We start from the raw sequence: 68,775 nt of genomic DNA, 5'->3' as shown, positions 1-68,775 counted from the left end.
CTAGCGTGTGTGTGGTGTCTAGCGTGTGTGTGTGTGGTGTCTAGCGTGTGTGTGTGTGGTGTCTAGCGTGTGTGTGTGGTGTCTAGCGTGTGTGTGTGGTGTCTAGCGTGTGTGTGTGTGGTGTCTAGCGTGTGTGTGTGTGGTGTCTAGCGTGTGTGTGTGGTGTCTAGCGTGTGTGTGTGGTGTCTAGCGTGCGTGTGTGGTGTCTAGCGTGCGTGTGGTCTAGCGTGTGTGTGTTTGGGGTCTAGCGTGTGTGTGTGGTCTAGCGTGTGTGTGTGTGTGGTCGTGTGTGTGTGGTCAGGTGTGTGTGGTCTAGCGTGTGTGTGTGGTCTAGCGTGTGTGTGTGGTCTAGTGTGTGTGTGTGGTCTAGGGTGTGTGAGTGGTCAGGTGTGTGTGTGTGGTGTCTAGCGTATGTGTGTGGTGTCTAGCGTGTGTGTGTGGTGTCTAGCGTGTGTGTGTGGTGTCTAGCGTGTGTGTGTGGTGTCTAGCGTGTGTGTGTGGTGTCTAGCGTGTGTGTGTGGTGTCTAGCGTGTGTGTGTGTGTGTGGTGTCTAGCGTGTGTGTGGTGTCTAGCGTGTGTGTGTGGTGTCTAGCGTGTGTGTGTCGTGTCTAGCATGTGTGTGGTGTCTAGCGTGTGTGTGTGGTGTCTAGCGTGTGTGTGTGGTGTCTAGCGTGTGTGGTGTCTAGCGTGCGTGTGGTCTAGCGTGTGCGTGTGGTGTCTAGCGTGTGTGTGGTGTCTAGTGTGTGTGTGTGTGTGTGTGGTCTAGCGTGTGTGTGTGTGGGGTCTAGCGTGTGTGTGTGGGGTCTAGCGTGTGTGTGTGGTCTAGCGTGTGTGTGTGTGTGTGTGTGGACTAGTGTGTGTGTGGACTAGTGTGTGTGGTCTAGCGTATGTGTGTGGTCTAGCGTGTGCGTGTGTGGTGTCTAGCGTGTGTGTGTGTGGTGTCTAGCGTGTGTGTGGTGTCTAGCGTGTGTGTGGTGTCTAGCGTGTGTGTGTGTGGTGTCTAGCGTGTGTGTGTGTGTGGTGTCTAGCGTGTGTGTGTGGTGTCTAGCGTGTGTGTGTGGTGTCTAGCGCGTGTGTGTGGTGTCTAGCGTGCGTGTGTGGTGTCTAGCGTGCGTGTGGTCTAGCGTGTGTGTGTTCGTGTGGTCTAGCGTGTGTGTGTGTGTGGGGTCTAGCGTGTGTGTTTGGGGTCTAGTGTGTGTGTGTGGTCTAGCGTGTGTGTGTGTGTGGTCGTGTGTGTGTGGTCAGGTGTGTGTGGTCTAGCGTGTGTGTGTGGTCTAGCGTGTGTGAGTGGTCAGGTGTGTGTGTGTGGTGTCTAGCGTGTGTGTGTGGTGTCTAGCGTGTGTGTGTGGTGTCTAGCGTGTGTGTGTGGTGTCTAGCGTGTGTGTGTGGTGTCTAGCGTGTGTGTGTGGTGTCTAGCGTGTGTGTGTGGTGTCTAGCGTGTGTGTGTGGTGTCTAGCGTGTGTGTGTGGTGTCTAGCGTGTGTGTGTGGTGTCTAGCGTGTGTGTGTGGTGTCTAGCGTGTGTGTGTGGTGTCTAGCGTGCGTGTGTGGTGTCTAGCGTGCGTGTGGTCTAGCGTGTGTGTGTGGGGTCTAGCGTGTGTGTTTGGGGTCTAGCGTGTGTGTGTGGTCTAGCGTGTGTGTGTGTGTGGTCGTGTGTGTGTGGTCAGGTGTGTGTGGTCTAGCGTGTGTGTGTGGTCTAGCGTGTGTGTGTGGTCTAGCGTGTGTGAGTGGTCAGGTGTGTCTGTGTGGTGTCTAGCGTGTGTGTGTGGTGTCTAGCGTGTGTGTGTGGTGTCTAGCGTGTGTGTGGTGTCTAGCGTGTGTGTGTGTGGTGTCTAGCGTGTGTGTGTGTGGTGTCTAGCGTGTGTGTGTGGTGTCTAGCGTGTGTGTGTGGTGTCTAGCGTGTGCGTGTGGTGTCTAGCGTGTGCGTGTGGTGTCTAGCGTGTGCGTGTGGTGTCTAGCGTGCGTGTGCGTGTGGTGTCTAGCGTGCGTGTGGTGTCTAGCGTGCGTGTGGTGTCTAGCGTGCGTGTGGTGTCTAGCGTGCGTGTGGTGTCTAGCGTGCGTGTGGTGTCTAGCGTGCGTGTGGTGTCTAGCGTGCGTGTGGTGTCTAGCGTGCGTGTGGTGTCTAGCGTGCGTGTGGTTTCTAGCGTGCGTGTGGTGTCTAGCGTGCGTGTGGTGTCTAGCGTGCGTGTGGTGTCTAGCGTGCGTGTGGTGTCTAGCGTGCGTGTGGTGTCTAGCGTGTGTGTGTGGTGTCTAGCGTGTGTGTGTGGTGTCTAGCGTGTGTGTGTGGTGTCTAGCGTGTGTGTGTGGTGTCTAGCGTGTGTGTGTGTGTGGTGTCTAGCGTGTGTGTGTGTGGTGTCTAGCGTGTGTGTGTGTGGTGTCTAGCGTGTGTGTGTGGTGTCTAGCGTGTGTGGTGTCTAGCGTGTGTGTGTGGTGTCTAGCGTGTGTGTGTGGTGTCTAGCGTGTGTGTGTGTGGTGTCTAGCGTGTGTGTGTGGTATCTAGCGTGTGTGTGTGGTGTCTAGCGTGTGTGTGTGTGTGTGTGTGTGGTGTCTAGCGTGTGTGTGGTGTCTAGCGTGTGTGTGTGTGGTGTCTAGCGTGTGTGTGTGTGTGGTGTCTAGCGTGTGTGTGTGGTGTCTAGCGTGTGTGTGTGGTGTCTAGCGTGCGTGTGGTCTAGCGTGCTTGTGTGTGGGGTCTAGCGTGTGTGTGTGGGGTCTAGCGTGTGTGTGTAGTCTAGCGTGTGTATGTGTGGTCTAGCGTGTGTGTGTGTGGTCTAGCGTGTGTGTGTGTGTGTGGTCTAGCGTGTGTGTGTGTGTGTGGTCTAGTGTGTGTGTGGTCTAGCGTGTGTGTGTGTGGTCAGGTGTGTGTGGTCTAGCGTGTGTGTGTGGTCTAGCGTGTGTGTGTGGTGTCTAGCGTGTGTGTGTGTGGTGTCTAGCGTGTGTGTGTGTGGTGTCTAGCGTGTGTGTGTGTGTGGTGTCTAGCGTGTGTGTGTGTGTGGTGTCTAGCGTGTGTGTGTGTGTGGTGTCTAGCGTGTGTGTGTGTGTGGTGTCTAGCGTGTGTGTGTGTGTGGTGTCTAGCGTGTGTGGTGTCTAGCGTGTGTGTGTGTGGTGTCTAGCGTGTGTGTGTGTGGTGTCTAGCGTGTGTGTGTGTGGTGTCTAGCGTGTGTGTGTGTGGTGTCTAGCGTGTGTGTGTGGTGTCTAGCGTGTGTGTGTGTGTGGTGTCTAGGGTGTGTGTGTGTGGTGTCTAGCGTGTGTGTGTGTGGTGTCTAGCGTGTGTGTGTGTTGTCTAGCGTGTGTGTGTGGTGTCTAGCGTGTGTGTGGTGTGTAGCGCGTGTGTGTGGTGTGTAGCGCGTGTGTGGTGTCTAGCGCGTGTGTGTGTGTGGTCTAGTGTGTGTGTGGTCTAGCGTGTGTGTGTGTGGTCTAGCGTGTGTGTGGTCTAGCGTGTGTGTGTGGGTGGTCTAGCGTGCGTGTGGTCTAGCGTGCGTGTGTGGGTGGTCTAGCGTGCGTGTGGTCTAGCGTGCGTATGGTCTAGCGTGTGTGTGGTCTAGCGTGCGTGTGCGCGTGTGTGGTCTAGCATGTGTGGTCTAGCATGCGTGCGGTCTAGTGTGTGTGTGTGTAGTCTAGCGTGCGTGTGCGCGATCTAGCATGTGTGGTCTAGCGTGTGTGTGTGTGTGTGTGTGTGTGTGTGTGTGGGTGGGTGGTCTAGCGTGCGTGTGATCTAGCGTGCGTGTGGTCTAGCGTGCGTGTGGTCTAGCGTGTGCGTGTGTGTGTGTGTGTGTGGTCTAGCGTGCGTGTGTGTGGTCTAGCGTGCGTGTGTGTGGTCTAGCGTGTGTGTGGTCTAGCGTGCGTGCGGTCTAGCGTGCGTGTGTGTGGTCTAGCGTGCGTGCGGTCTAGCGTGCGTGCGGTCTAGCGTGCGTGCGTGTGGTCTAGCGTGCGTACGGTCTAGCGTGCGTGTGTGTGGTCTAGCGTGCGTGTGGTCTAGCGTGCATGCGTGCGTGTGGTCTAGCGTGCGTGCGGTCTAGCGTGCGTGCGGTCTAGCGTGCGGTCTAGCGTGCGTGCGTGTGGTCTAGCGTGCATGTGGTCTAGCGTGCGTGTGGTCTAGCGTGCGTGTGCGCGGTCTAGCATGTGTGGTCTAGCGTGTGTGTGTGTGGTCTAGCGTGCGTGTGGTCTAGCGTGTGGTGTCTAGCGTGGTGTCTAGCGTGTGTGTGTGGTGTCTAGTGTGTGTGTGTGTGGTCTAGCGTGTGTGTGTGTGGGGTCTAGCGTGTGTGTGTGGGGTCTAGCATGTGTGTGGTCTAGCGTGTGTGTGTGGACTAGTGTGTGTGGTCTAGCGTATGTGTGTGGTCTAGCGTGTGCGTGTGTGGTGTCTAGCGTGTGTGTGTGTGGTGTCTAGCGTGTGTGTGGTGTCTAGCGTGTGTGTGGTGTCTAGCGTGTGTGTGTGTGGTGTCTAGCGTGTGTGTGTGTGGTGTCTAGCGTGTGTGTGTGTGGTGTCTAGCGTGTGTGTGTGTGGTGTCTAGCGTGTGTGTGTGGTGTCTAGCGTGTGTGTGTGGTCTAGCGTGTGTGTGTGGTGTCTAGCGTGCGTGTGTGGTGTCTAGCGTGCGTGTGGTCTAGCGTGTGTGTGTGTGTGTGGGGTCTAGCGTGTGTGTTTGGGGTCTAGCGTGTGTGTGTGGTCTAGCGTGTGTGTGTGTGGTCAGGTGTGTGTGGTCTAGCGTGTGTGTGTGGTCTAGCGTGTGTGAGTGGTCAGGTGTGTGTGTGGTGTCTAGCGTGTGTGTGTGGTGTCTAGCGTGTGTGTGGTGTCTAGCGTGTGTGTGGTGTCTAGCGTGTGTGTGTGGTGTCTAGCGTGTGTGTGTGGTGTCTAGCGTGTGTGTGTGGTGTCTAGCGTGTGTGTGTGGTGTCTAGCGTGTGTGTGTGGTGTCTAGCGTGCGTGTGTGGTGTCTAGCGTGCGTGTGTGGTGTCTAGCGTGCGTGTGGTCTAGCGTGTGTGTGTGTGTGGGGTCTAGCGTGTGTGTTTGGGGTCTAGCATGTGTGTGGTCTAGCGTGTGTGTGTGTGTGGTCGTGTGTGTGGGGTCAGGTGTGTGTGGTCTAGCGTGTGTGTGTGGTCTAGCGTGTGTGTGTGGTCTAGCGTGTGTGAGTGGTCAGGTGTGTCTGTGTGGTGTCTAGCGTGTGTGTGTGGTGTCTAGCGTGTGTGTGGTGTCTAGCGTGTGTGTGTGGTGTCTAGCGTGTGTGTGGTGTCTAGCGTGTGTGTGTGTGTGGTGTCTAGCGTGTGTGTGTGGTGTCTAGCGTGTGTGTGGTGTCTAGCGTGTGTGTGTGGTGTCTAGCGTGTGTGTGTGGTGTCTAGTGTGTGTGTGTGGTGTCTAGCGTGTGTGTGTGGTGTCTAGCGTGTGTGTGTGTGGTGTCTAGCGTGTGTGTGTGTGGTGTCTAGCGTGTGTGTGTGGTTTCTAGCGTGTGTGTGTGGTGTCTAGCGTGCGTGTGGTCTAGCGTGTGTGTGGGGTCTAGCGTGTGTGTGTGGTCTAGCGTGTGTATGTGTGGTCTAGCGTGTGTGTGTGTGGTCTAGTGTGTGTGTGTGTGTGGTCTAGCGTGTGTGTGTGTGGTCTAGTGTGTGTGTGGTCTAGCGTGTGTGTGTGTGGTCAGGTGTGTGTGGTCTAGCATGTGTGTGGTCTAGCGTGTGTGTGTGGTGTCTAGCGTGTGTGTGTGTGTGGTGTCTAGCGTGTGTGTGTGTGTGTGGTGTCTAGCGTGTGTGGTGTCTAGCGTGTGTGTGTGGTATCTAGCGTGTGTGTGTGTGGTGTCTAGCGTGTGTGTGTGTGTGTGGTGTCTAGCGTGTGTGTGTGGTGTCTAGCGTGTGTGTGTGTGTGGTGTCTAGCGTGTGTGTGTGTGTGGTGTCTAGCGTGTGTGTGTGTGTGGTGTCTAGCGTGTGTGTGTGTGGTGTCTAGCGTGTGTGTGTGTGGTGTCTAGCGTGTGTGTGTGTGGTGTCTAGCGTGTGTGTGTGTGGTGTCTAGCGTGTGTGTGTGTGGTGTCTAGCGTGTGTGTGTGTGGTGTCTAGCGTGTGTGTGTGGTGTCTAGCGTGTGTGTGGTCTAGCGTGCATGTGCGCGTGTGTGGTCTAGCATGTGTGGTCTAGCGTGCGTGCGGTCTAGTGTGTGTGTGTGTGGTCTAGCGTGCGTGTGCGCGATCTAGCATGTGTGGTCTAGCGTGTGTGTGTGTGTGTGTGTGTGGGTGGTCTAGCGTGCGTGTGGTCTAGCGTGCGTGTGGTCTAGCGTGCGTGTGGTCTAGCGTGTGTGTGGTCTAGCGTGTGTGTGGTCTAGCGTGCGTGTGTGTGGTCTAGCGTGCGTGTGGTCTAGCGTGCGTGCGGTCTAGCATGCGTGCGGTCTAGCGTGCGTGTGTGCGTGTGGTCTAGCGTGCGTGCGTGTGGTCTAGCGTGCGTGCGGTCTAGCGTGCGTGCGGTCTAGCGTGCGTGCGGTCTAGCGTGCGTGCGGTCTAGCGTGCGTGCGTGTGGTCTAGCGTGCGTGCGTGTGGTCTAGCGTGCGTGCGTGTGGTCTAGCGTGCGTGCGTGTGGTCTAGCGTGCGTGTGGTCTAGCGTGCGTGTGCGCGGTCTAGCATGTGTGGTCTAGCGTGCGTGTGGTCTAGCGTGTGGTGTCTAGCGCGCAGCGTGGTGTCTAGCATGTGTGGTCTAGCGTGCGTGTGTGGTGTCTAGCGTGCGTGTGGTCTAGCGTGCGTATGGTCTAGCGTGTGTGTGGTCTAGCGTGCGTGTGCGCGTGCGCGTGTGTGGTCTAGCATGTGTGGTCTAGCATGCGTGCGGTCTAGTGTGTGTGTGTGTGGTCTAGCGTGCGTGTGCGCGATCTAGCATGTGTGGTCTAGCGTGTGTGTGTGTGTGTGTGTGTGTGTGTGTGTGTGTGTGTGTGTGTGTGTGTGTGGGTGGTCTAGCGTGCGTGTGGTCTAGCGTGCGTGTGGTCTAGCGTGCGTGTGGTCTAGCGTGCGTGTGGTCTAGCGTGCGTGTGGTCTAGCGTGTGCGTGTGTGTGGTCTAGCGTGCGTGTGTGTGGTCTAGCGTGCGTGTGTGTGGTCTAGCGTGTGTGTGGTCTAGCGTGCGGTCTAGCGTGCGTGTGTGTGGTCTAGCGTGCGTGCGGTCTAGCGTGCGTGCGTGTGGTCTAGCGTGCGTGCGTGTGGTCTAGCGTGCGTGCGTGTGGTCTAGCGTGCGTACGGTCTAGCGTGCGTGTGTGTGGTCTAGCGTGCGTGTGGTCTAGCGTGCGTGCGTGCGTGTGGTCTAGAGTGCGTGCGGTCTAGCGTGCGTGCGTGCGGTCTAGCGTGCGTGCATGTGGTCTAGCGTGCGTGTGGTCTAGCGTGCGTGTGGTCTAGCGTGCGTGTGCGCGGTCTAGCATGTGTGGTCTAGCGTGTGTGTGTGTGTGTGTGGTCTAGCGTGCGTGTGGTCTAGCGTGTGGTGTCTAGCGCGCAGCGTGGTGTCTAGCGTGGTGTCTAGCGTGTGTGTGTGGTGTCTAGTGTGTGTATGTGTGGTCTAGCGTGTGTGTGTGTGGGGTCTAGCGTGTGTGTGTGGGGTCTAGCGTGTGTGTGGTCTAGCGTGTGTGTGTGGACTAGTGTGTGTGGTCTAGCGTATGTGTGTGGTCTAGCGTGTGCGTGTGTGGTGTCTAGCGTGTGTGTGTGTGTGGTGTCTAGCGTGTGTGGTGTCTAGCGTGTGTGTGTGTGGTGTCTAGCGTGTGTGTGTGTTGTGTCTAGCGTGTGTGTGTGTGGTGTCTAGCGTGTGTGTGTGGTCTAGCGTGTGTGTGTGGTGTCTAGCGTGCGTGTGTGGTGTCTAGCGTGCGTGTGGTCTAGCGTGTGTGTGTGTGTGTGGGGTCTAGCGTGTGTGTTTGGGGTCTAGCGTGTGTGTTTGGGGTCTAGCGTGTGTGTGTGTGGTCGTGTGTGTGTGGTCGTGTGTGTGTGGTCAGGTGTGTGTGGTCAGGTGTGTGTGGTCTAGTGTGTGTGTGGTCTAGCGTGTGTGAGTGGTCAGGTGTGTGTGTGTGGTGTCTAGCGTGTGTGTGTGGTGTCTAGCGTGTGTGTGGTGTCTAGCGTGTGTGTGGTATCTAGCGTGTGTGTGTGGTGTCTAGCGTGTGTGTGTGGTGTCTAGCGTGTGTGTGTGGTGTCTAGCGTGTGTGTGTGGTGTCTAGCGTGTGTGTGTGGGTGGTCTAGCGTGCGTGTGGTCTAGCGTGCGTGTGTGGGTGGTCTAGCGTGCGTGTGGTCTAGCGTGCGTATGGTCTAGCGTGTGTGTGGTCTAGCGTGCGTGTGCGCGTGTGTGGTCTAGCATGTGTGGTCTAGCATGCGTGCGGTCTAGTGTGTGTGTGTGTAGTCTAGCGTGCGTGTGCGCGATCTAGCATGTGTGGTCTAGCGTGTGTGTGTGTGTGTGTGTGTGTGTGTGTGTGGGTGGGTGGTCTAGCGTGCGTGTGATCTAGCGTGCGTGTGGTCTAGCGTGCGTGTGGTCTAGCGTGTGCGTGTGTGTGTGTGTGTGTGGTCTAGCGTGCGTGTGTGTGGTCTAGCGTGCGTGTGTGTGGTCTAGCGTGTGTGTGGTCTAGCGTGCGTGCGGTCTAGCGTGCGTGTGTGTGGTCTAGCGTGCGTGCGGTCTAGCGTGCGTGCGGTCTAGCGTGCGTGCGTGTGGTCTAGCGTGCGTACGGTCTAGCGTGCGTGTGTGTGGTCTAGCGTGCGTGTGGTCTAGCGTGCATGCGTGCGTGTGGTCTAGCGTGCGTGCGGTCTAGCGTGCGTGCGGTCTAGCGTGCGGTCTAGCGTGCGTGCGTGTGGTCTAGCGTGCATGTGGTCTAGCGTGCGTGTGGTCTAGCGTGCGTGTGCGCGGTCTAGCATGTGTGGTCTAGCGTGTGTGTGTGTGGTCTAGCGTGCGTGTGGTCTAGCGTGTGGTGTCTAGCGTGGTGTCTAGCGTGTGTGTGTGGTGTCTAGTGTGTGTGTGTGTGGTCTAGCGTGTGTGTGTGTGGGGTCTAGCGTGTGTGTGTGGGGTCTAGCATGTGTGTGGTCTAGCGTGTGTGTGTGGACTAGTGTGTGTGGTCTAGCGTATGTGTGTGGTCTAGCGTGTGCGTGTGTGGTGTCTAGCGTGTGTGTGTGTGGTGTCTAGCGTGTGTGTGGTGTCTAGCGTGTGTGTGTGTGGTGTCTAGCGTGTGTGTGTGTGGTGTCTAGCGTGTGTGTGTGTGGTGTCTAGCGTGTGTGTGTGTGGTGTCTAGCGTGTGTGTGTGTGGTGTCTAGCGTGTGTGTGTGGTGTCTAGCGTGTGTGTGTGGTCTAGCGTGTGTGTGTGGTGTCTAGCGTGCGTGTGTGGTGTCTAGCGTGCGTGTGGTCTAGCGTGTGTGTGTGTGTGTGGGGTCTAGCGTGTGTGTTTGGGGTCTAGCGTGTGTGTGTGGTCTAGCGTGTGTGTGTGTGGTCAGGTGTGTGTGGTCTAGCGTGTGTGTGTGGTCTAGCGTGTGTGAGTGGTCAGGTGTGTGTGTGGTGTCTAGCGTGTGTGTGTGGTGTCTAGCGTGTGTGTGGTGTCTAGCGTGTGTGTGGTGTCTAGCGTGTGTGTGTGGTGTCTAGCGTGTGTGTGTGGTGTCTAGCGTGTGTGTGTGGTGTCTAGCGTGTGTGTGTGGTGTCTAGCGTGTGTGTGTGGTGTCTAGCGTGCGTGTGTGGTGTCTAGCGTGCGTGTGTGGTGTCTAGCGTGCGTGTGGTCTAGCGTGTGTGTGTGTGTGGGGTCTAGCGTGTGTGTTTGGGGTCTAGCATGTGTGTGGTCTAGCGTGTGTGTGTGTGTGGTCGTGTGTGTGGGGTCAGGTGTGTGTGGTCTAGCGTGTGTGTGTGGTCTAGCGTGTGTGTGTGGTCTAGCGTGTGTGAGTGGTCAGGTGTGTCTGTGTGGTGTCTAGCGTGTGTGTGTGGTGTCTAGCGTGTGTGTGGTGTCTAGCGTGTGTGTGTGGTGTCTAGCGTGTGTGTGTGGTGTCTAGCGTGTGTGTGGTGTCTAGCGTGTGTGTGTGTGTGGTGTCTAGCGTGTGTGTGTGGTGTCTAGCGTGTGTGTGGTGTCTAGCGTGTGTGTGTGGTGTCTAGCGTGTGTGTGTGGTGTCTAGCGTGTGTGTGTGGTGTCTAGCGTGTGTGTGTGGTGTCTAGCGTGTGTGTGTGTGGTGTCTAGCGTGTGTGTGTGTGGTGTCTAGCGTGTGTGTGTGTGGTGTCTAGCGTGTGTGTGTGGTTTCTAGCGTGTGTGTGTGGTGTCTAGCGTGCGTGTGGTCTAGCGTGTGTGTGGGGTCTAGCGTGTGTGTGTGGTCTAGCGTGTGTATGTGTGGTCTAGCGTGTGTGTGTGTGGTCTAGTGTGTGTGTGTGTGTGGTCTAGCGTGTGTGTGTGTGGTCTAGTGTGTGTGTGGTCTAGCGTGTGTGTGTGTGGTCAGGTGTGTGTGGTCTAGCATGTGTGTGGTCTAGCGTGTGTGTGTGGTGTCTAGCGTGTGTGTGTGTGTGGTGTCTAGCGTGTGTGTGTGTGTGTGGTGTCTAGCGTGTGTGGTGTCTAGCGTGTGTGTGTGGTATCTAGCGTGTGTGTGTGTGGTGTCTAGCGTGTGTGTGTGTGTGTGGTGTCTAGCGTGTGTGTGTGGTGTCTAGCGTGTGTGTGTGTGTGGTGTCTAGCGTGTGTGTGTGTGTGGTGTCTAGCGTGTGTGTGTGTGTGGTGTCTAGCGTGTGTGTGTGTGGTGTCTAGCGTGTGTGTGTGTGGTGTCTAGCGTGTGTGTGTGTGGTGTCTAGCGTGTGTGTGTGTGGTGTCTAGCGTGTGTGTGTGTGGTGTCTAGCGTGTGTGTGTGTGGTGTCTAGCGTGTGTGTGTGGTGTCTAGCGTGTGTGTGGTCTAGCGTGCATGTGCGCGTGTGTGGTCTAGCATGTGTGGTCTAGCGTGCGTGCGGTCTAGTGTGTGTGTGTGTGGTCTAGCGTGCGTGTGCGCGATCTAGCATGTGTGGTCTAGCGTGTGTGTGTGTGTGTGTGTGTGGGTGGTCTAGCGTGCGTGTGGTCTAGCGTGCGTGTGGTCTAGCGTGCGTGTGGTCTAGCGTGTGTGTGGTCTAGCGTGTGTGTGGTCTAGCGTGCGTGTGTGTGGTCTAGCGTGCGTGTGGTCTAGCGTGCGTGCGGTCTAGCATGCGTGCGGTCTAGCGTGCGTGTGTGCGTGTGGTCTAGCGTGCGTGCGTGTGGTCTAGCGTGCGTGCGGTCTAGCGTGCGTGCGGTCTAGCGTGCGTGCGGTCTAGCGTGCGTGCGGTCTAGCGTGCGTGCGTGTGGTCTAGCGTGCGTGCGTGTGGTCTAGCGTGCGTGCGTGTGGTCTAGCGTGCGTGCGTGTGGTCTAGCGTGCGTGTGGTCTAGCGTGCGTGTGCGCGGTCTAGCATGTGTGGTCTAGCGTGCGTGTGGTCTAGCGTGTGGTGTCTAGCGCGCAGCGTGGTGTCTAGCATGTGTGGTCTAGCGTGCGTGTGTGGTGTCTAGCGTGCGTGTGGTCTAGCGTGCGTATGGTCTAGCGTGTGTGTGGTCTAGCGTGCGTGTGCGCGTGCGCGTGTGTGGTCTAGCATGTGTGGTCTAGCATGCGTGCGGTCTAGTGTGTGTGTGTGTGGTCTAGCGTGCGTGTGCGCGATCTAGCATGTGTGGTCTAGCGTGTGTGTGTGTGTGTGTGTGTGTGTGTGTGTGTGTGTGTGTGTGTGTGTGTGGGTGGTCTAGCGTGCGTGTGGTCTAGCGTGCGTGTGGTCTAGCGTGCGTGTGGTCTAGCGTGCGTGTGGTCTAGCGTGCGTGTGGTCTAGCGTGTGCGTGTGTGTGGTCTAGCGTGCGTGTGTGTGGTCTAGCGTGCGTGTGTGTGGTCTAGCGTGTGTGTGGTCTAGCGTGCGGTCTAGCGTGCGTGTGTGTGGTCTAGCGTGCGTGCGGTCTAGCGTGCGTGCGTGTGGTCTAGCGTGCGTGCGTGTGGTCTAGCGTGCGTGCGTGTGGTCTAGCGTGCGTACGGTCTAGCGTGCGTGTGTGTGGTCTAGCGTGCGTGTGGTCTAGCGTGCGTGCGTGCGTGTGGTCTAGAGTGCGTGCGGTCTAGCGTGCGTGCGTGCGGTCTAGCGTGCGTGCGTGTGGTCTAGCGTGCGTGTGGTCTAGCGTGCGTGTGGTCTAGCGTGCGTGTGCGCGGTCTAGCATGTGTGGTCTAGCGTGTGTGTGTGTGTGTGTGGTCTAGCGTGCGTGTGGTCTAGCGTGTGGTGTCTAGCGCGCAGCGTGGTGTCTAGCGTGGTGTCTAGCGTGTGTGTGTGGTGTCTAGTGTGTGTATGTGTGGTCTAGCGTGTGTGTGTGTGGGGTCTAGCGTGTGTGTGTGGGGTCTAGCGTGTGTGTGGTCTAGCGTGTGTGTGTGGACTAGTGTGTGTGGTCTAGCGTATGTGTGTGGTCTAGCGTGTGCGTGTGTGGTGTCTAGCGTGTGTGTGTGTGTGGTGTCTAGCGTGTGTGGTGTCTAGCGTGTGTGTGTGTGGTGTCTAGCGTGTGTGTGTGTTGTGTCTAGCGTGTGTGTGTGTGGTGTCTAGCGTGTGTGTGTGGTCTAGCGTGTGTGTGTGGTGTCTAGCGTGCGTGTGTGGTGTCTAGCGTGCGTGTGGTCTAGCGTGTGTGTGTGTGGGGTCTAGCGTGTGTGTTTGGGGTCTAGCGTGTGTGTTTGGGGTCTAGCGTGTGTGTGTGTGGTCGTGTGTGTGTGGTCGTGTGTGTGTGGTCAGGTGTGTGTGGTCAGGTGTGTGTGGTCTAGTGTGTGTGTGGTCTAGCGTGTGTGAGTGGTCAGGTGTGTGTGTGTGGTGTCTAGCGTGTGTGTGTGGTGTCTAGCGTGTGTGTGGTGTCTAGCGTGTGTGTGGTATCTAGCGTGTGTGTGTGGTGTCTAGCGTGTGTGTGTGGTGTCTAGCGTGTGTGTGTGGTGTCTAGCGTGTGTGTGTGGTGTCTAGCGTGTGTGTGTGGTGTCTAGCGTGTGTGTGTGGTGTCTAGCGTGCGTGTGGTCTAGCGTGTGTGTGTGTGTGGGGTCTAGCGTGTGTGTTTGGGGTCTAGCGTGTGTGTGTGGTCTAGCGTGTGTGTGTGTGTGGTCGTGTGTGTGTGGTCAGGTGTGTGTGGTCTAGCGTGTGTGTGTGGTCTAGCGTGTGTGTGTGGTCTAGCGTGTGTGAGTGGTCAGGTGTGTCTGTGTGGTGTCTAGCGTGTGTGTGTGGTGTCTAGCGTGTGTGTGGTGTCTAGCGTGTGTGTGGTGTCTAGCGTGTGTGTGTGGTGTCTAGCGTGTGTGTGGTGTCTAGCGTGTGTGTGTGTGTGGTGTCTAGCGTGTGTGTGTGGTGTCTAGCGTGTGTGTGTGGTGTCTAGCGTGTGTGTGTGGTGTCTAGCGTGTGTGTGTGGTGTCTAGCGTGTGTGTGTGTGTGGTGTCTAGCGTGTGTGTGTGGTGTCTAGCGTGTGTGTGTGTGGTGTCTAGCGTGTGTGTGTGGTGTCTAGCGTGTGTGTGTGGTGTCTAGCGTGTGTGTGTGGTGTCTAGCGTGCGTGTGGTCTAGCGTGTGTGTGGGGTCTAGCGTGTGTGTGTGGTCTAGCGTGTGTATGTGTGGTCTAGCGTGTGTGTGTGTGGTCTAGTGTGTGTGTGTGTGTGGTCTAGCGTGTGTGTGTGTGGTCTAGTGTGTGTGTGGTCTAGCGTGTGTGTGTGTGGTCAGGTGTGTGTGGTCTAGCGTGTGTGTGGTCTAGCGTGTGTGTGTGGTGTCTAGCGTGTGTGTGTGTGTGGTGTCTAGCGTGTGTGTGTGTGGTGTCTAGCGTGTGTGTGTGTGTGTGGTGTCTAGCGTGTGTGGTGTCTAGCGTGTGTGTGTGTGTGGTATCTAGCGTGTGTGTGTGTGGTGTCTAGCGTGTGTGTGTGTGGTGTCTAGCGTGTGTGTGTGTGGTGTCTAGCGTGTGTGTGTGTGGTGTCTAGCGTGTGTGTGTGGTGTCTAGCGTGTGTGTGTGTGGTGTCTAGCGTGTGTGTGTGTGTGGTGTCTAGCGTGTGTGTGTGTGTGGTGTCTAGCGTGTGTGTGTGTGGTGTCTAGCGTGTGTGTGTGTGGTGTCTAGCGTGTGTGTGTGTGGTGTCTAGCGTGTGTGTGTGTGGTGTCTAGCGTGTGTGTGTGTGGTGTCTAGCGTGTGTGTGTGGTGTCTAGCGTGTGTGTGTGGTGTCTAGCGTGTGTGTGGTGTCTAGCGTGTGTGTGTGTGTGGTGTGTAGCGCGTGTGTGTGGTGTGTAGCGCGTGTGTGGTGTCTAGCGTGTGTGTGTGTGGTGTCTAGCGTGTGTGTGTGTGGTCTAGCGTGTGTGTGTGGGTGGTCTAGCGTGCGTGTGGTCTAGCGTGCGTGTGTGGGTGGTCTAGCGTGCGTGTGGTCTAGCGTGCGTATGGTCTAGCGTGTGTGTGGTCTAGCGTGCGTGTGCGCGTGTGTGGTCTAGCATGTGTGGTCTAGCGTGCGTGCGGTCTAGTGTGTGTGTGTGTGTGGTCTAGCGTGCGTGTGCGCGATCTAGCATGTGTGGTCTAGCGTGTGTGTGTGTGTGTGTGTGTGTGGTCTAGCGTGCGTGTGGTCTAGCGTGCGTGTGGTCTAGCGTGCGTGTGGTCTAGCGTGTGTGTGTGTGGTCTAGCGTGCGTGTGTGTGGTCTTGCGTGCGTGCGGTCTAGCGTGCGTGCGGTCTAGCGTGCGTGTGTGTGGTCTAGCGTGCGTGCGTGCGTGCGTGCGTGTGGTCTAGCGTGCGTGCGGTCTAGCGTGCGTGTGGTCTAGCGTGCGTGCGTGCGGTCTAGCGTGCGTGCGGTCTACCGTGCGTGCGGTCTAGCGTGCGTGCGGTCTAGCGTGCGTGCGTGTGGTCTAGCGTGCGTGCGTGTGGTCTAGCGTGCGTGCGTGTGGTCTAGCGTGCGTGCGTGTGGTCTAGCGTGCGTGCGTGTGGTCTAGCGTGCGTGCGTGTGGTCTAGCGTGCGTGCGTGTGGTCTAGCGTGCGTGTGCGCGGTCTAGCATGTGTGGTCTAGCGTGTGTGTGTGTGTGTGGTCTAGCGTGCGTGTGGTCTAGCGTGTGGTGTCTAGCGCGCAGCGTGGTGTCTAGCGTGGTGTCTAGCGTGCGTGTGTGGTGTCTAGCGTGCGTGTGTGGTCTAGCGCGTGTGTGCGTGTGGTCTAGCTTTTGTGTGTGTGTGCGTGCGGTTAGCTTGTGTGCGCGCGTGCGTGGGGTCTAGCTTGTGTGTGTGCGTGTGGTCTAGCGTGTGTGTGCGTGTGCGTGTGGTCTAGCGTGTGTGTGCGTGTGCGTGTGGTCTAGCTTGTGTGCGTGTGCGTGTGGTCTAGCTTGTGTGCGTGTGGTCTAGCTTGTGTGCGTGTGCGTGTGGTCTAGCTTGTGTGCGTGTGCGTGTGGTCTAGCTTGTGTGCGTGTGCGTGTGGTCTAGCTTGTGTGCGTGTGGTCTAGCTTGTGTGCGTGTGCGTGTGGTCTAGCTTGTGTTTGTGCGTGTGCGTGTGGTCTAGCTTGTGTGTGTGCGTGTGCGTGTGGTCTAGCTTGTGCGTGTGGTCTAGCTTGTGCGTGTGCGTGTGGTCTAGCTTGTGTGTGTGTGCATGCGGTTAGCTTGTGTGCGCACGTGCGTGTGGTCTAGCGCGCGTGCGTGTGGTCTAGCGCGAGTGTGTGCGTGTGGTCTAGCTTGTGTGGTCTAGCTTGTGCGTGTGGTCTAGCTTGTGCGTGTGGTCTAGCTTGTGCGTGTGGTCTAGCTTGTGCGTGTGGTCTAGCTTGTGCGTGTGGTCTAGCTTGTGCGTGTGGTCTAGCGCGCTCGTGTGGTCTAGCGTGCGCGCGTGTGGTCTAGCGCGCGCGCGTGTGGTCTAGCGCGCGTGTGTGGGGTCTAGCGCGCGCGTGTGTGGGGTTTAGCGCGCGCGTGTGTGGGGTCTAGCGCGCGCGTGTGTGGGGTCTAGCGCGCGCGTGTGTGGCCTAGCGCGCGCGTGTGGTCTAGCGTGCGCGTGTGTGGTCTAGCGCGCGCGTGAGTGGTCTAGCGTGCGCGTGTGTGGTCTAGCGAGTGTGTGTGTATGTGTGGTCTAGCGTGTGTGTGTGTGTGGTCTAGTGTGTGTGTGGTCTAGCGTGTGTGTGTGTGGTCTAGCGTGTGTGTGTGTGGTCTAGCGTGTGTGTGTGTGGTCTAGCCTGTGTGCGTGTGTGGTCTAGTCTGTGTGCGCGTGTGCGGTCTAGCCTGTGTGCACGTGTGCGGTCTAGTATGTGTGTGCGCGTGTGTGGTCTAGCGTGTGTGCGGTGTAGCGCGTGTGTAATCTAGCGCGCGGCCTTGGCCTAGTGCGTGTGTGTGCAGCACAGGCAGCGTGTGCAGCACAGGCGTGTGCGTGTGGTCTAGCTTGTGTGCGTGTGTGTGTGGTCTAGCTTGTGTGTGTGCGTGTGGTCTAGCTTGTGTTTGTGCGTGTGCGTGTGGTCTAGCTTGTGCGTGTGCGTGTGGTCTAGCTTGTGTGTGTGCGTGTGCGTGTGGTCTAGCTTGTGTGCGCGTGTGGTCTAGCTTGTGTGTGTGTGCGTGCGGTTAGCTTGTGTGCGCGCGTGCGTGTGGTCTAGCGCGCGTGCGTGTGGTCTAGCGTGAGTGTGTGCGTGTGGTCTAGCGTGTGTGTGTGCGTGTGGTCTAGCTTGTGTGTGTGCGTGTGGTCTAGCGCGTGCGTGTGGTCTAGCGCATGCTTGTGGTCTAGCGCGTGCGTGTGGTCTAGCGCGTGCGTGTGGTCTAGCGCGTGCGTGTGGTCTAGCGCGCGCGTGTGGTCTAGCGCGCGCGTGTGTGGTCTAGCGCGCGCGTGTGTGGTCTAGCGCGCGCGCGCGTGTGGTCTAGTGCGCGCGCCTGTGTGGTCTAGCGCGCGCGTGTATGGTCTAGCGCGCGCGTGTGTGGTCTAGCGCGCGCGTGTGTGGTCTAGCGCGCGCGTGTGTGGTGTCTAGCGCGCGCGTGTGTGGGGTCTAGCGTGCGCGTGTGGGGTCTAGCGCGCGCGTGAGTGGTCTAGCGTGCGCGTGTGTGTGGTCTAGCGAGTGTGCGTGTGTGTGTGTGTGGTCTAGCGTATGTGTGTGTGGTCTAGCGTGTGTGTGTGTGGTCTAGCGTGTGTGTGTGTGTGTGTGGTCTAGCGTGTGTGTGGTCTAGCGTGTGTGTGTGTGGTCTAGCGTGTGTGTGTGGTCTAGCGTGTGTGTGTGGTCTAGCGTGTGTGTGTGTGGTCTAGCCTGTGTGCGTGTGTGGTCTAGTCTGTGTGCGCGTGTGCGGTCTAGCCTGTGTGCACGTGTGCGGTCTAGTATGTGTGCGCGTGTGTGGTCTAGCGTGTGTGCGGTGTAGCGCGTGTGTAATCTAGCGCGCGGCCTTGGCCTAGTGCGTGTGTGTGCAGCACAGGCAGCGTGTGCAGCACAGGCGTGTGCGTGTGGTCTAGCTTGTGTGCGTGTGTGTGTGGTCTAGCTTGTGTGTGTGCGTGTGGTCTAGCTTGTGTTTGTGCGTGTGCGTGTGGTCTAGCTTGTGCGTGTGCGTGTGGTCTAGCTTGTGTGTGTGCGTGTGCGTGTGGTCTAGCTTGTGTGCGCGTGTGGTCTAGCTTGTGTGTGTGTGCGTGCGGTTAGCTTGTGTGCGCGCGTGCGTGTGGTCTAGCGCGCGTGCGTGTGGTCTAGCGTGAGTGTGTGCGTGTGGTCTAGCGTGTGTGTGCGCGTGTGGTCTAGCTTGTGTGTGCGCGTGTGGTCTAGCGCGTGCGTGTGGTCTAGCGCGTGCGTGTGGTCTAGCGCGTGCGTGTGGTCTAGCGCGTGCGTGTGGTCTAGCGCGCGTGTGGTCTAGCGCGCGCGTGTGTGTGTTCTAGCGCGTGTGTGTGTGTGGTCTAGCGCGCGCGTGTGTGGTCTAGCGCGCGCGTGTGTGTGTGGTCTAGCGCGCACGTGTGTGGTCTAGCGCGCACGTGTGTGGTCTAGCGCGCACGTGTGTGGTCTAGCGCGCGCGTGTGTGGTCTAGCGCGCGCGTGTGTGGTCTAGCGCGCGCGTGGTCTAGCGCGCGCGTGTATGGTCTAGCGCGCGTGTATGGTCTAGCGCGCGTGTATGGTCTAGCGCGCGTGTGTGGTCTAGCGCGCGCGTGTGTGGTCTAGCGCGCGCGTGTGTGGGGTCTAGCGCGCGCGTGTGTGGGGTCTAGCGCGCGCGTGTGTGGGGTCTAGCGTGCGTGTGTGGGGTCTAGCGTGCGCGTGTGGGGTCTAGCGCGCGCGTGAGTGGTCTAGCGTGCGCGTGTGTGTGGTCTAGCGAGTGTGTGTGTGTGTGTGGTCTAGCGTGTGTGTGTGTGGTCTAGCGTGTGTGTGTGTGGTCTAGCGTGTGTGTGTGTGGTCTAGCGTGTGTGTGTGTGGTCTAGCGTGTGTGTGTGTGGTCTAGCGTGTGTGTGTGTGGTCTAGCCTGTGTGCGTGTGTGGTCTAGTCTGTGTGCGTGTGTGCGGTCTAGCCTGTGTGCACGTGTGCGGTCTAGTATGTGTGCGCGTGTGTGGTCTAGCGCGTGTGTAATCTAGCGCGCGGCCTTGGCCTAGTGCGTGTGTGTGCAGCACAGGCAGCGTGTGCAGCACAGGCGTGTGCGTGTGGTCTAGCTTGTGTGCGTGTGCGTGTGGTCTAGCTTGTGTGCGTGTGCGTGTGGTCTAGCTTGTGTGCGTGTGCATGTGGTCTAGCTTGTGTGTGTGCGTGTGCGTGTGGTCTAGCTTGTGTTTGTGCGTGTGGTCTAGCTTGTGTGTGTGCGTGGTCTAGCTTGTGTGCGCGTGTGGTCTAGCTTGTGTGTGCGTGCGTGCGTGCGGTTAGCTTGTGTGCGCGCGTGCGTGTGGTCTAGCGCGCGTGCGTGTGGTCTAGCGTGAGTGTGTGCGTGTGGTCTAGCGTGTGAGTGTGCGTGTGGTCTAGCGTGTGAGTGTGCGTGTGGTCTAGCTTGTGTGTGCGCGTGTGGTCTAGCTTGTGTGTGCGCGTGTGGTCTAGCTTGTGTGTGCGCGTGTGGTCTAGCTTGTGTGTGTGCGTGTGGTCTAGCTTGTGTGTGTGCGTGTGGTCTAGCGCGCGCGTGTGTGGTCTAGCGCGCTCGTGTGTGGTCTAGCGCGCGCGTGTGTGGTCTAGCGCGCGCGTGTGTGGTCTAGCGCGCGCGTGTGTGGTCTAGCGCGCGCGTGTGTGGTCTAGCGCGCGCGTGTGTGGTCTAGCGCGCGCGTGTGTGGTCTAGCGCGCGCGTGTGTGGTCTAGCGCGCGCGTGTGTGGTCTAGCGCGCGCGTGGGGTCTAGCGCGCGTGTGTGGTCTAGCGCGCGTGTGTGGTCTAGCGCGCGTGTGTGGTCTAGCGCGCGCGTGAGTGGTCTAGCGTGCGCGTGAGTGGTCTAGCGTGCGCGTGTGTGGTCTAGCGAGTGTGTGTGTATGTGTGGTCTAGCGTGTGTGTGTGTGTGGTCTAGCGTGTGTGTGTGTGGTCTAGCGTGTGTGTGTGTGGTCTAGCGTGTGTGTGTGTGGTCTAGCCTGTGTGCGTGTGTGGTCTAGTCGGTGTGCGCGTGTGCGGTCTAGCCTGTGTGCACGTGTGCGGTCTAGTATGTGTGCGCGGTGTAGCGCGTGTGTAATCTAGCGCGCGGCCTTGGCCTAGTGCGTGTGTGTGTGCAGCACAGGCAGCGTGTGCAGCACAGGCATGTGCGTGTGGTCTAGCTTGTGTGCGTGTGCGTGTGGTCTAGCTTGTGTGTGCGTGTGGTCTAGCTTGTGTTTGTGCGTGTGGTCTAGCTTGTGCGTGTGCGTGTGCGTGTGGTCTAGCTTGTGTGCGCGTGTGGTTTAGCTTGTGTGTGTGTGCGTGCGGTTAGCTTGTGTGCGCGCGTGCGTGTGGTCTAGCGTGTGTGTGTGCGTGTGGTCTAGCTTGTGTGTGTGCGTGTGGTCTAGCTTGTGTGTGTGCGTGTGGTCTAGCTTGTGTGTGTGCGTGTGGTCTAGCTTGTGTGTGTGCGTGGTCTAGCGCGCGCGTGTGTGGTCTAGCGCGCGTGTGTGGTCTAGCGCGCGCGTGTGTGGTCTAGCGCGCGCGTGTGTGGTCTAGCGCGCGCGTGTGTGTGGTCTAGCGCGCGCGTGTGGGGTCTAGCGCGCGCGTGAGTGGTCTAGCGTGCGCGTGTGTGTGGTCTAGCGAGTGTGTGTGTGTGTGTGGTCTAGCGTGTGTGTGTGGTCTAGCGTGTGCGTGTGCGGTCTAGCCTGTGTGCACGTGTGCGGTCTAGTATGTGTGCGTGTGTGTGGTCTAGCGTGTGTGCGGTGTAGCGCGTGGCCTTGGCCTAGTGCGTGTGTGTGCAGCACAGGCAGCGTGTGCAGCACAGGCGTGTGCGTGGTCTAGCTTGTGTGCGTGTGCGTGTGGTCTAGGTGGTGTGCGTGTGCGTGTGGTCTAGCTTGTGTGTGTGCGTGTGCGTGTGCGTGTTGTCTAGCTTGTGTGTGTGTGCGTGTGCGTGTGGTCTAGCTTGTGTGTGTGTGCGTGTGCGTGTGGTCTAGCTTGTGTGTGTGCGTGTGCGTGTGGTCTAGCTTGTGTTTGTGCGTGTGCGTGTGGTCTAGCTTGTGCGTGTGCGTGTGCGTGTGCGTGTGGTCTAGCTTGCGCGTGTGCGCGTGGTCTAGCGCGCGTGCGTGTGGTCTAGCGTGAGTGTGTGCGTGTGGTCTAGCGTGTGAGTGTGTGTGTGGTCTAGCTTGTGTGTGTGCGTGTGGTCTAGCTTGTGTGTGTGCGTGTGGTCTAGCTTGTGTGTGTGCGTGTGGTCTAGCTTGTGTGTGTGCGTGTGGTCTAGCGCGTGTGTGGTCTAGCCTGTGTGCGTGTGTGGTCTAGTCTGTGTGCGCGTGTGCGGTCTAGCCTGTGTGCACGTGTGCGGTCTAGTATGTGTGCGCGGTGTAGCGCGTGTGTAATCTAGCGCGCGGCCTTGGCCTAGTGCGTGTGTGTGCAGCACAGGCATGTGCGTGTGGTCTAGCTTGTGTGCGTGTGGTCTAGCTTGTGTGCGCGTGTGGTCTAGCTTGTGTGCGCGTGTGGTCTAGCTTGTGTGCGCGTGTGGTCTAGCTTGTGTGCGCGTGTGGTCTAGCTTGTGTGTGTGTGCGTGCGGTTAGCTTGTGTGCGCGCGTGCGTGTGGTCTAGCGTGTGTGTGCGTGTGGTCTAGCTTGTGTGTGTGCGTGTGGTCTAGCGCGCGCGTGTGTGGTCTAGCGCGCGCGTGTGTGGTCTAGCGCGCGCGTGTGTGGTCTAGCGCGCGCGTGTGTGGTCTAGCGCGCGGGCGTGTGGGGTCTAGCGCGCGCGCGTGTGTGGGGTCTAGCGCGTGTGGGGTCTAGCGCGCGCGTGAGTGGTCTAGCGTGCGCGTGTGTGGTCTAGCGAGTGTGTGTGTGGTCTAGCGTGTGTGTGTGTGGTCTAGCGTGTGTGTGTGTGTGGTCTAGCGTGTGTGTGTGTGTGGTCTAGCGTGTGTGTGTGTGGTCTAGCGTGTGTGTGTGTGGTCTAGCCTGTGCGCGTGTGCGGTCTAGCCTGTGTGCACGTGTGCGGTCTAGTATGTGTGCGTGTGTGTGGTCTAGCGTGTGTGCGGTGTAGCGCGTGGCCTTGGCCTAGTGCGTGTGTGTGCAGCACAGGCAGCGTGTGCAGCACAGGCGTGTGCGTGTGGTCTAGCTTGTGTGCGTGTGGTCTAGCTTGTGTGCGTGTGCGTGTGGTCTAGCTTGTGTGTGTGCGTGTGCGTGTTGTCTAGCTTGTGTGTGTGCGTGTGCGTGTGCGTGTGGTCTAGCTTGTGCGTGTGCGTGTGGTCTAGCTTGTGCGTGTGCGCGTGGTCTAGCGCGCGTGCGTGTGGTCTAGCGTGAGTGTGTGCGTGTGGTCTAGCGTGTGGTCTAGCGTGTGAGTGTGCGTGTGGTCTAGATTGTGTGTGTGCGTGTGGTCTAGCTTTTGTGTGCGTGTGGTCTAGCTTGTGTGTGTGCGTGTGGTCTAGCTTGTGTGTGTGCGTGTGGTCTAGCTTGTGTGTGTGCGTGTGGTCTAGCTTGTGTGTGTGCGTGTGGTCTAGCTTGTGTGTGTGCGTGTGGTCTAGCTTGTGTGTGTGCGTGTGGTCTAGCTTGTGTGTGTGCGTGTGGTCTAGCTTGTGTGTGTGCGTGTGGTCTAGCTTGTGTGTGTGCGTGTGGTCTAGCTTGTGTGTGTGCGTGTGGTCTAGCTTGTGTGTGTGCGTGTGGTCTAGCGCGTGTGTGTGCGTGTGGTCTAGCGCGTGTGTGTGCGTGTGGTCTAGCGCGCGCGCGTGTGTGGTCTAGCGCGCGTGTGTGGTCTAGCGCGCGCGTGTGTGGTCTAGCGCGCGCGTGTGTGGTCTAGCGCGCGCGTGTGTGGTCTAGCGCGCGCGTGTGTGGTCTAGCGCGCGCGTGTGTGGTCTAGCGCGCGCGTGTGTGGTCTAGCGCGCGCGTGTGTGGTCTAGCGCGCGCGTGTGTGGTCTAGCGCGCGCGTGTGTGGTCTAGCGCGCGCGTGTGTGGTCTAGCGCGCGCGTGTGTGGTCTAGCGCGCGCGTGTGGTCTAGCGCGCGCGTGTGGTCTAGCGCGCGCGTGTGTGGTCTAGCGCGCGCGTGTGTGGTCTAGCGCGCGCGTGTGTGGTCTAGCGCGCGTGTGTGGTCTAGCGCGCGCGTGTGTCGTCTAGCGCGCGTGTGTCGTCTAGCGCGCGTGTGTGGTCTAGCGTGCGCGTGTGTGGTCTAGCGTGCGCGTGTGTGGTCTAGCGTGCGCGTGTGTGGTCTAGCGTGCGCGTGTGTGGTCTAGCTTGTGTGCGTGTGCGTGTGGTCTAGCTTGTGTGTGTGCGTGTGGTCTAGCTTGTGTTTGTGCGTGTGCGCGTGGTCTAGCTTGTGCGTGTGCGTGTGCGCGTGGTCTAGCTTGTGCGTGTGCGTGTGCGCGTGGTCTAGCGCGCGTGCGTGTGGTCTAGCGTGAGTGTGTGCGTGTGGTCTAGCGTGTGAGTGTGCGTGTGGTCTAGCGTGTGAGTGTGCGTGTGGTCTAGCTTGTGTGTGTGCGTGTGGTCTAGCTTGTGTGTGTGCGTGTGGTCTAGCTTGTGTGTGTGCGTGTGGTCTAGCGCGCGTGTGTGCGTGTGGTCTAGCGCGCGTGTGTGCGTGTGGTCTAGCGCGCGTGTGTGGTCTAGCGCGCGCGTGTGGTCTAGCGCGCGCGTGTGGTCTAGCGCGCGCGTGTGGGGTCTAGCGCGCGCGTGTGGGGTCTAGCGCGCGCGCGTGGGGTCTAGCGCGCGCGCGTGTGGTCTAGCGCGCGCGAGTGGTCTAGCGCGCGCGTGAGTGGTCTAGCGCGCGCGTGAGTGGTCTAGCGCGCGCGTGAGTGGTCTAGCGTGCGCGTGTGTGTGGTCTAGCGAGTGTGTGTGTGTGTGTGTGTGGTCTAGCGTGTGTGTGTGTGTGTGGTCTAGCGTGTGTGTGTGTGTGTGTGTGTGGTCTAGCCTGTGTGCGTGTGTGGTCTAGTCTGTGTGCGCGTGTGCGGTCTAGCCTGTGTGCACGTGTGCGGTCTAGTATGTGTGCGCGTGTGTGGTCTAGCGTGTGTGCGGTGTAGCGCGTGTGTAATCTAGCGCGCGGCCTTGGCCTAGTGCGTGTGTGTGCAGCACAGGCAGCGTGTGCATGTAGTTGGGGTAGCGTGTGTGTAGCAGGTGCGTGTGTAATGGTGGTAGCGCGCGTACATGAAGGCCTTAAATTATACCAAAAACTGCAGAGCTGCAAAGCGATCCGATGACGTCATTGTAGCAACGTCGCCGTGCTTTTTGTGAACTTACCAAAGAGATTTGTAGCGCTACTGCAGGGATAAATGGCCAGATTGGTTGGTTGATGATGTACTGTGATTGGCCGTGCAAATCATGTGACGCGGCCGTCGTGTGTGAATTACAAAATCTCAAATATCACTTGAGACAAACACTTTGCAATACATCGCTGTGCTTACGCCGCGCTTGTTATGTGCACTCTTATTGGTTTGTTTTATTTTGTTTTTCAGGTGCGCGCAAATTTTGGTATAATCACAGCCTAACGCGCAGGTGGGTAGCATGTGTGTGCGGCGTGAGTAGTGTTTGTGTGTAGTCGAGCGTGTGTGTGGGGTTGGTGTGTGGTCGAGCGTGTCTAGTCTAGAGTGGGTGTAGTGTGTGGTCTAGCGGCTAATCTAGCGCATCTAACACTGTTTAAAGTATGTATGGTGGTCCTTCAAAATAATTAATAATTATGTGGTCCACTACATGGAAATGTGAGAACATCGAAATAAGTATACGTAGAAGTACATATACACATGAAAATAAATCACACACACAAGTTCAGAAAGAATCAACATGTTTTATATATACAGAATACAGGGAAAAGTTCTGTAAAATCTAAAACAATACAATTAATATTTACAATGAAACTAGCTTGTCCAACTCCCCCAAGGAGGAGCAGCAGTATTACAATAATTAAAAAAAAAAAAAAAAGAAAAAAAAGGGACCAACAAGTGTACGACAAAACGGTTGGTTACGACAGACAGAAGCCAAAGGCATATCATACGCAGCACTGTACACAATTAAAAATGATAAAAAAAACAGATTTTGGGACAAAAAGGGCAGCCTTCTGTTGGGTATGTACAAAGATCTCAATGCCGTTTTTGCAGTCGGGTTGAAGCTTTTATTGCAACTGTGGGTTCAAGGACAGAGCGTGTTGTGCTGGGCCAAAGTTTTATGCTGTTAAATAAAACAAAATCAAGGAGAATTATTATTTTTTGTTTTAATGAAAAACAGTATTTTTCTTTATATATAAAATTGTCACTTGCACAAAATAGAACGAGCTTGTTTTGTCTTGATCCATTTACAATGGCGTGAAGAGAAAAAGAAAAAAAACTCCTTAAAAAAAACCCCCACAACCTTCCTTATGACTTTCGAAACTGAAAATCTTCAACATCCTTTTGTTCCTGTCCGGGGAGAAAATCACTCTGGGGGGGAGGAGGAGGAGGAGGAGGAGGATTGGTTATTTTGAATCTTACAATAATAAAAAATATATATATTTATATATATTTATAATATATGAAATGTATGATAGAAATATATGTGCAAATGCCCCTAAAACTTGAGCCAAGGGGGGGGAAAAAAAAAAACAAAAAAACAAAAAAAGGTGAAGTTTCTTCATACCATGCAAATGTGCAAACTGTTTCTGGCCAAAACAGGGTATTCCAGGAGGCCGCTGGACACGTTTGCTCTGAGGAGTCAGTCTTATTTCAGGAAGAGTTCTTTGTCTCTCTACAAGAGTTCTATAGTATTTGCTGCTCCTAAGGAACAGAGTTGGATCGTAAGACTGGCACCTGGTGGGGGGGCTTCAGAGACATCTTGTCTTCCAAGTTCTGGTCTTGTGCTAAGGCATCACTCTCACCTTTGGGCTGCCTGGTAGCAAACTCTGTGATTGAGAAGAGAAACTGGATGCAGCCCAGCTTAATGTAGCTGCCGTGGTGCAGAAGGGCCGTCCCTTCCCAGCCGGCTCCACTTCCCCCGATGAGGCTGGAGCTGCTGGCTTTACAGTTGCATGGCTGCTGATGCGGACCTTGTGCCTGAGAGCTCATCACTCCCTCTTCCTTGATATCCTCTACCTCTGGGTTTTGGCTCTTACGGCATTCTGGGCAAAGAAAAAAAAAAAACACAAAACATTAATTTCATGAACCAAATGCTGTACCGCACAATAACTGGTTATAAATTACTTTCCTATGTTTTGCTGCTTGAAAGATTCCAGAACTGGGCAATATTAACAACAAAGAACCGCTTCAGCAAGAACAGTTCTTAAAATACATATCTTACATGCTCATGAAAAGTTATGAAACAATAATATGGCATCATGTTGAAATTGTGTGTTCAGCATAACTGCCGACGTTACAAAGCAGAAAATGAATGGCAAAACCCAAGAGATTAGACAATGGTAAAATAATTTAAACTCGGGTAACATAAGCCAAATATACTGCTCTTAAAGAGACATTCAGCCAATTATATATATATTTTGTAATTAAGTACATTTGTTTAAAGAAGTCAATTACATTGTTCTAAAAATAAACATTTGACTGGTTGCTTTCTTTGGCAATTAAAATATTTCCTTTTCAACTGGAAATCTAAAAGGGATAACTCATGTGAAATGAGCGTTTTCTATGCCCGCCTTGCCTTACTGGAAAACAAAATCAGAAGGGGAGTAGAGAGACAGACACTTTGCCAATGTAAAAGTACAATGTAACATACTGCTAACGTTATAAAAAAACTAATTTCCATAACTATGTTGCTCATCAATCTTTTAATCCCTTCAAAATAATGTAGAAGACATGTTCACAAAGAATATTCTTTAAAACATGTCCTGACCTAACTGAACTTCCTTTATCCTTCCCATTTCTTAAGCTTGTACCCAATGACAGCTGCCACCATAAGCAGTGTTCGACAAACCTATACATTTGCTCGCCCCGGGCGAGTGGATTTAACCCCCGGGCGAGTAAATATTGGCCCAAGCAGCACACGTTTGGTACTAGGTGGCGAGTAGATTTTTTTGTGTGGCGAGTAGATTTTTTGGTGATTTGTCAACCACTGACCATAAGTATACAGTAGCAGTAGGATGTATTCATTAGAATTGTCCTATGCTGCAAAAGATGCTGTAGGCAAACATTTCCTGTGTGCTGGAAGATGAAATCCTATCTTCTACCCAGCAAAAGAAGCAGCTATACACACACAGATAGCTCGTGCTTGTAGTTGCATTCTGGTTCATTGCGCATGTATATTGCTGTTATGCATATATATCCCATTAATAAACATGTCTGCAGGCTAAAACAGGAAGTCAGCTGACCTACGCTTATACATGCAAATAAAGCTGGTGTAAATTAAAAAACAAATAGTTATTTGTTCAGCTTGTGTGTCAGTAAGGCAAGAAACCATAAAAGGGACAAACGAACCCAACAGTTTTTTTTGGTTAGTTTTTGTTTTCAAGGGAGTCTGGCAGGCTGCTGCTTTAAAGAAGAATTGTCAAAAATTAGATTACATATTTGCAGCAATGCAAAGACTAAAGGGCACTGACTGATCACGTGAGCGTTTGTGGGTTGCCAGGCGGCCAGACCAGAAATTAAGGGGGAGGGTCCGGTCCCCCACTTTAGAGCAGATCGTGATCAGCACTTAACAGCCCCTACAAAAAAAAAGCGCAAAAAGCCATGACGTACAGTGTACATCATAATGGCCTCTAGGTTGGCACTTTGTATGACATATGCTGTACATCAATAGAGCACTGAAGGGGCCAACAATAGCCTTTTTTGCTTAAAGGAAGTGCTTCAATACGGTAAACAAAATACATGCATAAAAGTGAAGTCAAATGAGGCTAAGATCATTGGGAAGCGGCACAGAGACAGCATGACTTACTTATTACGCCTTGCACTTTGGCAACAATACTGCTGGGAGGTGTAGGGACGGTCTTCTCGGAGAAGTCGCAGGAATAGAGCACGTTGTCAACAGTCGTTCCATGTTCGCTGTAATTCAACAGCTCGTAATGCTTTGTATTCTAGTGAGAGGGGCATAATAAAACCATGTCGTCACCGGTGCACATTCAATTTCACACTGCTTGGGACGGGCTGCCTGCCATCTTACGGGAGAGGAGGAGTCTTGTGAATGAGAGACAGCGGCAGGAAAACAAACTAATTAGGGCAGCTCCAATGTTATTGGATCAAGTGGCTGACTAGCCCATGAAATATAAAATCACTTTGATGGTAAACCCTTGTGGAGAAGTGACTACTAAATATTTACATACTCCATATGAGACCTTATTTTAAAAGGTTTTGCTTAGCTGTATCCTCAAGTGCAGTTTATCTTTTGCCCGGTGTAGAACTAGCGCTTGTTAGCTAATCTCAGATATATAGGTCTCTAGATTGTAAACTCTCACAAGCAAGGCCCTCATTATCTTTGTATCTGTGAATGTTTGTCCTTATTTGTATTTACATATAAAAAGCAGTTCATGTAATCATCAAATCTCAGTAAATCCACTGTACGGAGATGCAGAATAGGCTGGCGCTTTACAAATAAACTATAACTATAATATATACTGCATGTATACATACAAAGTATGTGTGCAAATATTACACACACACATACATTGATAAGAAGCTTTATTCCGGCCTGCCCGATTCTTGCTCCTGCAAATTACTCTTCCATTGTGAAAGGAGGGTTACAAGGCTACTCCACAAGACTACTCTGATTGGTCAGTTTAACCACCTATATATATGCGGAGCGTTGTGTTGGGCACCTCAGCAGATGGACTATTTGGAAGGCTTGCCATTCATCTGCAGGCCCCATTTAATCTCCAGCCTTTTCTCTATTTATGATTCAATAGCAGCCCATCGTTTTCACCTCTTCCCATGCGGTTGTTAAATTGGTAAATTCCCACACAAACAATACGCAGCAATTCTCAGTCAAGACTCTGAATGGTATTAAGTCCCTTTTCTTTGTAGATGGTTAGAACATCTGGGTGGTATAACTTAAATATAATACGCCTGACAAAGGGTGGAGATCCCCCCTGAAACGTTGTGGTCTGCTGACCAAAAAGGTGAAAATAACAGTAGCTCTGAGTGTCTACTCTATATATTTGGGTTGTGTATCCCTAGACTTGCTACTTTTCTGTGCTATATTGCAGACAAGATGACTTCAGGATACTAGACTGCCAGCAATGGAGAGAGAAATATACTTTCAAGCTACTAATTAACCCTCAACAGACATCCTGTAAGGAAGCAAGGAAATAATCCAATGTGTATAACTTAAATATTGTTCCTATGGCCAACTTCACAAAAAAGGACAAATGAGAATGCACTAAAGTTATTTTTGGAGGATTTTCCCAATGGAAATTGCATTAAAAACATGACATTTTGGAAGTTCCTACGTAATGTTAATACATTTGCAACAGCAGTATCTAAAAGTGGATAAGCACAACCTGAGGGTGAAGCAAATCAACCCAGAATGATTATTGCAAGTTAAAAAACCGACACGCATATATACTCACTTCATCGTAAAATATACAGGCATGCTTGCCAGACACATAGTTACAGTGACCATAATTTGTAAGGCACACGTCCATGTCTGCTCCTGCAATGAGGGGAGGAGAGAGAGAAAGCAGTGTGAACAGATGCTCTCAGTGTACCACGGCTGCGCAATTTGCACATTTTCCAGACAGCTAACTATTAAACAGAAGGCGTAGTAGCAACGGTAAAACACAGGAACAGACACATTGGGAGCAGATCTGCTTTAACACAGGACAGAAAAGGGACTAACTATCGTCAATGAAATCTTTATAGAGCCCAGTGCAGACTACAGCAAGCAATTTGGATCGAGCGTGAAACTTCAGGCCGGATATCAGAATGTTACACTGAAGATAATTGAAACTACTTCACCATTTAGATCAGTTCTAAGTAGGTGTGTTCATCACATACATTCTGTGTAATCTGAGAAAATCAGCACTCTTGGACCACGCCAGGATTACGGTAGTCAAGATCCAGTGCACGGCTGCCGTTCTGGTGAGGATTTTTGGAAATCAAAAACGGATCGCTGGATACGTGTCGGATATCTGTACTAATCCAGCCTCCCATTCCTTGCTACAGTGTGGCTTAAAGGTGCAGAACTACAGGCGGTGTGAAGGCAGCGTGCCTGTCACAGAAGCAGTCTGTCCCCTTTAAGTGCAGGCGGGGAGGGGCGACTTTTTTTTAAGGCCAAAAACAGGAGGAAAACAAAATATGGTGGCAGCCCTGACCTAATGATTTTTTTGTTGTTGGTATTTTGACATTTCTTTTATCGCTATATATCAGCAACAAATTCATATACAGTAGGCTTCTGGGGGGGGGGGGGGGGGGGATTGCTGCTTTTAAGTATAACTACCATATTGCTTGTATCTTCTCCCCATAGTTTTGAAAAGTAGTGTTTCCTTAATCTGTAGCATGATATTACCATGGTAACCTCGCACTGGGGAGACTTAATTTAACCGCTCATAATTCCTGAATAAAGCAGCGGGTTAAATAAATAAAATACATCAATTTCCATTTGGCTCAAGGTGGCCCGCACCGTCAGCTTGATCTATCGCTGTGATGAGGAGCACGTGTCCATACGGGCCACTTGCATTCTGGAGGAACCTTTAAACCAGGGGTGGCCAACTCCAGTCCAACAGCTTATTGTTTAATGATATCCCTGTTCCAGCACTGGTGGCTCAATCAGTGGCTAAGTAAACAAGAGCCACCTGTGCTGAAGCAGGGATATCCCAAATACCTGGCCTGTTGGCGGCCCTTGAAGACTGGAGTTGGCCACCCCTGGTTTAAACCATTTTATTCTTCAAAAAGGGTACAATCCATGCCAGTCTGTTTTTAAGCTGAGAGGGGAGGACGATGTGGTTTAAAGTGTGGCAGGAACCTCTGGAGCTAGCAAAAGAGCAGCAAAGAAAATGTTTGGCGTGAAACGATTTGATGTGCTTTATTTTGATTCTTGCATTTCTTTACAAATATGTAGAGCTCCACAGTTATCTTAAGGCATTTAACTTGTGCATTCGGCATCTGTGTTATGCCTTCATGCATCGGAAAAACCCCTTCAATGCCCTGTAGGACATACAAAGTACGACATGAAGAGTCGTACTCTTCATTCACATCAACAATCACGGGATTGCTAATGTTGGAGGGTCTGTGGCCATGGAGGGGGCAGGACCGTCCAGCACTGAAGGTTATGATTTCCAAGTAGAAAAAAAAAAAGTATTTCAATACTAGTAGAGTATTGTATCTTTTTATTATTAATTTTTTTAGGACAGTTCCTCAAAGTGAACCAATAATGGCAGTAGCATGTTTAATAATAAAGTGACACCTCGTCTATCAGCAATCTCCTCCTGGATGTCCCACGGTTACCTGAAGCTTAACATGCCCAAAACAGAACCAATACTCTTCCCCCCCTTCCACTGCCACCCCTACACCCAAACTCTCCCTCACCAGCACCACTATCTGATCAAACCCCAAGCTCGCTACCTAGAGGTCATCTTTGACTCTGCCCTCGCCTTCACTCCTTACATTAAATCCTTCACAAAGTCCTGCTGTCACCACCTCCGAAATAAATAAAAAATAGCTAGGATACGTCCTTTTCCCCACTCATGATGCAACTAAAAACTACACCCACAACGAGCCACCACTTTACCTTTTGTTTCAATATTGCCCCTGATTCTCTGTATACTGTAAGCTCCCAGGGGGAGGACCCTCGTTACCTTCTGCATCTGTCGTGCATGTTTGTCCTCACTTGGTATGTCATTCTGTTTATGTCATTTACATCCCTCTGAACCCCCATTGTAGCACGCTGGGAAATATGTGGGCGCCATTTTATTTATTTTTTAAACTTAATTTAAAAAATAATATTTATCTAATCTTTCGTGATCAGACTGTCTGCAAGCTGTACTAAATACCAAAACAATTACATACTTTTTTCTTTTGTGGAAACCAATTATGCTACCGTTTATAGGAGGAACAGTAAGTGCTAGATACAATTTCAACTGCACAGGTCATGAAGAAACTAGAAATGTATTTGTATTCTGCAACAAAAGGAATACATTTCCAAGGAAGCCAATTATATCGGCATGGTTTGCATTTTTTGACCACATCGTGGGACAGTTTAGTTTATAAAGATTGTGCATTTACATAAATATTATTTGAATACCTCTAAACGTCAGGTTTATGCACACAGCAGCACATTACTATGCCCCTCTCAGAGATTCCTCACATGTTGTTACCATTAATCCTTGACGCAATACGGTAGACTTCAAAAGAGGCAAATTGAAAAAACACGCCCGGACTCATTTATTATTGGATAAGTTAGCCAACTCTGTGGGGAACATGTGAAGCGATCGCAGCAAACCACACTAACCTGTCCCAATGTAGAGAGTCCTATAACACATGTTCACAGGAGCTCCGACACCCATCATGAGCGGGTAGAAAACAGCCCTGGCCTGTACGTCTTTTCTCTGGGCTGTAACAGCACAAAATGGATTGCATGAGTAGATAGAAGGCACTGCAGGTTATGCTAACACACAACACAAACATTAACCTCTCAACCCAGGCCTCGTCTATACTGTTCTTGCAGACACTCATGTTGATACCACAGCAGGGTTGACCAACTCCAGTCCTCAAGAGCCACCAACAAGTCTGGTTTTAAGGATATCCCTGCTTCAGCACAGGTGGCTCAGTCAAAGACTGCACCACCTGTGCTAATGCAGGGATAACCTGAAAACCGGACTTGTTGGCTGCCCTTGAGGACTACTGGCGTCCGCCACCCCATACAATGCTTTGGGGAAAACATGTGTTACATTTCTCTAACTCACCTTCCACGTGATTTCCGAGGGAAGGGGCCGGCTGAGGACGGGTGGCACTTGCTACAGGATGCTCTTTGGAAGAAAAGATCTCCTGAATTCTCTGCATGGCCAAGAACTTGACCAACTTCTCATCCAGCAGATTTATCTGGATCTCTGCAAAAGAGCAGAAAAAGGGTCAGAGAAACCTATAAACCACATGGTTTATTTTCAAGTGTCAAGTAATCCCGCCTCTATTTGAATTGTTTTCCCCCATTGGAGGACTGCGCGAGCCTTAGTACTGGAAGATCCCAGTTACATTTATATACTGCTCCGTTACGTTTGGCTCTTTACAGAACAACATATGGGCTGAAAATAAAATAGTGGGGTGGGTGGGAATTTGCCTAAATGTAGTTGTTTTCGAAGTCAGAGCGACATATGCTAATCTGGGGACTGCTTCTAGGATTGAAGAAAGGGGTCTCCGGAGCTGAACCCCATTAATTTCAGCTTCGGAGATTCCCTGCTTCCGGAGATAAACCTCCGTAGGGTAGTTGGGGTTCACGTAATGGCCACTGTGCAAAGCTCCCGTGCTCTGCGGGCCAATAGGAAGCCGTGACGTCATCCAGTGCGGCGTCCTATTGGCCCGCGTGATGCGGGAAATTTAAACTTGCAGGAGATACCCCCGGGTTAGTGTAGCAGTTTTTATACGCAATAGCAGGGTGTCCCCGTATCAGACTAACTGGAACGCAGAAGATCTGCCATAAATTTCAAGGAAACTTTTACGTCAGACACTCTTGCATTTGCTTATTGTAAAAGGCGTTTGACACTAATACTTTCAACTCTGTCACTGCCAATGAGCTGGACATATGAATGAATCATCAACCATTGGCTCCGCGGCGCTCACCTCCATTGCCGTCCATCAGCGTCCTGAGGGAGTTGGTGAGCTCCATCATAGCTGAAGAGTTTAATGTATACGCGGAGGGGCCGGTCGAAGCGCCATCGAGCAGCAGGGTGCCAGAACGGATTTTACCATCTATATAGAAAGGGGATGAACAGAGCATTCATATCAAAACCTCACCAGGGTCACGTGTCTCGCGATATGTTCAGACTACCGCTGTCCTGACATAGGATCAGAGATCTTAGGAACGCTCAGAAGAACCCAAGGACATGTAAAGGACACCATTGTCACTGATCGTTAGTTTTGGGTAGAGACGTTGGCATAACTGCAGTTTGAGGCACTCATGTTTGAACATCATCTTGGTTTCTTTTTAACTATGTTTAACAGATTTAAAACCATTAATAAATTGGTCCATATTTATTCAGCAGGGGTCAGTCATCGGGCACCTTACGGTTTATTTACTTATGAGGGATCTCAAGTGCCTTTAATGCCTAGCAACTCTTAGTAAATGTGCCCTTTTATGTCAGTGATATCTTACTAATCAATCCATCATCCATGTGAGCGCCACACACAAACAAAAGACTGATGTACTAATGTTGGTATTAGAAAAGACCTTAAACAGGGCAGATCTCAGCCTGGAAGTGGCTAGTAATAGCCTGGTTCTTAAAATATCCCCCAGTATCGAATTTCCTTTTGTCTACTCACCCCAGATTCTCGTTTTTTTTTTTTTAAAGGACGAGAACTTTGCTATTTTCAGCTCCAGGGATTTACAGGCGAAGTTACGGTGTTTAAATAACCCCTCAAGGGTAAATAAAATGGCCTCCAGCCCATGCATCAATAGGAAACAGCACCGTCATTGGTTGCAGCTTCAGATTAGACGCCCATTTATAGCCCCCTGCAAAACCGGGTAACTTCACAGATAAGTCTCTCAGGAACAGCGGGTTCCCTGGAGCTGATTATAGCCAGAGTGAGGTCCAGGAGACCTTCACGGCTCCCATTGTGTAAAAGGGGAAACTTGAAAGACGTACTGTTTACCAGTACGCAGATTCAAGCAGGAAATGATGGTAATACAGGGTTTCATTCCAAGTCACTGCTATGATGCCAAAACCAGGTAAGTTGTCACAACAGTGAAAGAAGTGAGAGGTGCAAGAGGGTAGTGTGAACCAACAGGCAGGTATCACTAGTTGTTGAAATGAAAGCATTTTACAACAGAACCAAGGCTCCCCCCCCTCAATATGTCTACCTGTTAAGCCTCACTGCCAGAGTGCAAAATGAAGTTGTAATGTCAGAGCAGGACATGGTAGCTTCATATTGCACTTCAGTGGTGGCCATCTTTGATTTGACTGGTACATAAAAAGGTCACTCTCTGTCTAGAACCAGTGAGGTTCCTGGAGCTAGGAATAGTGCATTGAAGGACTCTCCGTGCTAATGGCAAACAGAACAGGCAACTTGTCAGCATAGCCCTTTAAAACCACTTAAAAAGATAAGGTATCGCATATAAAAAACACAGTTTGTGATCTTTAAGAAATCACCCGGAAAATAGGCAAACTATAATAATATAAATACTCACTCTCTTGCTCATACTTAATTGGAGGATCAATATTTAAATAACAGGTCCCCAATGAACAAGTGAAAAACTAGAACAGTGGGAAGGGTCAGCCAATTAGTAACTTAAAGTAACATTTTAAATGGTCTATACCAGGGCTGCACAACATACGGCCCGCGGTGACTCCGGACGGGCGCCAGTGAATTAATTAAATAATTTTTTTTTTTTTTAAAGTTTAAAAAAAATGGCGGCGATTCATCCCCCTCCCCTCCTCCACCGCCCCCCCCCCCCCCCACGCCCCTGGGTTTTCTAGTGCGCGGGGGCAGAAGCAGCATGAGGAGGATGCAGGATGCCGGGGAGGTCAGAGCATGCCGGGGGCGGGGCTTAGTCCCGGGGAGAGAGGATGTGCTGATCTAAAAGAGGTAGAGGGGGGGGGGGGGGGGGGGGGGGGGTGTGTGTGTGTGTGTGTGTGTGTGTGTGTGTGTGTGTGTGTGTGTGTGTGTGTGTGTGTGTGTGTGTGTGTGTGTGTGTGTGTGTGTGTGTGTGTGTGTGTGTGTGTGTGTGTGTGTGTGTGTGTGTGTGTGACAGAGAGACAGAGAGACAGAGAGACAGAGAGAGACAGAGAGAGACAGAGAGAGACAGAGAGAGACAGAGAGAGACAGAGAGAGACAGAGAGACAGAGAGAAAAAAAAACGGGCTGGTGGGGGGTGGGTGTGTGTGAAAAACGAGCTGGTGCAGAGGTGGGGGGTGGGCTGCTGACGTGAGGGGGGGTGGGCTGCTGACATGTGGTGGGGGGTGGGCTGCTGACATGTGGTGGGGGGTGGGCTGCTGACATGTATGGGGGGGGTGCTGACATGTGAGGGGGGGTGCTGACATGTGAGGGGGGGTGCTGACATGTGAGGGAGTGGGCTGCTGACATGTGAGGGAGTGGGCTGCTGACATGTGAGGGAGGGTGGGCTGCTGACATGTGAGGGGGGGTGGGCTGCTGACATGTGAGGGGTGGGGTGGGCTGCTGACATGTGAGGGGGGGGTGGGCTGCTGACATGTGAGAGGGGGGTGGGCTGCTGACATGTAAGGGGGGTGGGCTGCTGACATGTGAGGGGGGGGTGGGCTGCTGACATGTGAGGGGGGGTGGGCTGCTGACATGTGAGGGGGGGGTGGTCTGCTGGCATGTGAGGGGTGGGTGGTCTGCTGGCATGTGAGGGGTGGGTGGTCTGCTGGCATGTGAGGGGTGGGTGAGCTGCTGGCATGTGAGGGGTGGGCGGGCTGCTGGCATGTGAGGGGGGGGTGGGCTGCTGGCATGTGAGGGGGGGGCTGCTGACATGTGAGGTGCAGGGGGGGGGGGAAGTGATGTGAGGTGCAGGGGGGGTATGATGTGAGTTGCAGGGGGGGAGAGAGTGTCATATTGAGGAGAGGGGGAAAGAGTGTCATATTGAGAGGAGGGGGAGAGAGTGTCATTTAGGGGAGGGGGAGAGTGTCATATTGAAGAGAGGGAGAGAGAGAGTGTCATATTGAGGAGAGAGTGTCATATTGAGGGGAGGGGGGGAGAGTGTTATATTGAGGGGAGAGGGAGAGTGTGTCATATTGAGGGGAGGGGGAGAGTGTCATATTGAGGGGAGGGGGAGAGTGTCATATTGAGAGGGGGAGAGAGTGTCATATTGAGGGGAGGGAGAGAGAGAGTGTCATATTGAGGGGAGGGAGAGAGAGAGTGTCATATTGAGGGGAGGGAGAGAGAGAGTGTCATATTGAGGTGAGGGAGAGAGAGTGTCATATTGAGGGGAGGGGGAGAGCGTGTCATTTAGGGGAGGAGGAGTGTGTCATATTGAGGGGAAGGAGAGAGAGAGTGTCATATTGAGGGGAGGGGGAGAGAGTGTCATATTGAGGGGAGGGGGAGAGAGTGTCATATTGAGGGGAGGAGAGTGTGCATTATTGAGGGGAGGGGGAGAGTGTGTCATATTGAGGGGAGGGGGAGAGTGTGTCATATTGAGGGGAGGGGGAGAGTGTGTCATATTGAGGGGAGAGAGAGAGTGTCATATTGAGGGGAGGGAGAGTGTCATATTGAGGGGAGGGGGAGAGTGTGTCATATTGAGGGGAGGGGGAGAGTGTCATATTGAGGGGTGGGAGAGAGTGTCATATTGAGGGGAGGGAGAGAGAGTCATATTGAGGGGAGGGAGAGAGAGTGTCATATTGAGGGGAGGGAGAGAGTCATATTGAGGGGAGGGAGAGAGAGTGTCATATTGAGGGGAGGAGGAGAGAGTGCCATATTGAGGGGAGGGGAAGAGTGTCATATTGAGGGGAGGGGGAGAGTGTCATATTGAGGGGAGGGAGAGAGAGTCATATTGAGAGGAGGGGGAGAGGGTGTGATTTAGGCGAGAGGGAGAGTGTGTCATATTGAGGGGAGGGGGAGAGAGTGTCATATTGAGGGGAGGGGGAGAGAGTCATATTGAGAGGAGGGGGAGAGGGTGTGATTTAGGGGAGGGGGAGAGTGTGTCATATTGAGGGGAGGGGGAGAGTGTCATATTGAGGGGAGGGGGAGAGTGTCATATTGAGGGGAGGGGGAGAGAGTGTCATATTGAGGGGAGGGGGAGAGAGTGTCATATTGAGTGGAGGGGGAGAGAGTGTCATATTGAGGGGAGGGGGAGAGTGTCATATTGAGGGGAGGGGGAGAGGGTGTGATGTAGGGGAGGGGGAGAGAGTGTTATATTGAGGGAAGAGAGACATGGGGGGGATGCTGACATGGGATGCTGACTTGGGGGGGGGGCTGCTGACATGGAATGGGCTGGGGGGATGTGGAGGGGGTATTGTGTTTTTGATGTGGAGGGTGGTATTGTGTGGGTGAGGGGGAGAGATGGGGGTATGAGCGATAGATGGGGAGTATCATAAAGGTTGATAGTGAGGGGTTCTGGGGGAGGTGAGGATGATGATGATGGAGAGGTGCTGGAGGAGAGATGATGATGATGATGATGATGATGATGATGATTTAACCCGTGCGGCCCAAATTTTTTTTCCTTGGAGCAGTTCGGCAGGCCTGGTCTATACGGTCATGTGTAGGTGCCATGCCAGCCCCCAGCAAAGACTTCGGATTTTGCCCTGTTATGACTAAGCCAGTTTAGCTGCAATTCAAGTTTAACCCTTAATTTTCTACACGGCATCTGTTCAACCCAACCACACCACTTACCGGCAGGAGCCGCTGCTGCACAGAGCCTGGACGCGCCAGGAGCCGCAGAGGTCAGCCCGTCGCCTAGGGCCTGTGGAGGTGTAAGTGCCCTGGTGCCAGACAGAGGAGACCCCATGGGCCTGGAATCGTGCAGGCTGAGTGGGGGCCCGAGCTGCGTTTGAGCGTGTTTTCGTGACAAAGTGCTTGTGGCCTCAGGGCTGACGCAGGAGCTTGGGGGGGCGAGGGCGGGCACAAGGAGCCGCTGTGCACATGGAGATGGCCCTGCTGTAGTCTCAGTCTTCACCATGTGGTTCGGGAGAGCGGAAGCTGTGGGCGGCGTGCCAGGCCGAGGCCGTGCTGTCCGCTGGGAAAGAACTGAAACGGCAGTACTTGGTCCAGTAAGCCTTTGAAGGTCAGTCAACTGTTCCGTGGGCTCTGGGCTAACACTGTACGTGTGCGGCCCATTTGATTTAGACTCTGGTGTGGCAGGTCCGTTTGAGGTGCCACAGGTGGTCAAGAGGGGTGGCTTGACCACACAAATATCTTCCTGCAAAGACGTCGTCTGACCGGCAGGGCACAGCCCTATTGATGTGGGAAGCTGGGGTTTGCCATCAGTGTGCTGGTGAGAGTTGGAAACTGAGCCGTCGGGGGCGATGATCGGTTTGACGTCCAACGTGTCGGCATCATCCGAGCCCCAGGACGTCGGGATCTGCTTAGCAGACAAATGTTTCAATATGCTGCACTGGAGTGCAACCACACTACGGAGCCACTGAAGAAATGCCAAAATAAAAAAAGGGAAAGAATTAAAAGCCAGATGCAGAGGATTGAAAGCCCTCCATAACCTCAGCTGGGACAAGGGAGTGCTTAGGACATACAAGAGTAAAGGCACTTTAACTTTAGTAAACAAAAGAGAACATTGCAAACATAACATGGCGAAGCAGCCAGAAGCAAATAATCGTGATCCTCATGGGACCAAAATGTTGACTTCTAGCTCATCCCATGACTTATAAGCCAATTTATTGATAGCGAATGTTGGCTGCAATCTGCTTTTTTGAAGTACAATTATATTGACAATGCACAGTTTGACAACTGAAAATGACAACCCAAAATGTGAAGGATTTTTCACAATTATAATTAATGGGGGACTTGTATTTATTGCATCATACATCTCTACTTCAGTATGCGTTTGCTGCTAAATGAACTTCTCGTGTGGTGTCACTCCTCTCCCCTTACCTTCTTTGCCTTTGGAGTGGGGAATAGTGTGGGATCTTTTAGGCTACAAAAACGGCAGGTGCTCACCTCTTGTTGCTCTGCTTGGTCAGCCAAGTGCTCAGAGTGTAATTGGCGTTTCCGCGATTCATCGGGCATCCCGTTACAGATCAGCTCGCCGTCCCGTATCCCTGCAGGGGCCAGTAGCTGCGGGGGTGATCGGTACTGTGCCTTGATAGCATCAGGAACCTAAGGACAAGAATGGGGAGCTAGTTAACAAGTCTCACAGAGGCATGCAAAGTGACCAACGATGGGGCCAAATCAGGACATCTGAAATCACTCGACTGCTTTCCAAATGTACGTTTGAAAGTGTAAAGAAAAATGACAAATCTGTAATAAACTTTGCATGTTGCTTTTGTTTACGAAGCAGCTTGTGACTCGTATATATAGCTACGGTATATAGCCAAAGAATGCGGCAGAAAGTCAAGGTCGCAGGGTCAGGACTAACCAGTGTATTTATTAGGAAATCCCCAGCAACATTGTGTGCGTCATTACTTATGATGAAACAGGAGCATGTGGAATTTCACAAGGATGAAAAGTCTAAAGAAAAGATAGAATAAACCAACAGTACTGTGTATTGATAGCCCTATATTATTGAAATCCAAGTCTTTGGTGTCTGCCATCTATTTTCTTTCATTTGAATGTAGAGCTAAAGGGATTCCCTTTACTCGTTTTATTGAGTTATCCTCTTAGCAAAGTTGTTGGTTTTTTTTCTCCTTGGGTAGCCTGTTTTTTTTTGTCATGGTGATTCAATTATGTCCCAGGGAAAGTAAAGATAGCAGGGGACAGGAAACAATTCAAATAAAAATATCTCCATGTAAAAGAAAACAATAATTCTACCTAAATAATACCAAACGCCAGCACGTTGTTGAGCATATAGATATTACCGCAACGCTGCGCAAGGTTTGATTCCCCCACCCCCCCTATTACTATCACTGATGACAAAACATTGCTCCCTTGGAAGGCCTTCTGCCCCTACACACCTTGACCGTGTGCTTCCTCGCTGACGGCAGCACCCTGCGGTTGGGGGGATGTGTCTTGTGGATGCGGCTCAGGAAGTCCAGCTTCACCGCGTGCTGCGAAATGGTGTCCTGGAAGCGGTCAAACACCTGGCACCGATTACTCAGGGTCATAGTCTTCTGATTCAGCTGAGGAGGACACAGGATGTTACCCATTTATGTTTACAGGCAAAAGGGAATCCAGTGTATTGAATTCAGATTTAAAAAAAGAAAACGTACCACCAATCCCATTTAATAGGATGGGACCAAAGGAGCTACAAACTGTACCGCCACGCACACAGAAGAGTACAGAGCCTTTCATTTGGGCATCTGCATCATGGAAACCAAGAGCCTGGGGTGTGACAATAAATGGCCCCCCAAAATAATGCCTGCTATATATAATTTTTTTGCTTGCTCCACCATGAAATGAAAGAGCCAATTCCACACGTAGATAACTGTGTTTGGATGGAAAGGATTCTACAGGTAGGATGACGTTGCAGCTCTGTTGGCCCGTCACCATTTTGTTTCCCTTGGAGAAACCACCCCCCATGTTCCCGTCCCGATTTAAAAATTAAACACCACCACCAAAAACTACAAGTAGGTGGGAACTGCCGCTTTAACACGGATCTGAAGAAAACCATTATTAGCAGGGACTCAAATACTTTATGATCCATTCCTACAGAACTGCATCTTTTATTACAGAACTGAACAGTGACAGCGATACAGTATGTAGCTGGCAGAGCCACAACTGAAGGACTTAAAATTGTGGGGGAACATTTGTTGTTGCTCTATTTGGCCAATTAATTCAATTTGAAAAAGCAAATGTTTTAAGAACAAAAGGGTCCTTTAAGGTAAAAAGAGAGTTTTCATGCATAACAAATCCAGGGCACTACAGAATAAGGAAGCTGGATCTTTCAAGGTCTGGGGTAAAAAAAAAAAGAGTCTTCTATTACCGCACTATTCAAAATAGGTCTCATCACAAGACGTTATAATAATAATTGCTTTATTAGCAGAGTGTGAGAACGCACAATGTTTTGGGGAACTCCCTTCCTCTGGTGCAATATTCACATCCTCCAGATCTTTCAATCTGAAGCTATGGAGCTGTGTTTTCGGGTAATAAAGCTTTGAATTGTGCAGTCCCTCCTGGCGGCAAAATAAGTTACATTCTGAGGTTTCATGGCATTGTGCAATGTGAGTGCATAAACATGGGAGTGGTGTCACTTTTAGTTCCCCTCTTATGTGTGAGGTGGCTCTGTGCTGAGCAGGATCTGCTCACCCCTTCCAGTGTCCTTCCCTTCTCCTGGTCATTCTCCCGTTTGGTTCCCTGACACAGTAGGGACACGGGTAATACTTACAGGAAAACATTAACTGTCCCTGCTGAATGGAAAAACGAATTTCTCAAAGAGCCAGAGTACTGTCGAGCAGTATGAGAAATGGTGTTGCACAGGGGGTCAGGAGGGAGGGAAACACACCAAAAAGGATCAACCGACTGTCTCATTTGTATTGCAAAGCCCATTACACACACACACACACACACACACACACACACACACACACACACACACACACACACACACACACACACACACACACACAAAAAAAAAACTACATCTAAATTAGGAGTCATGAGGAAAAGTGGAGCGATTCCTCACCACGATGTGTTCAATATGGTTGGGGCACATCCAGCGACCAGTTGGCATGGCAGTGAGGGGAGGATCCAAACAGTCCATGTGAAACAAGAGTGGACAGTAATCGCACTGAATGAGGGGTGCCACACGACAGCTCCTGTAAAAAAGTATTAAAAAAAAAAAACAAGTATTACACGCCCAGTCATAACTCAACAGAAAGCCAAGTCACAGCCTTAAGATTAAGCCTCTCGTTGGTCTTCGCAACTGTCAAGTGTATCAACTTGATGTTCACTAGTGTGACCCTGGCAAGGCACTTTAATCCCCCATTACTACTCACCTAGCAAAGTATTCCTTTCTAGCAAAAAAAATCCTTCTGCCCACACATTTAACAGACATGGGGGGGGGGCAAACAGCTGAAGAGAAAGCAGGCCATAAGAAACGCCAAACCATGGACAATGGATATATAGAGGTATAGCTCGTGGTCTGCAGAAGTATTAAGCCCCAACCAATAATGCCACATTTTGTTGAATTTCAAATAATGTGGGCACCGTTTTTTTAAACACACTTTTTAAAATGTTTTATTCTAAGCTCCTTTACAAATGTCACAAAAGGAGATTTACAAAATGACATTTACTGGTTGCATAAGTATTCAGCCCCTTAAGTCTGTAACTATGTAGTAGCACCTTTTTGCAGCAATTACTGCTACGAGTCTTTTTGGATAGGTCTCTACTAGCTTTGCACAGTAGGATGGTGAAATTGTTGCCTATTCTTCACGGGGGAAAATTGATCCAGTGCTGATAAGTTTGTTGGGGATCGCCAATGGACTGCAATCTTCAAGTCTTTACATACCTGAGGGAAATGATCTGCATGTCAAACTACTGTGATTACACACAAGCGGAAACCATTTCACTCATTTTGTGACCTTTCAAACAATTCATTTGCACCAGAGCGGATTTAGGGCTGCAGTTGCAAAGGGGTTTAATACTTATGCAACCGAAATGAATCTGGTCCGCTCTGTAAATCTTGCCGCTTTATATTCAGTATGCATTTTCTATAACTAGTATCGCTTTGGTGTAGTAGTTGTAGATTCTACATGTTGTCTTATTTGAACGCATCGTCGAGTACGCACAGGTGCCAAGAAAATGTGAAAAATGTACCAGGGGTGAACACTGCTGCAAACCACTGAACATATATCCCTGAAACATACACTGTGCACACAATCATTATTCTAATGTGTTGGTGTTCTTCTGTGCATGACGTTTCGCATGTTGCTATTCCAGCAACCTGACCCCTCGTGCTTCTCTCAGACAAGAACAAAACGTTAGGTCTCTGCACCATGTACAGCCCTCACCTGCTACAGGTGAAGCAGACTTTGACTGGTAAAGGGACCAGGCCATTGTGATCCAACTCGTGCTGTGCTTTCTTGGCGTTTTTCCCCGTCATCTCCTCTTTCCGCCGTCGCTTGCTGGTACCTGGGTGAGAGAGATGGCAATGGGCTGCTTGTGAAGGGCTCTGGAAGGCAACCAAAAGGTGACCTTTGCATTCAAGCACAGTGTAAGACTAAGGGTCCCAAATTCAACATGAATGGACCTGAAATCTTCCCAAGCACAAACAGAAGCCTAGACGCGGTCTGAGAGTTGTTGCTGAAGTAAAAGTACCATATGTGCAATGTTCCACTTACATAATAATAAGAATGGCACGAAAGGAAGACCAGCTTGTGTGAAAGCATGAGCATCCAGGAAATATGTTTGTTTAAACCACCCCTCCCCCACCAAAAAATACATTCTAAACCAGGTGCTCAATTGCAGGCGAAGCAACAGGGTAAATATATGTAGGCAAAAGAATATTCAAAGACATCTATGCAAATATTGCCAGATTTATTAAGTTTGCGCTTTTAACTTTGTGCACCAGGGAAGCAATTGAATGTTCATTGAAATTTTAACTGAGACAAAAAACTGTCTGTTAAGTTCGCGGTGTGTTGTAGCACGGAAATGAAAGGTTATTAACCTCATCCCGGCATCATGGCTTACTTAATTGATCTGTGCTCTCCTGGGAAAGCCTTTCCACTGACCTGGAAGTGCTGTGGTGCAGGTGAGTTCATTGGGCAGCTGAAATTGGGTAGGATTCCGCTCCATGGCAGCCGCTATGAGCAGCTGGAAGGGTCTCTTGAGCAGAGAATGGCCATACTCTGACTCCAGAGTGGGGGGCTCATCATCCACGTCGATCATGTCCTCGTCCATGTCGTTCTGCTCAGACGTGGGCGTATCAGTGCTGGCGCTAGATGTAGGGGTGCCCGGGCGGCTGACTCGCCTCTCCAGCATCCTGGCTTGTGCAAAGGCCCGGTAGCTGCTGGCAGCTCGCTCGGAGAAATCCGTGTCGCTGGTAGGTGACACCGTTCTTCTACCATATCTGTCAAACAGACCATTCACCTGGCCCAGCTCCTTCTTACGCTCACGTTTCTGCACGAAGGGAATTAAATACTTAAAATTGGCTTTGTGTGACTTGAGTTGCAGGTTAATCTGAAAACATTGCTACTCGCAGGGCTCAGCCTTCCACGACTGAAACACCTGGATTGTACCCACAAAAACGAGTCAGGACTTTGATTGGCCTGGTGAGTGTCGACATGTTAGGCTGAGCATACAAAGATTTTGACATTTGTTGTGCAGTCGGACTGACACAAAATGGACCACAATATCAGCACTATTAGCAAAAAGCACTCAGTCAGAAGCTTTGGATTCCCCTAACTGGAGTCTGAAAAGGTAATGGGCAATACAGATGGGTGCAAAGACAAAAAGATCTGGTCAAGATACATTAGTCATCAAAAAAAAAAAAAAAGTCAAGCACACCAAAAATGAAACCGTTCAATAGGAGTTCTTTAAATCATTAAAAGGACCTTTTTTTTGCAGTCATCCTAGCATCCTATGGTGTGCTTGACTATTGCTTTTTAATGACCAGAATATAATCAACCAGGTACCATTTGTTGCCATTCTGCAAAGAGCTGTAATCGCTACAGCCATGAAATGGACGTTATATAAATTACATGAATAAAGTTAGAAGGATATGCCTATCCATCCCATCTATACAGTAGTCATTCCATTGGGTTATTTCCACGTTACCTCATCCTAAACGCAATGGGAAAAGGGGCGTGTCCATAATGTTCAGAATAGTATATAGACTGGGCTCTACAATTTAGGGTTTATGGCTACAATGCATCTTTCCTAGGTTGCAGTGAATAAAAATGAAGGCGTGCGAAACGGCAAAACGTATAGTTTCTCAGACTCGGACTACCTGCATTGGTAAACAAAAACAGGAAACCAACCCCCAACACTGTGTCAAGAGCAGCAGATATATGAAAACGACAGTATGTCAAAGTAAAGGTTCTCTTCGTGCAGGACTGACCAACTCCCGCCCTCAAGGGCCACAAAACGGTCAGGTTAACGATATCCTTGCTTAAGCACAAGTGGCTCAATCAGTTGCACTAATTGATCCACCTGTGCTGAAGCAGGGATAGCCTTAAAATCTGACCTCGAGGACTGGAGGTGGCCACCCCCCTGTCTTAGTGCATCACAGGACTAACACAAAAATAAAGCCTAAAATGCTCCGAATGTCTATTACTTCTATTAATACTAATGGAGAAGCCTGCAATGCTCTCCCAATGACTTGCTTGTACTGTTATATTAAATCCTTGTAGTATGTGACTGATAAGACAAGGAGAGCAAAGGAGGTTACAACACATTTCTTTGGTCTGGTGTGTTGATGTTACGCAAAGAAAGAGTACTAGTTAAGGCACTGGTGTGTGATGTAGAACATGTTTTGAGAACTAGAATTCACTCTGAAATCCTGGTCACGGTTTTCCTATACCCCTAAAAATGAAAAAGTTAGACTTTGTTCTGCAGGATACAAAGTCAATAGCGTTCTGCTCCTTTTGGAACACGCTCCATCAGAATGTGCATCAGAATGTGCATCAGAATGTGCATCAGAATGTGCATCAGAATGTGCATCAGAATGTGCATCAGAATGTGCATCAGAATGTGCATGACTAAGGCGGAGTCCCCTGTGCCGCCGACTGCGGCGAGGTTGCTTCTGGCCATTTCAATTTTTATGCCCCCGCTCACACGGAGCGCGCGGGCACGGACCTCACACACGCTTGGCGCATGCGTAAACAAAAAAAAAATCTGACTTTGAACCGCGCTCAGCTTGCCTGCAACGCTGCCCCCCCCCCGCGCGCCTGCGAAATAGCGCGGACACCCGTCGCTCATGCTTGGAGAGTTGGTGACGTCACCGCTCTCAAAGCATGAGCGCGGTCAGTGGCACAGGGGACTCGGCCTAAATGTGCTGATCACAATTGACGGGAGGATAGGGGAAACCTCAATCACAACATGATATGCTGTGAACAGCAGACTACTACGAAAAAGGAAAATGCTTTACCTTCCTGCGTATGGTGCAGCGATGACACATCCACTCTCCAGGAGGTAGCATCTCTTCGCTCAGTGGAGGGTTGCTGTAAACAAGAGTACAAGAATGCCCATGATGAACTTTCTAATATAGCCAGAAACAGTACTGGGAATATACATTGTTATTAATAGATGTCTGGCTCAGCCAAGCCAGAGGCATCCAAGAGATGGCCCACAACCGAAAAAAAGAAGGGAACAAAGGCTTTAAAACAGGATAAGGATGATATAGATATAGATATATATATATAACTCATTGGGGTGGATCCATCCAAGTCCGATGGCCATTATTGCCCATTTGCAGCCATTCACAGGAATAGCCATTGAGGAGTAATGAAGGTTATTGCACTTTCGCAAGGATACACCAATGTTTTCCAGAACAGGCGTACAACACTGACCTTTCAGGCACAAAACAGGATAACGACCGTAGGTGTTTCTGTTAAGACATTCCCCTGCGCAAGGTGTTGGCACCATACAAATAATTCAGATTATATTATGCCCGACGGTGGGATCTGAACGGTGTGAGGGTCGGGACACAGACACAGATACTTCCTTTCAGAACAATCTTAATGTGAGCTCAACCTGTGCGTCTAAATAAAACAAGAACTAGTGTCACAATTTCCCTCTCTCCTCCCAATTTCCCCCTCTTCTCCGCCCCATGGTCCCTCAATAATGAACGAATTAATACAAAAAGTAAGTATAGTTACTGATCCCCCCCAACCCCCCCCCCCCCCAAAAAAAGCTATAGGGCAAAAAGTAATACATGGCAGGATTTTTCTTTTTAAATGGTGTGACCCCTTCAAAACAAAGGCTGGAAGAATAGAATAGAATCACACCTTTAAATGATTAGGGAACAGCTCAGTCACTTTTGGGATACAGCAGCCATTTTAAGCACTTCAGAAAGACTTCTCTGGAGTCTTGTAACTTAAAGGAGCAATCCATGCAATATCCTATATGTGTGGTTTAAACTCAGAATGCTATTTGCAATGAGTTTTAATATAGTGAGCATCCTTTGATTTCTATAGCAGGCTTAAGCCCACCTCCCAAGCAGTGCAAGATCTTTGCAACACTTTCCCTGTTTTGGGATCATTTGTTGCCAATGTTTCCAGCAGTTTGAGCTGCAAACTGTAACAATAGATAATGTTACTTTGGTAATAGCAGGATACATTATAGTTGCCGAGTTACACTGACAGAAGGATTGATTAAAACTGAAAGGCAGCTGTCATGATAATATAATGAGATATTCAGTATTGTAATCCCCTGGGTGCTTAAGGGGTTAATGAGCTACAGTCTGAGTTTAAAAATACAATATATATTGGGTTTATGACAAGTCCAAACTTATCACGGGTGGGTGCTGGGTTTCAGACAGAACTTAACTGGTGGGTTATGCTGTATGGGCTCACTTTGGGTCGTATATTGCTGATGGAGTCGAGACATGGGAATAAAATACGGCCCCTGTGACAACCGTTTATAAACATGGCCGTTTTACAGCTTGCTGAAAAGCATTCTCTGGATTGGATTTATGGGTGGCCAGGGGCGTGGCTACAGGAGGTATCAAACCAATGAGTGACTATTAAAAATGAGAATATCCTGTGATGTCATCTCCTCTGCGTAATAAAAGTAACAAAATCTGTAATAGTGTCACTGAGGGTACGTTCTGACATCACACACTGTATGTTTAAAAGATTAGAAGGGACAGATCCTGTCACCTAAATGTAGGATTAAGATGGTTATATTTAGTCTCGCTGCGTCCACAGTGAGTGCCTGAATATATTGATGTGTCTCACGTGTGTAAGTATTACAGAAGTGAGGTTATGAGTGCAGTTATATACACACGTCGTTGGTAAGAGGTTTTTTTCCCTCTGTCGTAAAACCGTCAATCTCACAGCTGATGGGTTTATGTGGTTTACGTGGGGAAAAAATAATATTTAAGTCTGGGCAAAGATTATGAAAATCAGATGTCTATTGAAGGTCTATCTGGGACCAGATACAGGATATCTCATCTCTTACCAGTGACCTCTCTGGGGGAAAACATATGTCATAGGGTGGTACATAGCGTTTTCTTTTGCTTTATCCTTTTATTTTAAGAAGCTGCTCTGCATTTAATTGTAACTGTTTCTTGTAATCCTTTTTTCTGTTACCTAAGCACTGTATTTTTGTATATATTAAAACATTTAATAAGTAATGCTTGGGCTCTGAATGAACTGTTGCCCGCTCTGGGGAGAGTATTTACATTTTGACACATTTTGCTACAACTGATTTGTGTTAAAGAGCATAGTTTTTTCTATAATAAACAGGGACCTGTAGCCATCGTAAATATTAATTTGACATTGTTTGTTTGCAGAACTACCTCAGGTGGTGGAAGAGTATAGATATGATTTGCAATTGAGTAGGGGTTAATATTAACTCAGAGGAGGTACCTTGCGCAGGTGAAAGGTGAGTTGGCTAGAATAGCCGTGTGTATTACCCCTGGTTGCATATCTAAGTCACGTGCTCACTTGCGTGCTGTTCGTGATGGTGGTATATTGGGACGGATTTAGGAGAGATACAACGCATTTGAGGGACCGTTGCAGAGGTGAAGAGCGGGGCAGCAAGCGAGTTGTGTATTAATCCTTGTCCATTTGAGGGACCTCTGCGGAAGTGAAAATTGTGAGCGCTTGTGAGCGTATAAACCCTTGTCCCGTATCCAGGTCACGTGCTCGCAGGGTGCCATACGCGATAGCCATTTAGGGAACCCTGGGAAGCAGAATTTTTGCTGATCGATCACGGGAGAACGATTCCCATCACATGCATTGTAACCAGATAGCTCTGGTTGATTAATAATGCATTATTAATTACAATAATAAAGAAAATACTTTGCCCCTTACTTGCGTAGCCTTTTGTAATTTAAATAATGCGTTCTGCAAAGTTTGTCATATATCTGCTCAGTAGTTTGAATACCAAAACAAAATGCAAGCACGTGCCTTATACATCAAGTCTAATTGAAGTGTTAAACCCTTTGCTGCCGGGAGGACCAATAATGCATGACTGGTGGTAATGGGTTTAACCAACAGTCCTCTAAGAGCAAAACCCATCTTGTGTACCAGCAACGAGTAGCTAGCCATCTTTCCAAAAGCAAACATTGCCACTTCTCTGGAGGTAAACACACAGGCAGATAATCTACAACAAAAGCAACAGAGGACCCAATGTAACGACCACGACAGCTGGTCGTGTTTGTCCTGTTTAAGCCCATGAACAATGTAGCACTAGATGGATGAACGTCTCTGCACAGCTAAACACTGCAGTTTTTAAACTAACAAGGAGGCACAGGTTAAGGGGGTCTAAAAACTATTTGTGGTCATTAAACTAGCTTATTTGCAATCCAACAATGAGACACTAAAAAAACCGCTTTGGGAGAACATTGGAGGTTTAGTGCAGCCGCTTGACATCGGTTATACAAATATAACACATTTTATTGTGCCCTTGGGACAAAAACAGCAAGAGCTAAAAAGGGACAGTCCCACTTCGACGACAATATCTCATCAACGAATGAACTAGCTCAAAAACGTAATTGGTGTTAAATTACAAGTTGAAATCATGTGCGTGAAAACAAAATCATATTCCCCGTTCCTCCGCAGCAAAACCAAATGTCATCTTACCATTCACTTACTGTCCTGCAACCTCAACTATTTGATTTATGTTGACATAATACTTTTAAAAAAAAACAGTAGACTGTGTAAAAAATAAAGAAAGAAGAAGAATAGAATCAGGCTCCAAATAGTCAGGAAACAAAAAAAATATAAAGATTGTATGAACTCTCAAAAGAATTTGCTCAGCAGGGAATGCTTAACATTTTCAACACTTACTACTTGCTTTAAAAGTCGCTAACCTAGATTTAACACATTCAAACATCACCGCCATTAATGAACTTTGGTCCTAGGTTGACGTGCACCATTAGCACACACAAATAAGAGTATACAATCTAATTAGTGGATCATAGAGACCATCCAATGTAGACATGCTAGCTATCCTGAGAGCATGACCAGATTTATTTTAAGAGCTCCCGGAACTGCAACCTCAGTCCTTGACGGGGGCCGTGTATGGTACACAAGAGCTCTTGCGTGGCAAACAAACAAAGCCAAATAGGAAGCATTCATTCCCATCGTTGAAATCAGAACACACAACTGATCCAATTACACTTACTGGCAAGGGCCTATATTTTGCTTTTACAACACTGCAGTGTACGGATCCATTCCTCATAGCACTTGCCGTCTACTTTTAGTGCAAAGAGAACGTGACTTGCGTATGGTCAAAGAGTAGCCATTGGGATTTTAACTGGGTTCCACTTTTTTCACAGGTATTAACACTACACTGATCCATACCCCAATGTGATGAGCGGCTTTCCTTGAAGCGAGAGAACAGCAGCAGTTTCAGTTAATTCTTAAAGTCAAATTGAAAGCAGTAATCCCACTGTTTGCCAATATTTTCTAAATATGAACCCAGGGTTCTTCAAAGAGGAAGAGCGCGATTTCTTTTATTTTAGGTACGGAGAACCTCTTAGTTCCCGAGACACTTACCGGTTCAGTTAGTGTTTTAGCTCCTGTTTGGGAAACCAACGACCAAATTGGGAGGGATTGCTGCTTTAACATCGTTATTTCAGAATTTGTTTCTTCAAGAACACACAATGCATCAATCTGGTTGCTTTGTCTTTGAACACAGAGAATTGGATGAGAGAAAAAGCTGAATGCAGAACAAAAGGCAGCCACGAAGATGTTTAACGAAGCTTTATGTAGCAACCCCAAAACACATGGAAATTAAGGTGATAAATCAAGTTGCGATGCTCTATTCCTTAAATATTCCTACGCCCTCTCTAGATATAGTAAGGTGAAGTGTATTAAATGCTCCAGCTCTCATTCTTTTGGCCTTCCCAGCTTTTCTACAAAGCCAAAAGGCCCGCTTCAGTGGTGGAAGCCTTCGTGTGTTAGCTACTGTAGTATATTGATGCAACTCAGACAATGACTTCCTGATGAACTCTGCAAAATGCAGAGGGAGTAAGGAGGGAAGTGACACCTGATCCCACAGGGCCAGACAAGCACAAGCTGCCTCCCCAGTGCTGGATGAGCCTCCAATACAAATAGTAAACAGAAATGTTTATCAATCCAGTGATGGAAACACATGCCAATTATAATACATTTTTAGAGATATAGGGGCCTTGCACTATTGGTGAAGTAGATATGTTGGTTGAAATACTGCAGGGTGCATGAGATGTTCCAGACATAGGGTGCAGATGGACAGACCAGGCAGCACATTTTTGTGAAATAAATGCATACTGTAGATCATGATGGGCCTCAGGGGGGAGTCGAGGAGAGTGTAAGGATGACAGATAACTGCAAACAAAACCAGAGAGCACAGAGCAGGAGCCTGAAACATGTCTGGAGAGAGTAGGCTACATAACAAGAGCAGGCATAGAAACCTAGCAGTTGGAAATAACCAACACACAAGAGGAGATACTCTATATGTGGCATGCGACAGACTTCGGTAACTATATTGCATGTCTTTCTTGTGGCGATACCTGCACCCACATTTTTTACACCCTCCAATCCCAGGCAAGACAGCATTGCCCCAAACCAATTATTTTTAAATATGCATCTTCAGACTTTCTGCTCTCTCTGTATTACAGCTCACCACTCTTATTCAGATTCTCTTTACACATCCTTCCAGACGATCCCGTGTTGTTCCTTAACACTGAAGTACTGCCACATGACTACTGACCACAAGATACCCCAAATCCTGACAGAGAAAAGCACTCCTTAACGTGGTTAATGTAACGCTGCCCACATACTTTGTGCAATCACACGACAGTACACTGAATCAAACACCTATAACAGAAAAAAAGCCCAAGCCATATTTTAAGGGAGACTGGAAAGGTTATGTTTGTAAGCACAAAGCACATTTACTAAATGCAATTCTACGCCTTAGTCTAGTATAAAAACCATCTTCAATGTGGCAGAAAGAAGAAAATTCTTACCCAAGGCGTGCAGCCTGTGGCAGAGGGTTTGCACCCGATACTACTACTGCTCCACAATTCTTTTAGGTACAAAGTCGCTGTAGTTTTTCCCCCTGGTTTACTGTACTTTTGTGCATTGCAGATTCACTTCCTAAGAGCCATGTCCAGATCAGAACTAAAGCATGTGAACGGCTGCACTGTAAAGTGACCTGAGGTCAGGGCTCACTGTGCACTTTCCAAAGTGCTCCGTTTATGTAAAAAAAAAAAAAAAATAGTTGCAACAAAGGAAAAGCAGTTAACAGTTATAAGTTATAAAAAATATATCCATAGGTAATCAATACAAAAAAAATGTTCAAAGCATTATTAGATTGCTCAAGGCCTTTCCCGATGAGCTGACAAAGTTTATAGTGGGGGCTATGGCAACGCGACCGCGTGACGTCAGCCGTCCTACAGCGATTCCTGCACTCTGTATACACACACACACAATATAGTGTGTGCTGTGTTGGTTGTGATTGAGTGGGTGTTGTGTGTGTGTGTGCTGTGCCTGTTGGTTGTCTGTCTGTGTGTTGTGATAGAGTGTGTGTGTGTTGTGATTGAATGCAGCGGTGCCTAAACTGAGGGGGGGAGGGGCGCCCCGGGCGCAAGACTATTTAGGCGGGGGGCTTGCGGCAAAACCTGGGTGCGCAGGCAAAAAAGATGTGCGCTCGCGGGCGGCCAAACAGAATAGTGCAGGTGGCGGCCACGTGATTCGGAGGTAAGGGGGAGGAGCACACCCCAGCGCTGTGATGTCAAACGCCCCTCCTTCCGGTGTCTGCCCTACAATAGCGCTGTGTTCCTGCTCTCCTCCGCTGGCAACCTGCTTCGCTGTGATCCTCTGCAAGTGAAAGGGTAGGCTGCCACTATATCAATCATACTATGAATGTACAGAAATAATTTAAAAAAGTGTAAACACTTCCTCGCTCCTGCTTGCAAAATTATGCAGGACACCCTGTGCTCATGCTTGGAGAGTTGGTGATGTCACCGCTCTCCGCGGCAGCAGCGTAATTTTGCAAGAGCGAGCTGTTGAAGTATGTAAGTATTTGGGCTGCGCTTATAGTGCCGGCAACGCGACGTCGCCCGAAAACAAATGCATTGTCGCCGCCGCGTGCGCTTATAGTAAGCGTGACTGGGCGACGCAATTTTTTTAAGCCGGCAATATTTAATTTTTCAGGGGCTGTCGCCTCGTGACTGCCCCATAACCAATCAATAGCCTGATCGCCCACGCCGCCGCCGCAAAGCGAAATACAACTTTCGCTAGCGTCGCCGTCACTATATGCGCGGCCTTAGACATATATGTATTTACATTGTATACCGTTTAATAAAGGTTTTTTTTTATATGTGATTTTGATTACATCAGGCAGGGGGGGCCCGGGAATTTTCATGGATAAAAAGGGGGGCTCGGCATAAAAAGTTTGCTCACCCCTGCCTTAGAACAGGGGTGCGCAAACTGTGGGGAGAGGGAGATTTTTATCCAATTTACTTTCCAAGTGAAACGGTACAAATTGCAAAAGCAAAAACAGAATACCCAGAAGCCACAGGAGCATCAGATACATACCCGAGAGGGCAAAACGTGATATATCAAAAGTGGCGCTCTATTATAACCTTTAAACACGTGTTAATCCAATATTAACATATAAACCATAAATTGAATAAATATAAGTGATACAAACAAATCCTTGAATGCTGCTGTGACCCAGTGCAGGACTGCTCTCTCAATCCCAGGTGAATATGGCGACGTGGTGATCAAAGGGAAGGACATACCCGAGAGGGGACTGAGCGTTTAGAACATTTGATTTGCAGAATGCAAAAATGGTCACTTCACTGTGCTGCCTCCAACCCGGAGTGAGAGAGGAACAATACATTTCTATGTACAACACTGGGTACAATAGTGCAATGCAATTCATAAATTAAAAAAAAACACTTGAATCCCGGTGGATTTCAGATCCCACATACTTCTGAGGCTTCCAGCACAAGCCAGTATTTCAGGGTTTCCGTGGTGTAGCGGTAGAGACCTGTACAGCACAGAAACATTGTAGTCAAGATACAGCTTGAGAAGTAAAGCAGCGCTCACCTGCCATACCTAACCAAGCATGTCCTACTTCTGCCCTTCCGAGAGTTGCGTACAAGGCTTACTCCCAAACGGGCTCGCTGTCCCTAGAGTGTGTTTGCATTGCTGAGATCAATGTCACATGTCACCTTTCCACTGAAAACAGAGCAGCTTGAAGGCCAATTCTGGTAGTATTCCGCAAGGAGTGAAAACCTCCTAGCTGCACACGAATGAGAGCCGCCAGTCTTAACATCAATATTTAAAGCTGTTAGAAGTGTTGTGTGCCATAATCTGTCTGCTGGACTGGTTTGCTCTTAACAGCCTGGTGGGAAACCTGTCAACTAGAATTTGGAAGCAAGAACTTGCTTCAACATGTAACAAAAATAAAAAAAATCGTGTGTGGCGTCAGCCTCCATTTTCCCTGCATGGGTCTCTGCCCTGCAGAATTTCCAAACGGATTTTTATGATGTCCGAGACGCAGGGAGATTAAGTGACATGACCAAGGTCACAAAGAGTTGACAAGGAGTTCAACTTTATTCGCCCACTTCTAAAGCAGGCGTTACCAACAGGCCAACTAGCGGTATATTAGTGACACATTCTTATGCTAGTGTTGGGTATGCGTATGCCTTTCCGTTTACCTATTGTTCAGTAAATTGCCCCGAGGCAAGGAAGGGGCTAGTTCCGCTAGTTCGTTCCGTGTAGACTGCAAGATAAGTGAACCCTTCACTTAACCCTTTCGCTCCCAGAGGGAGCAGGCTCCTCCAGGAGCAAGAGTGTGAATGGATTAGGCAGGGAATAGTTCAGATGTGTCCTTGGCATCCGTCTGCTCAGCTCATTCACTACCAAACAACTGACTCAGTGTAGACTTCATTACGTCAGCGAGCTCTAGGACTCTAACTGCAGCCGTCCTGGGATTTCCTACACTAAAGAAAAATAAGCGATATAAAAACAATGCTCTAAAGCAGCGGTGCGCAAACCAAGGGCGCAGTGGTTACTGAGGCCCTACGCTCGTCCCCAGGGAATTTAAATTAAATGCCGGGGGACCGTGCGAAGCCTCGAGCTCACTTACCCTGATTCATCCGGCCTGCGCGAGCACTGGGGGAGAGCAGGCATGGGGGGCGCAGCACCAAAAGTTTGCGCACCCTTGCTCCAAGTTGGAGTACTCATTTTTCAAAACCTCTATTTTCCTCATTGCACTCACCACAAAGTCTCGCTCTAATTATGAACGCTGAGCACTTTCCTAGACGTAGAAAACGTGGGGTTTATTTTCCCGCTGTAAGTCATCTATCTGCTCAAGTCAACGCAACGCTTTTTCGCGATTGGGACGCAGGCATGAACGGTTATCGGCAACTGGCACCGGGACTGCACGCTCCCGTCCCAGCGTCTTTCATGGCAACAACACGGATTTCTTTTATTTATTTATTTAACGGAAGGAACAGAGTTTCAGCAGGGAGTTAAAAATGTACATGTGGCAGTAGCAAAACGGAAACGTTCATCTCTAGTGAGCCAATAACTTAGCCGTACTAAAGCAACATTAGCATTACAGTAGAGCAGGGGTGGGCAAGCAACTCCATTCCTCAAGGGCCACCAACAGGTCAGGTTTTCAGGATATCCCTGCTTCAGCACGGGTGGTGCAGTCTTTGATTGAGCGACCTGTGCTGAAGCAGGGATATCCTGAAAACCTGACCGGCTGGTGGCCCTTGAGGACTGGAGTTGCCCACCCCTGCACTAGAAGTTGTCTGTTTGTCATGGTTGAGTTCATGCAAATAAAATTATTTGCATTCGATGACAGATGCAGCCCCCCACAACAGCTATATGTTGGGGCTGCAACAAAATGAAAGCCTTGCGCCATGTACCATTTCATTTCCCTTTCGCTTGTTCTCTCCCTGTGCTCTTTAGCTGCCATGTTTGTGGGCGTCACACACACTGGTAATCGGATTGGTGTAAAATCCCACCCGGCAGTTTATAATTACCAATCAAAAAACAGTACCAATAACCAAGACAGAGCGAGGAAAAAAACACAGCAGTAACACACGTGGCATAATAAAATAACACAAAGGGAATAATCGCTTCCGACATAAAAGTAACATGCCTAATGTTACTACATCACTGAAACATACAAAGTGGCCTCAACCCGGTAATCTTTATAAGAAAAGGTTGTTCCTACAGATCCTTCAGTTGTGATTGAAACAAAAATGATTTAGGATAACCACCTGGGACTGAGAAGGAGTGTCTCGGTGAGTACAGACACTGACTGTAAACAATGACACAGAGATTGAAGCAGGGGAACCTGTTCAATTCCTGGTGTCTACTCCTTTGTTACCTTGAGCAACTCAATTTATCTCCCTGTGCCTCAGGCACCAAAAACAGACGATAAGCTCACCTGGTATGGGGCTGTGTCTGTAACAATCCTATGTGCTGCTTACCGCGTGCTAGGTTGTAACTGTGAGGCGCTTTGAGTCCCGTTGTGAGAAAAGCGCTATATGAAATGAAGTTATTATTTGTATTATGTCTCTACAGTACATCACAACGCATGGCTTAACATTCAAAAAGCACGCGAAGAAATAGACGTAAAGCAGCCTGTGCTACACCACACTGGTAGAACAGGATCGCAAACTTCAGACAAAACACAAACGCTTTGCCGAAGAGGGTTACGGGCTCCCATGCCATGCATTAGCCATTGACGGGCACTTCGGTGTCACCGTTTGTAGATAATCTGTGGCAACTGACACCGAATGAATGTAGGATAAATGTAGGAGACAAAGGCAGGGTGCACGGCTGCAGTAAAAACATTCAAAGACTGTATGAAAGCAAATTGCAGTTGAACCTCCCATAGCTACACGTCTCTGAAATGCTTTGTTGCGTTCAAAATATGCAGAGGAATGGGTCGGAAAACAAGGGTCCAAAAGTGAAGGTACAAGAGTGCATGTCGTTAATTTTGAGAATGAAATTGGTGAAGCAGTGCTTGATAACGAAGCTCAGTGGGGCACCCTAGTGCTTCCAAATGCGAAGGACAAGCATCCTGCATTCTTCTGTGCTGCCTGATTTGCCCTCCAACAGCTGAGGTCTGAAGGAATCAACATGGTTACTATGATGTCCTGCCCTTTTCGTTCAGCCAATCAGAGACATACTACGTAGCCATAATGTTCACTGTGAGCTTATCTGATGGCAGCTAAACTCTTGCAGTATAAAAAAGGATTATATAAAAAAAACAAAAAAAAAAAAACATACCACACAACAACAACTTAAGGAAAATTAAACAAATACCATCCGCACAGGTTTAATTCAGTCACTGCAGGGAAGATTAATAAGTAAAATGTCAAAGTCGATTTAGGGCCTCTTAAGCTTGATGGGTTGTGGAAAATATTTGAGAGAATAAAATAAAAACAAAGCAAAAAATAAATAAATGAACTCAGTAATCCTTGCGGTTTTCACCCTTTAAATGTTTATTGCCGGTGCAATTACAAAAGGCGCAGCAGAGACGGTGTAGTGACGCCAGCCCAAATATATTGGGGATATTTCCATAACCGATGGAAGTAAAACCGTACACACGCGCGCGCACACCTGGCAAAGGAAATCAGAATTGGACCCGTCAGGCAGACATTGATCCAGCTTCGATATCACACTGCTGTCGAGTCGAAGCAGTAAATACAAGAGCTGGAGCCCGGGCAAGCTGGGAAATACAGCAAACACTCGCTGCAGCAAGACATGCACAGAACGCATGAATATAACCTGCGCTCTTCGCAGTAACATGGCGGCAGTAAAACCTCTTCCTTCTAATGCTACTGAAAGAGATATTGGTGCTTTTCATCGGCGTGGTCTGCCATCTTCCCTCACAATACTGGAAGTTTGGCTGTTTATTAATGACCATTTCAAAAGAAAAACAATCAAATACAGGCTATTAAAGCAGGAATAACACTACTAGATATTTGGGGGGGGTGGGGGAGGAGGAGGGGGAGGACAGCTATGTGGTCCTGGGTGCCAGTACAGGCAAAAACAAATAATTTTTTTTTTAAATCTGTCCACCAGACACAAAATGGCCACGGAGGTAAGAGCTCACTCTTGTGGCCAATAGGAAGCTGCAACGTTATTGGGAAACCTGGCCGCCAAGTATTTTTGTCTGTTTTTCTCATGGAAACAACGAAAAAATAACTCTTGCTGCTCTGGAACTGGGATGAGGGGGAGTAGGGGAAAAAATGTTTTGGGGGGGGGGGGTGGCACAGACTGACGCTTTGAAAACACTTTAAATGTAGGTCATTGTTTATATGAATATAAAATAAAAATGTTACATCATTGTTGTACTTTTAGCCTGGATAATTTGCAAACATTGCAACCCAAAGTTCAACATCAAGTAACGGTGATGGCCGTAAAACCTATCTTGCCACTTGAGAGATGCAATGTGTGGGGAAGTGCAGACGTCTGATTATTTATAATTGAACGGAGAAAACAAGGATTGACAACCACCAGTCCAGTTTCTATGGAAAATAAAAAAATTCTGTATGGGGACAGCACCGTTAAAAACTTTTAGAAAGACAAAATGGGTTGAACAACTTATCAACTGTCAATACATAGCAGAGGTACTCAACAGTCACACATCCCCCTTCTACCTCCCCCCTGCTCAAAACACCAACAAAAAGAAATACAAAGATAGGACTGCAGGAAACGCAGTCACATAAGTCGTCACATCATTTGCACGTAACCAAGAAACTACTAGACAATTCCCCCCTAAATTGGGGATATTTTTTTTTTCAAATCAGTAACAAAAATGAAAGCATAAGCATATCTAGTACTAGATATAAAAAAGCCGACGTTATTTCCGTCGAAAGCATTAAAAATGTCGCATTATTTTACGGCAGCAACAAAATGCTTTTTATACATTGACGCATGACGCTGTTAACGTGTTATATACAAAATAAGGTTTTCATATGGTGCGCATCGCCAATCAGATCTGTCCGCGGCACAGGAAATACAGAATATTGTTTTCCTAAATTACACATTACGAATAAAACTTTCTGCAGAACCAATTACAGGTCATATAAGCGGTACAGAAGGTTTCCTTTGTCGCCTCCCGTCTGTGCCTTAAAATGGCTGTTGTTGTTTACAAAGGGAAGGTCAAACTAGGACAAATTATGGTGAGAACAGCACGCAGATCATTCAAATCCGTTTCATTTCAACAAAGTAAGAAATATAAATTAATAAAATTGTCAGCAACATATCACTTACGTTTCACTGGTATGCTGTGTGCTTTCAAATTTAAAGGTGTATGTTCCCATTACAAAATCAAATGGTTAAGCTCCTTTAATCTTGGAATCATGTTAACCCGTTCTCACCAAGTGATTTGCTATGGGCTCAAGGAACAGCTCAGTGAGTATAGGCACCGACTCTGAATACAGACACTGTGTTTGCAGGGGAACCCGGTTCAAATGCCGGTGTCACCTTATCACCCTGTGCCCCTAGGCACCAAAAATAGATTGTAAGCTCTACGGGATTTACTGTGTCCATGCACAGCGTTGTGTACACCGTCTGCGCTATACAAGAAATGCACTTCTGGCAGTGAAGAGGTTAATCACTGTGCAGCAGTAGGCAATAAATCCAGTGTGAAATGGGTTCTCCGTTTCTACAATCTACAAAGCAAGTTATTTCATATTTAAACTGCATCAAGATCTGTTGAAATTCAAATATAGGAAATGTATACAATAAAAAACCGCTTACCACAATGTAAGCCTCTCAGGGCAATTACTAAATTCCCCCAATGTTTCTTCCATTCCTAGTGCTGTCACTCACAATACACTCCCCCTCTAACTTACATGTCACAGCGACAAATTTGACACCTATTCTTATAATTGCTGCAAGTTTGAATGCAACTATTTCCACCCACTCACCCCCAGGAGGTGATCACAAAATCACACGTTTATTTGATAGTTTGTTCCAGCACCTTTAAATCCAAGTAGTAGTTAACTGAAAAAACAAACATGTTAGATGTAACTGGCTTCACACCCCTATCAAAAGGGAACTCACAGAAAAGGTATAAAACTGAATACAAAGCAAGGTAAAACACACACAAAACAGAGCATATGACAATAAGTTAACCTCCAGCAACATAGGGGCTAGAGATACAAAATGCTCAAAAAAGGCATGAGAAACAAGAAAACGCCCTAAAAATAATCAGCATTTAAAAACAAATTTTGACAAGATATATATAGTTAATTAAAAATCTTTATTTTTTGTGGAGGAAATTCAAATTTGACTTACACCACAAAATACACTACATGCAGAGACCTATGGATAGCTGCACCATTAAAAATAAATAAAACAAACGTTAAGTGAATATTACACCAGCTCTTCTTGCCTCAAGTATACACCAGGGGTGGGAAACTCCAGTCCCGACAGGCCGTCAACAGGTCAGGTTTTCAGGATATCCCTGCTTCAGCACAGGTGGCTCAAAGACCAGTGCTGAAGCAGAGATATTGTGACTACCTGCCCTACCCAGCATCCCTTGTACAAGTGTAACATTGCCCTTGACTAACAAAGCTGGCAGCTTTCCCAGCATAACTGAACTTGTTTTACGAGGAGATTTCTTCAGCCTAATTATATTTTCTCCAGGGTAACTGAAAGTGCTGCGGTCTCTTCTCTGTCCAATGCACGGGCACAGTCCCTCTTCTGCGTCACTTTCACTTACAGCACTGTTCATCAACATCAACTTGACAAAAGACTTCAATGTGGATACACAACAAAAAAGGTATTAAACAGATTTGAATTGCTCTAAACTGGTACAGCTAAGCCGGCCTGTAGTCACACCTCAGCAGAAAAGAAATGTGAAATCAAACATGTTTGGGATAGACATCAGGCTAGCCTAAAAAAAAACAAAAGGCCAAGGATCCGACTCAAATAGGGGGTGAGGTTTTAAAGCAGATAGGAAAATGGGCAAGTGTCTGTAAATTGAATGCATTACACTGTTTATTTAATGCAACCATGTGTCATAACTCTGTGCCCAGGAAATACTTGAAAACGAAAGGTAACTTATTTTCTGGTAAAACGTTTTATAAATAAGAAAAATAACAAAACTGTGGTTCTTATCTGCCATCAAATTCTAGCTTTCTATGCGAGATCCAGTATTGGAGGGACTGGGAGACTTCAAGGAATCGGTAACTAGGGCTAGTGGGTCAAAAGCCAAAGAATCTCGGCCTTGCTGCTGTGGTATAGAGCAAAAACAGACCTTGCCAAGTCTATAGCGGTGAGACCAGTGCTTGTCTGGGCCTGATCTGTGTATAAATAGCACAGACGCCCCCTGTCAGTGGCTGCTCAGACCCTCTTTGTATGTCACAGCCTCAACTACAGTATCTACAAAGTAGCATCAAAAAGAGACATGTCTAATGTTGTGAAATACGTCGGGTTGAGTATGAGGGGGAGGCCGTTAGATTTGCTACAATTTACCTTTTTTTTTAAATTGTTACTAAGTCAATCAGTGAAATGATACAGGTTCCCGTACTATCCAACAACGTTGTTGCTGTTTCATAGATGCTCTGAGCGAGTGATGAGCAGTGAAATCTCCCCACCTCAACCCCCTATTTTACAGGAAGCTGTCCATGCTGCACACTGCCAGACAGAGGAAGCGAGCAGTGTGCAGCCTCCATGTTTCCTCTCCGCCCTCCCCTCGTCTCCTCCAGCAACTGCAGCCCTGGGAAGCCAGGGGGACCGCCAACAAGTCGGGGGGGGGGGGGGGGAAGGAGGGGGGAAGGAGGGGGGGAAGGAGTGGGGGGAAGGAGGGGAGGAGGGAGGGAGGAGGGGGGGAGGGGAGGAGGGGGGGAGGGAGGAGCGGGGGAGGGAGGAGGGGGGGGAGGGAGGAGGGGGGAGGGAGGAGGGGGGGGGGAGGAGGGGGGGAGGGGAGGAGGGAGGAGGGGGGGGGAGGGAGGGGGGGGGGGAGGAGGGGGGGGGGAGGGAGGAGGGGGGGGAGGAGGAGGGGGGGGGGGGGGAGGAGGGGGGGAGGAGGAGGGGGGGGGGGAGGAGGAGGGGGGGGGGGGACACTGTGCCCTCTAGTCTATAAGTGAAAGGAGGGCAAATACATGCACCGCATGCTGCTAGCACAAACCCTACGGGTAACAACACAGCCCCTACACAACAGAGATGCGGGATTCATCGGCATCCCATTCACACGGCTCGATCATTTTGTAAACAAAGAAAGATTAACCCCTGCTGTGCAAGCCCACATCAAGCGGCGCCCCTGGGGTTAAAAAGAGAGGCGCCCCAACGAAGTAAAAGTGTCATAATAAACAACAAAGCAGAGCGGACTGGGGCTGACCCGTGCAGTCTGAAACCACAACACTAACCAGCACAAAGAGAAGGAAGGCACGCAGGGAGGGGGGGCACCGGCCGTGCGAGGAGGAGGGAGGGGGGGAAGGGGGTCACCGGCTGTGCGAGGAGGGAGGGAGGGGGGGAGGTGGGGCACCGGCTGTGCGAGGAGGGAGGGAGGGGGGGAGGTGGGGCAACCGGCTGTGTGAGGAGGGAGGGAGGGGGGGCACCGGCTGTGCGAGGAGGGAGGGAGGGGGGGCACCGGCTGTGCGAGGAGGGAGGGGGGGCACCGGCTGTGCGAGGAGGGAGGGGGGGCACCGGCTGGCGAGGAGGGAGGGGGGGCACCGGCTGTGCGAGGAGGGAGGGGGGGGGCACCGGCTGTGCGAGGAGGGAGGGGGGGGCACCGGCTGTGCGAGGAGGGAGGGCACCGCTGTGCGAGGAGGGAGGGCACCGGCTGTGCGAGGAGGGAGGGAGGGAGGGGGGCACCGGCTGTGCGAGGAGGGAGGGCACACCGGCTGTGCGAGGAGGGAGGGGGCGCACCGGCTGTGCGAGGAGGGAGGGAGGGGGGCACCGGCTGTGCGAGGTGGGAGGGAGGGGGGGCACCGGCTGTGCGAGGAGGCGGCCAACCCCGGCAGACTTGTGATATGGGGGTGGGATATCCATTGCATGTGAAGCTTACCAGCACTGGAGGTGGAAGGCCGCCGGGCAGTGGTCACAGCACAGGAGATCCCCTCCTTCCTTGCAGCTATCGCAGCTGTCATGGTTGGTGGCCCTTCCACTTCTCCGGGGCTCTTTCTCTGGCCTCCTGCTTTTCTTCTCCCCTTCTTCGCTCTTGGGGGGAGCCAGCAGGGCTTGGATTTGCTGGTTGACGAAAACAAAAAGAGGGTGGTGAGTGAGGGGGGAGAGGAGGGTGGTGACGAGGAGAGGAGGGCGGTGACGAGGAGAGGAGGTGACGAGGAGAGGGGGCGAGGGTGGTGACGGCGAGAGGGGGCGAGGGCGAGAGGGGGCGAGGGTGGTGACGGCGAGAGGGGGCGAGGGCGAGAGGGGGCGAGGGCGAGAGGGGGCGAGGGCGAGAGGGGGCGAGGGCGAGAGGGGGCGAGGGTGGTGACGGCGAGAGGGGGCGAGGGTGGTGGGGACGAGGGTGGTGACGGCGAGAGGGGGCGAGGGTGGTGACGGCGAGGGGTGGTGACGGCGAGAGGGGGCGAGGGTGGTGACGGCGAGAGGGGGCGAGGGTGGTGACGGCGAGAGGGGGCGAGGGTGGTGACGGCGAGAGGGGGCGGCGAGAGGGGGCGAGGGTGGTGACGGCGAGAGGGGGCGAGGGTGGTGACGGCGAGAGGGGGCGCGAGGGTGGTGACGGCGAGAGGGGCGAGGGTGGGTGACGGCGAGAGGGGGCGAGGGTGGTGACGGCGAGAGCGGGCGAGGGTGGTGACGGCGGCGAGAGTGGTGACGGCGGCGAGAGCGGGCGAGGGTGGTGACGGCGAGAGCGGGCAAGGGTGGTGACTGCGAGAGCGGGCGAGGGTGGTGACGGCGAGAGCGGGCGAGGGTGGTGACGGCGAGAGCGGGCGAGGGTGGTGACGGCGAGAGGGGGCGAGGGTGGTGACGGCGAGAGGAGGCGAGGGTGGTGACGACGAGAGGGGGGTGAGGGGGGTGACGACGAGAGGGGGGTGAGGGGGGTGACGACGAGAGGGGGGTGAGGGGGTGACGACGAGAGGGGGGTGAGGACGAGAGGGGGCGAGGGTGGTGACGAGGAGAGGGGGGTGAAGGGGGTGACGACGAGAGGGGGGTGAGGGTGGTGACAAGGAGAGGGGGTGGACGAGGAGAGGGGGAGGAGATTGTAAAGGATTTAGGGTGAGAAAGGATGCCTTGCGACCCCTATCCTCCTGCCATTTACTTTATTACAGGTGGTGTAAGGTAAAGGGCGATCAGTTCTCCCCACGTCCGGGAGGGAGACATGCAAGGAATTACAGTAGGTACAGGGGAAACCTCCCCCTCCAACAGGCTCTGTATCACCAAGGGATCTGTGCGCATTTTACCCCCGTGAAGCACGGATAGAATGTGTCTACGTGTGTATATACATATAATGCTATATAGTGTATTCACCGCCCTAGCACAACACCACTCAAGTATTGTTGTACATACGACTATAAACACAAATATATAAAGTACATGCGTTGCTTTACATAACACACGTCCCTATCCATCGCCCCGGGGACATATATATATACACACACACAACAATCCCTGTCACCCAGGCAGTGGTGAAAGTTTCCATTCCAAGAGATTAGGGCGACCCCCCCCCCCCCCCCCCCACCCCCCCCCCGATCCTTCCTCACCTCCATCAGACCCCCCGAGGTATCCAGATCGTACACGATCGTCTTGGTCTCCATGTCTTGTGTCCCCCCCCTCAGGCAGCAGCAGCCCAGAGGAAAAACACCCTGACCGAGGTGCAACGGAAATACACAAACAGATCCGGAGGGATCGGCTCTCGGGTGAGGAAGGAGGTGACCCCAGGATCCGGAGGGATCGGGTTCCCGGGTGAGGAAGGAGGTGACCCCCGGGATTCGGAGGGATCGGGGTCACCCGGATGAGGAAGGAGGTGACCCCCGGGATAGGGTCACCCGGGTGAGGAAGGAGGTGACCCCGGATCCGGAGCGATCGGGTTCCCGGGTGAGGGAGGAGGTGACCCCCGGGATCCGGAGGGATCGGGTTCCGGGTGAGGGAGGAGGTGCCCCCCCGAGGCACAGATCTGAAGGCGCCGAGTCCTGCCAGGGATCAGCCCCAGGACAGAGAGGCCCCGGGGCAGCGGAGGCGGAGTAACGGAGATGAGGAGGAGGCTGGCGGGTGTGTGTGTGTGAGGGCCTCGGTGCCTCAGCCTCGGTGTCTCTTCACAGTGGCTCCGGGACGGGTGGAAAGGGTTTGGTGGGGTGCCTGATCCGGCACCGGGGATGTGGTGAGGCCTATCCGGGCCTAGCCGAGCTGCCGCCGGTCCCTCCTTTTGCGGCTGCAGCGAGCGGCGGGAAGGTGTCGGGCTGCAGCCATGTTGTGGGCCCGGTTGTGGTGGGGAGGGCCCCCTCTCCGGCGGAGGCTGAGGCGGGACAGGCTGGAGGAGGGGGGGGGGTCGCTGGGCTCCGGCTCTTTCCGCTGCTGGTGCTTACGTGCGTCTCCCCTCCCCAGCGGCGGCCGCGCACTTGGCGCAAAGTGACTGCGCGGGAGACGAGGCTGTGCGCATGCGCACAGGCGGCAGACAAGAGGGGCGCGAGCCGCTACTCGGGAGGAGAAAGGGGGGGAGTGGGGTGGATGGGCGAGACGTGCTGCCTGCGTCACAATGTATGCGCGCGTAACTACTTCCTGCGGGAGCTGGCGGGGGCGCCGCGCATGCGCAGTGCGATCACATCGATGATCAGCGCCATGTTTGAGGTGGCAACGATGGAGGAAAGAGAGTGGTGCCACCCTCTCCGGAAGTTTGTGGTGGCACTTCCGCCGGAAGAACAGCTTTGGCTGCGGAAAGGCGGCATTGTTTTTATGGTTTACGATTGCCAGTGACATTGACAATACCCAGTACAACTGCAAAGACCAGAGCTCGGGCCTGGGGCTGATCAGAGAGAGACTCCTACTATATATTATACTCTGAACAATGGCGTGTACAGGTGCAGCCAATGTCATGGACACGTGTAACGGCACAGGCCCATCTAAAGAAGCCAGGTTGCCCTAAACCCACCCTTTCGTTTTACCATTACGAAGTCCATCTGCTGCTATATTATTATGATTTATTTAGCAATCTCACTTTTTTTTTTTAACAAAGTTCTGTATTTGCTTTCTGGAGATACCCGTTTGCTGAAATTGTGCCTCCGTGGGAGGTTACAATGGCCACTTTCATACACTTATTAAGACGAGGCCACGGTAACCGCTAATGCCACTATAATAGTAATTCGGTGAAAAGTCGACAAAATATGAACGTTGTAATAATAGAGAAACAGCACGACATGAACTTCAAGGCTGTCATGACTTCATTTTTTTGTGTGGGGGGGGGGGGGGGGGAGATTGCTGCCTTAACCCTTAAAGCAACATGTTGCTGGCAGCAAGGGGTAGATCAAGTCACCAACGTACAATGGGATTGCTTTCAGCCAGTTTCCAAGAGCAATTACAACTATTTGAAACAACTGTAATTCATTGGGTGTGAGGAGGTATTCGATCACACTTTAAGGGAAAATTTGTACTTATTTGTGTGTTAAGAAAGTGAATGTGTCCCCCCCCCCCCCCCCCCCTCAGCCGAGCTGTGTGATGACTTGGTCTTTTATTGAAGTTATTTATCAATGAAGAAAATCTTATTAGTTTCAACAGGAATGTTTTTCTTTAACATATGTGCAGTTTTTTTAAATTTTTGGACCTGTTTTTGCAATCGAGACTTTTAAATAGGACATGAAGGGTTGTCAGGTATTTGTTGTTCTCTGCTTTTAATTGTTTTACTGGTGGGGGAGAAGTGGAGATTGACAATTTGCTTATGAATGCAATGGGGGTCATTTAATAAAGTTGACCTGCCTGCAGAACTGGGGCAAACCAACTGCGTCAAATGTATCAAGGAAAACATTGATATTGAAACCACTGCAAATTTCTACATTGATAAATCTGCTGCAGCATTTTAGCCTCCATTTTTGCAAGCGGTAGACTGTGAAATGACCTCTATTAGGTCTCCTAGTCAAAGGTTGTCGCAAGTTAATACAAGGCAATCCAAGTGGCATTTAAAAAAATTAAAATAAATGTATGCAGCCTTTGACCTTTTTTTTTTATTGAAAACTAATTACCTAAGCTGCGGATCGATTGCTAATCTATCACAGAAGAACCAACCAAAGTTCCTGTTTCCCAAGGTTCACTAAATGAGTGCCTTTCAGATTTAATCAATCCTTCAGTCAGTGTAACTCCGCATCTACAATGTATCCTTATATTACTAAGGTAATATTATCTATTGTTTCAGTTTGCAGCTCAAACTGCTGGAAACATTGGCACACTTTTATCACAAACATGGAAAGTATTGTAAAAATCTTGCACTGCTTGGGAGGTGGGGCTAAAACCGGTTATAGAAATCAATGGATGCTTTTAAAGGTCATTAAAGATTGCATTCGAAGTTGAATAAAAAAAAATGAAATAAAAGGTCACTTATCTAATATGTAAACAAATCTGGAGATAGACCGCACTCAAAATGAATTAAACGATGGATCTAGGGTGCTCAAGGGAACGGGGAGGACCCTTATTCCTCCAAAGTATCGAGGGGGGGAAAAGGGAGGAGAGGGGGTGTTCTCAGCACTCACTGACCATATAATAATAATCAAAAACGAGGAATATGCCAAAAATGAAATATTTAATCAATAAAGCATGAACAAAACTAGGAAACAGTGTCATACACTTTAGCAGCAAAAAGTGATAATAGTGGTAATGAATACTCTAGATGCAAGACAGGGGGAGGGGAGGACAAGGGAATACCACAAAGCGGAAAGAAAAATAGGGAAAAGGGAAAACTAGGTGGGTAATGTTTCAGGGTGAGATCATGGGCTGTCGGCTTCAAAGAAAATCTTAACATTCTTTAAATATCCCCGGTGCATCACAGAGTGAGGTGACAAACAGGTCACCATGTAGCTGTAGGGCTATATTAGAAACTAGCTGAGAGCCCCGGCGTTGCCCGGGATGTTTGTGGTGTGGGTGTGGCATTTGGGTGGGGAGTGGTCCACGCGGCCCATGTGCGGTGGTAGTGCTGTTGTGGCTGTACTTATGGTGATTGTATCGGTGTGCTGATTTGGGAGGGTTTGGTGCTGATGTGGGTGTGCGGATGGGGGAGGTGCAAAGGTGCCGATGTGTGAGTGCTGATGGTGTTGATGGGGGCTGGGAATGGCGGGGAGCCGAGAATGCCAGGGTGCTGGGGGGGCATGGGATACCCATGGGATACCGGTGTGCTGATGTGGTGGTGCTGGGGATAGTGTGTGTATACATTGTATGTGTGTGTGTGTATACATGTGTGTGTGTATACATGTGTGTGTATGTGTACGTGTGTGTGTATACATGTGTGTGTGTATACATGTTTGTGTGTATACATTGTATGTGTGTGTGTGTGTATACACATGTATACATGTTTGTGTGTGTGTATACATGTTTGTGTGTATACATTGTATGTGTGTGTGTATACATGTGTGTGTGTGTATACATGTGTGTGTGTATACATGTGTGTGTATACATTATGTGTGTGTATACCTGTGTGTATACGTGTGAGTATACGTGTGTGAGTGTATACGTGTGTGTATGTCTCCATATGTGTGTATGTCTCCATGTATGTGTGTG

At 50.5% G+C, this 68,775-nt stretch overlaps 1 protein-coding gene across 6 annotated transcripts; it reads right to left on the bottom strand.

Annotated features, from left to right (window-relative positions):
• Positions 1-24,134: 24,134 nt before the first annotated feature.
• PHF12 (PHD finger protein 12) lies at positions 24,135-65,779 on the bottom strand. 6 transcript variants are annotated; one of them, XR_012799787.1, is made up of 17 exons: positions 64,782-65,779; positions 63,128-63,309; positions 46,065-46,137; positions 43,708-44,095; positions 42,988-43,108; positions 41,661-41,793; positions 39,994-40,158; positions 39,041-39,199; positions 37,763-38,510; positions 33,045-33,173; positions 32,174-32,317; positions 31,720-31,821; positions 28,841-28,923; positions 27,214-27,352; positions 25,211-25,450; positions 24,973-25,109; positions 24,135-24,528 (listed from the first exon to the last, which is right to left on the bottom strand). XR_012799787.1 is itself a non-coding variant. In XM_075589233.1 (16 exons), the coding sequence occupies exons 1-16, from the start codon at positions 64,833-64,835 to the stop codon at positions 25,081-25,083; spliced, it is 2,889 nt and encodes a 962-aa protein (XP_075445348.1). In that variant the 5' UTR covers positions 64,836-65,779; the 3' UTR covers positions 24,135-25,080. The 6 variants fall into 6 exon arrangements, 5 of the variants coding, with proteins under 5 accessions (XP_075445348.1, XP_075445350.1, XP_075445347.1 ...); XM_075589233.1 differs by having other exon boundaries at positions 24,135-25,109; XM_075589235.1 differs by lacking the exon at positions 24,973-25,109.
• Between the last annotated feature and the right edge of the window lie 2,996 nt (positions 65,780-68,775).

This window comes from Ascaphus truei, chromosome 3, assembly GCF_040206685.1.
Source record: "Ascaphus truei isolate aAscTru1 chromosome 3, aAscTru1.hap1, whole genome shotgun sequence".
Lineage (NCBI taxonomy): Eukaryota > Metazoa > Chordata > Amphibia > Anura > Ascaphidae > Ascaphus > Ascaphus truei.
Note: the sequence above shows the minus strand (reverse complement) of the source record. Positions and strands in the feature narration are given on the sequence as shown.

What these genes read in the sequence shown, in the direction of transcription:
- PHF12 (XM_075589231.1), bottom strand. Translation starts at nt 64,835, where the DNA reads ATGGAGACCAAGACGATCGTGTACGATCTGGATACCTCGGGGGGTCTG. An exon ending in GTCTGCTTCACCTGTAGCAG is followed by an intron (nt 41,794 to 42,987) that starts GTGAGGGCTGTA and finishes ACTTTTTTACAG; the next exon opens with GAGCTGTCGTGTGGCACCCC. An exon ending in GACTCTCTACATTGGGACAG is followed by an intron (nt 28,924 to 31,719) that starts GTTAGTGTGGTT and finishes CCCTCATTGCAG; the next exon opens with GAGCAGACATGGACGTGTGC.